Source organism: Capsicum annuum, chromosome 7 (genome assembly GCF_002878395.1).
Source record: "Capsicum annuum cultivar UCD-10X-F1 chromosome 7, UCD10Xv1.1, whole genome shotgun sequence".
NCBI lineage: Eukaryota > Viridiplantae > Streptophyta > Magnoliopsida > Solanales > Solanaceae > Capsicum > Capsicum annuum.
Window position 1 is genome coordinate 102,398,459 of NC_061117.1, and position 72,089 is coordinate 102,470,547.

Below are 72,089 nucleotides of genomic sequence, written 5' to 3' on the forward strand. Positions count from 1 at the left end.
AGTTTGATACTTGTGAGGGTAGTTTCAAAAAGGTAAGGAATAGGCCAACTTCAGCTCCAGTCTTGACCTTGCCTGAAGGCACAGATGGGTTTGTTGTCTATTGTGATGCTTTTCATGGTGAACTTGCTTGTGCTTTGACACTTCATAACAAGGTGATAGCTTATGCTTCTAGATAGTTGAAGGTACATAAGAGGAATTATCTGACTCATGACTTGGAAATATTAGTTGTGGTGTTCGCATTGAAAATTTGGTGGCACTATTTGTATGGGTTGTATGTGGATATCTTTTCTATAAGATCCTGAAGTATGTTTTTACTGAGAAAGAGCTTAACATAAAGAAAAGGAGACAGCTTAAGCTTATTAAGGATTATGACATAAGTCTTCACTACCACCCAAGTAAAGTTAATATGGTTGGTCATGCTCTTAGAAGGTTATACATAGGGAGTCTTACTTATGTAGATAATGAGAAGTGAGAGATGGTAAAGGATATTCACCGTTTAGATAACCTTAGAGTTTGCCTCTTCAAATTTAAGGATGGTAGTGTGGTTGTGTAGGAAATGGCATGGTCATCTCTTGGTGCGAAAATCAAGGAGAAGCAAATGCTAGATCCTATATTGATGAGGATCAAGGGTGACGTAGGTGGGAAAAAGGTATTGGACATTGAGCTTAGTGGTGATGGTACCTTGACGTATCAAAGAAGATTATGTGTTCCTAATTTTGATGGTTTGCGAGAAAGGATCTTGGTTGAGGCGTATGAGTCATGCTATATAGTTTATCTTAGTTCAACAAAATTGCATCATGACCTCAAAGAGATGTATTGGTGGAATAATATTAAGAGGGATGTGGTGAATTTTGTGGCCAAGTGTATGGTGTGTCAGCAAGTGAAAGTCGAGCACTTGAGGCCCGAAGAGTTATATCAACAAATTGAGTTGCCTGAATGGAAATGGTAGGTAATTAACATGGATTTCATTATTGGTCTTATTCAATCTCGAAACCAATTTCATTTAGTTTGGGTTATGGTATATAGGATGACAAAGTCGGCTTACTTTTTGCCAGTAAGAACTAACTTCTTGGTTGAGGATTATGCAAGGTTGTACCTCCAAGAGATTGTGAAGTTGCATGGGGTACCTATTTCTGTCATCTCTGATTGTGGTACACAGCTTTCGTCCAATTTCGGTGGTTATTTTAGAAAGATTTGGGGACCAAGGTGATTCTTAGTACTATTTTTTACCCATAGTCGGATGGGCAAGTAGAAAGGACTATTCAGACATTGAAAGGTATGCTTTGTGCTTGTGTGATTGACTATGATGGTAGTTGGGTTAAGTACTTGTCTCTTTTAGAGATTGCATACAATAATAGCTACCACTCTAGCATTGGGATGGCTCTATTTGAGGCATTGTATGGTATGAGTTATAGGTCTCCTATTGAGTGGTTTGAGGAAGTGAGGTAGATATGTTTGTCCTAAATTTCATTCGCCAAGCTATGAAGAAGGTGAAAGTGATTTGGGATAGGCTTAAGGCTGCCCAAAGTCACCAAAAGTCCTATACGAATAGAGGCATATAAAGTTGGAGTTTGAGGTTGAGGATAGGATATTCTTGAGAGTGTCTCTCATGAAGGTAGTGATATGTTTTAGGAAGAAGGAGAAGATCAGTCCCTGGTATATTGGTCCGTACAAAATTTTGAGAACGGTTGGTAATATTGCATATGAGTTGGAGTTTCCTTCTAGTTTGAGCTTCATTCATCCGGTGTTCTATATTTCTATATTGAGGAAGTATATAGGTGAGCCATCGCAAATTATGCCTGCCAATGATATTGGTATTTCAAATTCCCTATCTTGTGAGAAAATCCTAATTAAAATCTTACATCGTCAGGTTCGTCGATTACAGACCAAGGAAGTGGCCTCAGTAAAGGTTCTATGGAGAAACCACAAGGTGAAAGAGACTACATGGCAAGCTGAATGGGACATGAAGTCCAAGTATCCATTCCTATACCTTGTTCTGAAAATTCATGCTCAAGGTATGTGTTAATTCTAAACCTTTGTGTTTTATGTATTTGTTAAAGGTTAAAAGGTAAATTCCTTGGTGTTCTATTTTTTATCTTAAAAGTAAAATTAGAGACGTTTGGGGGGTGGGGGTTAATCATGCTTGTACTCCCCTGTTCCATCATTTGGGGACAAATAATCCAAGTGGGGGAGAATTAAAACACCCTGGGTGTTGGCCCTTGAAAATTTCTTGAGTCTTAAACCTTCTGATCATCATATGATTTATGCCTTCACTCATATGGTAAGGGTACAGGTCTAGGACTCTAGTCGTTTATTAATCAGAGTGATATTGGCCAAGTTCTGACCTCGATACGAAAAAACTGCATACGAGTTGCATGTACAGGATACGATATATATAGTGTATGATAGTATATTATCCAGTGTCTAGCCTGGACGTACTTCTTAGAGTATGACTTGAGGGATACTATTCGTATGATTCTGATACGAGTTGGACAAGGGAGCGGTATGTTTGACAAAATATGGTGTCCAACTTTCTGACCAAGTGACGATTTGAGGGTACCACTCTTATGATGAGGTTACGAGTTGAGGGTTCCAATCATACCCACCGGCGTGTTTTTTTATAGATTTTAAGCTGAAAGTAGTTTGGAAATTTCCCACCCCAAACCCTTAAGACCCCACATCTTATAACGCTTATTTGTTTTTGTTCTACACTTTAGAATATTGGAACACTCTTAAAATTCTCTCAAACACTTTGTTCAAGAAAGAGTCTAAGGTTTCTTCAAGGCAATCAATTAAGGCTCTTAAGGGTGGTTTCTTTTATCCTCCTTGTTGTTTAAGGCATGTTACCCCTCCCTCATTATTAGTTAAACTAAAAGCATGTTTTAATGGGTGGTTTTCATGGTAATATTGTCGTATTATTTGGGTTTTGAAATATATGTTGGTTTTTATTTATGATTTTCATGTTATATTATGGTTTTGAACTTGTGATTGCATGGGAATGGTTAATTGATAATTGGTTTGGGTTTTGGAAATTATATTTCCTCAACATATTTGTTAAAATGACAGTAAGAGTGATTTTGTCACATAGTTTGATTATTCTTGAAACCTTTGCATTTTATGATAGGGTAATGAAACTTAAATTGGTTTGGTTGGTTTTATAAGGCTTGGAAAGGCCTTGATGGACATGGTTTTGGTTTAATTAGAAATCTTGTGGGGTATATGGGAATCCCATAAGTGTTGGCTAGTGACATTGCTTGCAAGCTATAGTCAGTATGACGATACCACTTCATGATGCCTTGATGCTTGAATTCTAGACTTGGTTGTTTGATTTTCTGCTAAATGTTTTAAATAGGCAATAATGGTGGGTTGTTATAGCTAATCGTAAAGGTGTACAAATAACATGCTTTTTGTAGAAACTTGCATTCTGTGTAATCATTGTAGTACTAGCTTGAGTGTCTTGCATTTAGTAGAACTTTAGAGTCTCTTTAGCTAATGATGGTTATAGTTAAGAGTTGTTTGAGCGAGGCTTTAAGTGTGGGGTGGTGATATTGGGTGTATTTATGCATTCTAGTGTCACTATTCTAGTCTTTTTAACCTTATTTTGAGGATGATTTGTGTAATACATGGGTTGATAATGAGATAAATGTGTATCAAAGTATTAAAGCATGTGTTTACAATGTTCAAAGTGAATTCCAAACAAGTTGGTACTTCAAAGAGTTATCTAGAGTTCAATAGTGGAAACTAGCGTTACTAGCTTGAGCTAGGTTCTTCTCTAGTTGATCCCGTGTGATTCAATTATGTTTGATAAGTTGAATAACTTGTTGGTAGTGAGAAAATTTCAATTTGATTGAGTGTGCAGTTGGAACAATAAGTTGAAGATTAACATGAACTAACTAGTCTTAGCTCTTATTTTAATTCATCGTTATGGGTATTGTATTGAGATTGTCTCTTAATTTGTGGTATGTGACTGAGTAGGAAGCTTTGTTATTTTAATATGTTGATATTTTGATGATAAAAAGGCTTGAAATCCATGGGAAATACACCCCAAGACAAGGGATGAAAGATTATAGGACCAACACTTAACCAAAATTCGGAGACCAACTTCCAAAGGATCAAGGCGATATAGAGACGGCGCCTTACTTAGAGAAGGGATATAGGATGGGTGTAGCCTTGCCTAGATCAGTGCTCTATCGAGGGCTCAACCTCACCTGGAGGGGGGCTTTATCCAAAGCGGTGCCCCCTCCATTCCTGTGCTCCCAAATTGTCGAAATTCGACTCTGACACAGACTTAGCTTACTCCTATACTATAAATACATATTTTATCACCTTTTTACAGTCGTTAATTATAACTTTGTGATTACGATTATGACTATGTGTGTCTAAACGCCCTCTTTTTGAGGTTAAAGCAAAAAACATGAGTATTATTGTTTATTTTTGTTATAACTATTTTAAGGATTCGCGACCCTTAGAATACATCTATTGTCAACCTTGTGAATTCGGGAGAGAAAATAGGGAGATAGAATATGGAAATAAACAAAGTATGGTTTGTATTTCTTTATGAAATAAGGAATTCAAATTAGTATCTAGGACAGGGATGTACTTAGATGCCTTACTTGATTCAAACGTAGGATGATAGCTTTAAAGAACTTAAGTGGACTATTATATCCCCACTCAACGATGTAGTCATAAGGTTCAACTTAGGTAAAGGATTAGAGGTTGGGGAATCATAATTATGCAATTAACCCTACGAATTAAAAACCAAGATAAGCAGGTTATGGAATGAAGTTCAATTCATAGTATGATTATTCAAAGTGTTTTTCCCTTGGGTTTTCTCCTATTGATTGTCAAAAAATCTTTACTATATGTTTTGTTTATTTTCTTTGCAATTCCAAATTTCGATCTCTTTTTCGTTACTCTCCCACTAAATTAATCTAAATTGTGAACTAGAACAAAATCATTGCTGAATAAAGTCTTAGTGGGATCGATAGTCGGCTTTTATTAGGCCACTCTACTACTTGATAAGACTACATATACTTGCATATGCGATTGGGAGCAGTCACATTCTTTATTTGTACTTTATTCAATTGACCTATGATATCTACTGAGTACAAGAGGACAAAATTCAGGTATAGTGCACCGCACGAATGGCTGAATCAAGCGATGTTTGGAGTCTATTTATGGTAGCGGTTGATCTATGCATCCGGAGTTGACCACTACCTTTTCTTACCCAGACTATGCCTTATTGTATTCAGAGATAGAGTTTGTTCCCTTTTGGATATCCTACGTATATTTGACTTCGAGTTATATTAGTTGGTTCTTACACTGTGACACCGGGTTTTGGAATTTTATTTGGTATCTTGATTGTATTTCTACTATTATCATATTTGTGTGGTTTGGCTTCGATCGAGAAGCCTTGCTTTTGATTTTTAGTACTAATTTTTTTTTTATCGATTTAGATGACAAACTTACTTATCAAGGCTTGCCGCGATAAGTGTTATCATGACCCTTAATTTTTGGATCATAACACATATTATTTAAATCAAATTAAAAATAACAACATCTATTTTTCATAACAATACATTCCATTATAATGCCCTGAGTCTGTACCCCGGATGCTATACGGTGCTAGTAACCCCAAAGGACCACCAGCTAACCCATGACTAGTACCTATTGTGAGCACTGAATAATAATAATACTACAATGATAATATATCTTAACTAAATACGGAAGATAGGCTGAAAATCGCCATAAGGTTCATAATTGAAACAAATACTGAATACTGAAACATCTATTTGAAATACTCTAGTTTGAATGCCTCTAACTTTCTAAATATGGAGTTGATGGGATAGGTCCCCAACTAACTCCCACTACTGGACTAAACTGAACACTGAAATAATGAAATGATACAATAACTTTGTCCTCGAACTATGAGGACTCACCACTAAGTCTGTTGCTGATAGATGGGGCTGCTAAGTGCGGTCGGGAGCCCGTACGTCTGAACCTATGACATAAAACATCATAGCGCAAATAAAGGTATGCATCAGTGTTCTTGAAGCTTAAAATCTTAAATTAGAAGCCCTAGGGTTTTGTTCTTGAGTAATTTTGAGAATAGAGAATGAATTTTTCCTCTAAAGTGGCTTAATCTCGTATTTTGGGGGTTGATATAAGGTGGAAAAATACCCAATTACCCCTCTATATGCAGGCTTCTACTGACTGAAAATGTGTTTACTGATGCGCAGGTCGATGCACCGCGTTGATGGGATCGAGCTATGGCTGCTGCGCCGTATCGAGTCCATATTGACTCACTAGAATTTGACACTGGGAGCTGGGAAAAATATTTATCAATGCAATAGATGATGCGGCGCGTCGAGATCGCATTGATCCACTAGTTTGGACTTCTAAACATGCCTCAAACAATGTTCAAAGAATCCGAAACTCGTCCGAGAATATTTACTGACATTTCTGATCATGAATCAACCTAAAGATCAATATTTTAAGTCCATGAGGGTCGTGAAATAAGATCTCCAATTTATGAAGGCTAAATAGTTCTAAGTACAAACACTTAGCTGAAATTTATAAGTATGAGACCCCTTATCAAGCTCTAAGAACTGAGTTAAGCTTAGAATTTTTTGGGGTCTTACATCCATAAAAATGTAACTCATCATTTCAGCAGGACTTTGGTTATGATATCATGTAGAATCAATTTTTAATTTGTGAATGAGCAACTACAAAATCCAGCTCTTTGAATTCAAGATCGAATGATTTTTCTTTATAATGATCATCCTTAGGTCTTTTATATCAGAAATTTTCAAAAGATGTAAGCTAAAATAGTTTCATAATTTGATTCTTTTAATGAAATATATGCAAAAATATTACCTGTTTGCATGATGCTTCATTAATCCTTCCACAATCCATTCAAACTATAATGGTTGACTCACTCAGTAACTCCCCGGCTATGCTAAACCCATCAAATGCATGCTTCTTCTACAAATCAGTGTCGAAATAGTATTCATCTTTTGAGATTGAACCAAATGCAGTCAAATACTTGAAAATCCTTGACTTTTGTCTAATCCTTTGTGCAAGAGTTTTTAAAGGATCGTAGATTGCAATTTGGATACCAGGAAATCAGGTGCAAACTAGATGTCATGTATTAAATACTGACTCTTAATCATTTGTACCGGGCTAATAACCTTCAGTGGCTTTGCAATGGTGGGGTTGTCATCTGGATATCAGTGCGTCTATGACATTTTGTATAGATGTAGATAATGTGTCTGGGAAATTATCCTGATATATAAACTTGATCAACAAAAAGTCCATTATAAATTTAATTTAATAAATTAATTATTTGGATGTAAACAATACCTGTGGTTTGTTGTCAGTGTATCCTAACACTAAAAAATATGTGGATACATCATATCATTAACATTAATGTATCAGATATATTATTGTGATGAGCCTTATACATTACTATTAACGTATATTGTGCATTATCAATGATATACTATTAATGTGTATATGTATAATAGAACAAGTAGCATTTGAAAAGATACATGACTCCCTAAAAAAGTATTAGTTACTTCATATATAAGACCAATAATGTTATATTGATCCATATCAATATGTTTTTACCATTTGTTCTTTGTAGATATCTCTTGTATTCATTGTTTCATGATTTATTTTAACACAATCTTGAAAATCAACTTGGATAGGCTCAACATCAACTGATGCATCTTTTTAGGAGATCGCCAATTGAAATGTAACCACCATCATAATCCTAATAAACATCAAACAATATGCCAGTGTGTTGTAATAAAATTCAATCAATTAAAAGCGACATAGTTAACTTTATAATCTTGAAACTTTGGACTATTCTTTCTTCTCAACTTGTTTGCATCACCTTTTCATTTCTTGCATTCATCTTCGCTTGTCTTATTAGTTCCTTCCTTATCCTATATAAACAACAATAACAACAATTTCAGAAGTTAAGTTGTAATAAAAATCAAGTTGAAAAAATTTATCATTTTTTCTTTGTCTTACTTTTGTGATAAAACATGCATCACTTCAGCATGTTATTTAACGAGTAATGTTTGAAGATTCTTAATTTTTTATCAATTATCATAAATAAACAAAAAGTATATGAGTAGGAGATTAAATTGATTAAATTGAATTAACACAATTGAGATCTTACTTACATAAGACTGTACAAATGACTTTATCTCATCTATATTAACTTTAATCATATATTGATCTTCAGGCTTGCTGAAATATTTAAGAAATATCTTCTCTGCATTATACTGTGGTGAAGCAACTTCTGACTCTTTAGGTTCTTTAGTCATGGATTCATCGACAGTATTGTTATCCGTCGATACATTTTCTCTTGAATCAGGTGATGTAGATTTCTCCTATTCTTACACCTCAACTATTTTTTTTTATCAAAACTAATTGTCTCCTTCCTTTTTGAAGGGGGTGAAGATGATGTATCATTAGTGTGATCCTCCTTGATCAGAATTTAGATAGTGTTAATCTACTAAAATCCTCTAAACCTTGAGGATCTGAGTGAGAAGCTGACAAGTTGTCATTTGAAGTCTTTTTTCGGTGATGATCAATCGATGTGTTCGATAAAGATAATGACTTGCTCTGCTAACTGTATGCATCATGTAATTGTGAAAAGAAAAATGTATTTATAAAATTCAATATAGACATGTGTAAAGCATCTCGAATATTTTTGAAGTTTCTCATTTTAAAACATTAAACCAAAGTAATTTTATTTATTTCAGTTTTACTTGAGGAAGTACTTCTTCATTAGAGTAGATTTGGAGAAGTTAGGAAACAAGTAATCCTCAATATTACTGATACATTTAAGATCGATGATAAGAGCAAACTCAAAAATAGTAAACTTAAGAATAGTTTTCTTGACATATACATGGATTTCATCCGAATTATCCTGCTCTATCTCAAGTATTAGCAAACATTTTGATTTTTGACTTTGAAAGTTGCATTGAGACATATTGAGAAATATCTCAAAAAATGACTGGTGAAATAACGTAAGTACTTCTTCTCCCAAATAATTTTTGATAATTGTCCAAAAGTTACAACTGCATGAATTACCGATATGAAAATAATGAGGTGAAACTTCTTTGATTCGATATTTTATCCTCTTTAATTACAAAAATATTGTGCATCAATATTAGTTAAATCTTAAATCGAACTTAATCATTGAACGTGTAAAATGAATAAACTTGTTCATAAATAAGTAAGTTATACATAACTATACAATATAATTTATGTATCAGGATTGCATTAACTACAATTATTCCATTCATATACATAGCATGGTAATGTATCAAGTGTGCAATATCTTCGTTTCTGCATAGGATAATGTTATGTATATATATAGCTATGTTATGTATCAGATTTGACATTACATTATTTATACCACTCCTATACATAGCTAAGTTATGTATCAGAAGTGAATCAAGCCTACATAAAACCCCCAACTAAAATACATAACTATACCTGAATTTATTGCAAATCTTATACATACAATATTTATGTATATCGGTTGAAATAAAACCTTTCACAAATGAAAATGTAATACATATTCATAACTCTCTATGTATTAGAGTTCAAATAACAGAATCACTTCTCTATGTAATCATCCATACACATAACAATGCCATGCATATGTGCTGAACTTACAACATATCTTGAACGACTAACCCTAGTCCTATACATAGCTAGAATATGTATAAGGCTTAAAGTAACAATAAATTATACCTTATAGCTATGTGTAGGAATATAAAGATTGAAAAAAAAAAAAGAAGATTCAAACACAAAACACTATACCTTAAGAAGACGGGGTCGTGATGTATTTTTTTCTTCCTTTAAGATTCACCGACGGGCTTTTTTGAGCTTCTACGAGTAATACCCCTCAACTTCTTCATCTTAGTAGAGTCGTTGCGGTGTTTTGATGTATTTTCTTTGAAATTAGGGTCCTCATTATGAAGAGTTCTAGGAACAAACCCAAAAGTTCGAATTGTTTGTTCATTATCATCTAATTGAGTTAGTTCTAAATTAAATGATGGAGAATCCTCACATACTAAGTCAGATTTAGTAAATGAAGAACACGCAACAAACTATTTTATCTATTTTTTATTTAGTAAATTTGAAAAAATAGTACACTTTTACTAACCTCCAAAACAAATTTGAAGAAGAATGTTAATGGAGTTTGTTAGTAAGTTGAAAGTTGATGTTGAGCAATTTGATCCAAACTCGATTGTAAATTTAAACTTGAAAATCACTTGATTGAGGTTCTTTGATTATAGACACATTTTTTTTTGGATGGAGGGTTGGGGGGCAATAAGCATAAGAATGGAGAGGTTGAGTGATGTATATAAAGTTGGAGAGAGAAATTGTAAAAAAAGACATTTTTTAGAGATAACACATCGAAACACCCCTAAACTTGTAGTCAAAACTTACTTTAGACCCTAAACTAATCGGAAAATTATTTACCCCCTTAACAACTTCCAAGTGAATTTTTTCACCCTAATTGCTGACGTGATAATTTTTTAAAAAATCAGAGCGTAATTTGCTTTAAAAATATGAAAAATGATGGGTTCCACCTTTTAATTTTATAAATTTTCAGTATATATATATATATATATATATATATTAAAAAAATAAAAATTCACTTCCATCATCATCTTCTTCATAACCATCCCTTTCCCCCACCCCCACCCCGCCCCCAACACCCCCATATCTTTATCTTCTTCGTACCCCCACCCCATTTCTTCATCTTCTTCATATCCTCCACCCCCACCCCATCCCGTTTCTTCATTTTCTTCATTTAAGCTAAATTTTGTTTTTCCAAGAACACTATTACTAAGCTTCATTAACCCCTCCCTTCATTGATTTTTTTTTACTTTTATTTAATTTATCAGATGACTACATCTAATTTGTGATGATAAATAACTTATGACAATTTATCACTTCCTCGTCGTGTGCTTATTGAAGCATTTGAGAAGGTTTAAAATAATGGTGTTAATGGTGAAAAAAATTAAAGTAGGAAGCATTTTCATGGAAGATCGAAACGAAGGAACGAATATTAGTATTATTGATGCTAAATCATTTGGTAGATCTGGAATTATTGTGGATGAGTTTAAGTTTTGTTCTACTTGCAATTGTTGATTTCTAAATGTTGATAGAGGAGCCATGACTTAATCTACATGAACAAGTTATTTATCAATTTCTTGTTAAATTCGAATCAAGTTATTGGTGTTATTAGTGAAAAATGATGTTAATGGTGAAAAAGAAATTAAAGAAGGAGGGAAAAAAGGGGCTAGGGGGCTATTAAAAAATTGAAAGAGGCGGAACGGACGGGAGGGGGGGGGGGGGGGGGGGGAAGAAAAGGGGGGGGGTTTTTTTTTATATATATATATATATATATTAAAAATAATTATATATATATATTAAAAATAATATATAAATAATATATATATATATATTTTTAAAAAATATTATATATATATATATATATATATATATATATATATATATATAAAGTAAAAACATATTTTTTGCTTTTTTTTAAAAAAAATATAAAAGTAATATGTTTATTGAATTATTTTTTTAATAAAAAATTATAATTTCTTACGTGGCAATGACATGGCACTGATGTGGAACTAATTTGGCAATTACATGGGGCGCGTGCACTTCACTCTCCGTATTGAGAGTGGTATAATTTTTTTAGGGTGAAAAAAAATTCACTTGAAAGTTGTTAAGGGAGTAAATAATTGCTCGATTAGTTTAAGGTCTAAAGTAAGTTTTAGCTACAAGTTTAGGAGTGTTTCGATGTATTATCTCTATTTTTTATTACATTTGGGATTTGAAATTTTATTTAATAATAGAAACTTAGATTGTAGTTTTAAGTAACTTTTAGTTATTTTTGTTGTTTTACCAAATTGATAATTGAGATTTGTTGTTTACGAAATATGAAATTTGTGTTCAAATTTAAGTTAGATTTGGGTTGCGAACCGTGTGTTTAAATGTTAAAATTCGAAGAAGCAAAACTTTACACACAAACTTCATGCCCAAAAAAGAGTCTAATAAGTTCAGCTAAATATATGCCCCTTACCTCACGCTAAAATGTTCAAAATCAAAGCAACAAATATGTGCAAATCATCTTACTTCTCAATTTTCTGTTAAGTAAAATAATGGTGAGTTTGAACCGCTAATTAGTACTTTCTCCGTCTTAATTTATATGATAAATTTTGAATTGTGAGAATCAAACTTCTTTGTTATAACTGTGCATTCGGGCATACAACCTTTGAGTTTTTTAAAAAAAATTTTATATAAAGTGATTAGTTAACGCATCTGGAAGTAATTTGAACAATAAAGTGGCCTAATCATAACAGGGAATAAAAGCTCAACTTTGGCTAAGTTATTGACTCTTTTGTCCCTAGAATAACACTAGGAGAAGGCATAAAAAGAACCAAAAATTTATTTGAGCAGAAAACATTTTTTATAAATACATATCAAATGGCAGTCAAGTGATTTGGCGAGAAAAATAAAATGCAATTACCTGAAGTATTGATGTACCGGTTTCGAAGCTGCACCCGTACTTAAGGGGTCGTTTGGTGGAGCGTATAATAATAATGTTAAATAGGGTGTATTAATAATACTTGTATTATTAATGCAAGTATTAATAATAATGATATTAATTACACATCCATTATTTTTTACACATTATTTGATTTGATTTATTAAAGATAATATATATTTATATAATTTTTGTAAAAAGATATTTGTTTATCAAATTATCCTTTCTTTAAATCCTTCCTTGGCCCCTGTTTTCCGAGAATAGATGTAACTGCAGCAGCTATATTCACTTTTTCTCTGTTGATCGAGTTCCTTCTAGACATCAAAAATTGTTTTCCTCATGTCCGTATCTTCATTTGCACGAATGAAGCATTGACTACGATGGAAAATTAAATTTGGGAACTGACTTATCGAAGGATGCATCCTGTACTGTGAAATAGGGGTACAAAAAAGAAATAATGACCAAGATAGAATTAATAACCTTGATAGAATTAATAGGGATAAAATAAGTTTGATTAAGGAGAAGAAGAAGATACAGTAGTTTGATTAACGAGAAAAACAAGATGCAGTAACCTTAAAAAATAGGAAGTAATTTTTATTATGGTGGAAAAGGGAAAAGGGAGCGTGATATGGTGGAAAAACGAGGAAAAATAATTTAAGAGGTAATAATGACATTTAATAAATTAATATATGTGTTGAAAGTATTGCATTACTAATATATAAAAAATGATGTATATTCCTAATACACACTTTAATACACAATACATTGTATAATTAATACAAACATTATTTATGCATAGTAATAATATGGTTCAAATAAAGTTTACTAGTGCTATTAATTAATACATACATTAGTTTTGCCAATATATTCTACCAAACAACACCTAAATTCTTTAAAGAAATTTCAACCCACCCTGCGGCACCCCCAGCAGTAAGCTAGATCCGTCCTGCCCCACATAAGACAAAACCCATCTCGCCCGTACCTGTGTTCATCCCCATGTGCACGTCAGCTGTACATGTACATAACACATTGTTTTGAAATTTGAATTATTTGTCAAATAATGACAAATTGTATGACGAAACACTATTTTGACACACCAAGCAAATTAAAGTTTCTTTATTCAGTTACAGAATGGTCGAACGATACAAGTATCAAACAATAGCTAAAAATAGCTGGAAACTTATAACTGAAAATTAGAAATCACACACACAAATTTGCAAAAGAGGGATACGAACTCATGTCATTTCTATGTTAAGTGACATTCTTGGACTGATTCTTGTCACATAGCAATGCTATCACCTCAACAACTCCGTCCATCTCTTCCTCTCGTCGCGACCTCACATTCTCACCAAGACTACTCATCTTCTTTCTCAAAAACTTCCCTGTTTCATCACCAATCACATGTTTAATATTCTCAGCTATATTCGCTCTGTCAAGATTCCCATTTCCATCTCTTGAGACTTCAACGGCTACGCCAATTTCCCCCAACAACCTAGCATTCAGAGGTTGATCATAAAGCATGGGTATGGCAATGATTGGAACACCAAATTCTATGCTCTCGAGTGATGAATTCCAACCACAGTGAGTTACGAATGCGGCAATACTAGGGTGCTTCAGAATTCTTTGCTGTGGAGCCCATCCTTCAACTAACATTCCCCTTTCTCCAATTCTTTCTATAAAACCTCGAGGAAGTGCGTCTTCAAGCTTAACTTGTTCTCCTTTTTGAAACCTAACAACCCATATGAAATTAACATTGCTGAGCTCTAATCCATAAGCTATCTCTTCCATTTCTTCCTTGGATAAGAAATACTCACTTCCAAAAGAGACATAAATAGTTGAATGCTCCTTTTTCTTGCCAAGCCATTTCATCAGTTCTGTTTCCTCCATATCATTGCCACTTCGGTTCACATCATATGGCTGAAATCGTGTCCCGATAGGTACAACCTTTGCTTCGCCTGTTCCATCAATATAATCTATGTGCTTTCCATCTATTGCTCTAGAGCTATCCACCAACACAAACTTGTCATTTTCGGTAATATTGTCTCTGTCAACTTCTTCCTCCGCATCATTAACAACTTCATGTGTCATTTTGCCTTGCTCGTATTCCGTGAGATACAGAGCTGGAAAAGGGAATTGCTCTCCTGGTTTGTAATAAAAATGGAAAAAGTAACTAAATATAGCTGCATTTACAGTGTAGAATTTTATTGATGGGATGTTGAGAGTAGTTGCAACCACAGATGACCATAAGAGCATTATATCATATATCAAAAGATCAGGTTTCTTAGCACTCAAGATTTCGTGAAATTGTGGTCTGGCCATCTTGAGGGCTTTAAAGAGAGTTGGTTTGAGATGTTTTGGAAGGCCATTGGTTGTGTGGTAATGAGGAGGAAGTTCAGGCAAGTTTGGTAAGTGGAGTTCCACTAGCTGAATTGAGGAACAATACTTCTCTGGGATTTTTTCCTTGATGAAGCTAAGATTAATTGTTGTGGAACATATGTCAATGGAGAAGCCTCTATCTGAGAGTTTCTTGGCTAGTGCAAGGAAAGGTGTGATGTGGCCATAAGCTAAGTATGGCAACATTACAATTCTCAAGTTTCGATGTTCTGAACCTGAAGCCATGACTTCCGTTTGTAAACTGTGTTTTGTGTGTAGAGGAAGCTCTTTATAAATCAAATTTGTGGAGAAAAGACCTTAGAAAAGATAGAAAAAGTAAGGGTATTTCTGGCAGTTTGCACCTATATTATGACAAGGCCCCCAGTGATCCACCACATATAACACGAATTTTCTAAGCTAATCATTTAGGGGTTGTTTGGTAGAGTGTATTGACAAAAATAACACATGTATTAATTAATGTATATTATGAATATCTTGTTTGGTATAATTTTTAATCAATGTACAACTAATGCAAGCATTAGTTATACACTTTATTGTATATTAAGGTGTGTATTACTAATACCACCCATTTTCTATGCATTAATAATGCAAAGTCTTTAATACATCCATTAACTTATTAAATGACCTTAATACCCCTCAATTTTTCTCACAAAGTATTTCACCATTCTTTTTCCTTCCATTTTAATTTGCAATAATAGTAAATCTTTTTAAAATATTTCACAATTTTTTCCCACCATTTTAATCTACAACAATGAATAATTGATTTAAATAATTGTAATATATTTTTGCTTTGTTTCGAGGGTCTTTAAAAAAATTTAAAAAAAATTGAGATTATTTCTTAATTTTAGGTCTTATATTTTATTTTTATTTCGACTATGTTAATCCGTTGGTATAATATTTCATGCGCAAAGAAGAAAATCTTGCAATTAATCCGAACCCTCTATATACTAGCTCAACAATACTAATTATATTTGAGATGACAAAGAAATTTTGTTGCAAAAAAGTGTATAAAATCAAAGAAGGGTATTTTTATAAATAAACATTTCTTTTATAGAAATTATGTAAGATGTATTATTTCTTATACATCAAACCAAACAATGTATAAGAAATAATACATGCATAATTAATATAAGTATAAGTAATACAAGCATTACTAATGCAAACATTACTAATACACTATATTTTGCATTGATCTTATACACTCTACCAAACGACCCCTTAGTTATCAAGGGGGGAGAAAAGAAGTGAGAAGCACTACTAAAATTTTCTTAACAAAAATAAGTGTGAAAATGTAATACGAAGTATAGAAAATTTATTCATAAACCCCAATCGAGTAGTAAGTCTTGGAGCACTAAAAGTTGTGTGTAATAGATTCGAAGCTCAACTCGATAAACAGATGAAAACATACTAGAAATAAAATATAGGAGCTGAACGGTGGCTCATCACCTAAACTAGATAGATTGGCTACTAGTTGGAGTTACTAGTCAGCGGTTGGATCTCCACCTACCTGGGGTGGATCCTATTTTTAGGATAAACTATTAATCATGTCGTCTGATATAAGTATATATATAATAATGAACAGTTAGTTATTCAACTCAATAGAGCATTACATTATCTAGACTATTTTGTCATATATGTGTCTTCAACTTTTATACACAAAAAAGTATTCGGCTCTAATTAAAAGTTATATTCCCTCCGTATCAATTTATTTGATGAAAGTTATCACGGTCCAAAATAAGGACCATGATGGCACCTTTCACACTCTGTGCGATAGGTAAGCCTAATCCAGGACAACACAATAATTGAAAATGGAATATATAAAATAGAAGATAAGACCCAAACTAATTCATAAATACTCTAGTTTTATGGAAATATGAGATTCGGTGTCAATCCCAGGTCTGGTTGTCGCAAAAGAAGCCTCAAAATCAGAATAATATAAGAAAGGTCAAATAAATATGTCAGATACAAAAGAGAAACATGGATAGAGATAGAGGAGGATCTAGGATGACTGAGATCAATATATAACTACTACCTCGAGAACTTCCACAAAGCACTATGAATACCACAACACTCAACAATCGAGGGCCCCTAGCTTAGTATACCTGCACGTAAGGTGCAGAAAAAGTGAGGGTGAGTACGAAATCACTTATACTCAACAAGTATAGTCGATCAATCTTAATTCAATGCGATGGAAAGAGCCAATCAAACCAACCATCTAGAACAATCAAAACCTACACTTAGGAAATACCACTCTAATCTAGTTGTATATATATATATATATATATATATATATATATATAGAGAGAGAGAGAGAGAGAGAGAGAGAGAGAGAAAGAGAGAGATGTATACACAAAAATATCAAAATCTAGATTTTCTCAGTGAAAGATAATTAACCCGACACATCGTTCAGATATCACGTACGATCGATCATATCAATAGAGTAAAATCAGTGTCAGAATCTGTTGGTATAATATACCACAATTACAATAAATGATTACAGTTGAAAATAAAATGAACAAGAGTGAAGAAAATAAAATAAACTTCTTCTTGGCTGAGGCGTGGATATGTCGCTTTCTTTAAGGAGATTCAAGTCCACTGCGGCATAATTTACACCGATCCAGCAGTAATCTCTTGACTTGTCCCCTTCAGGATACAACAGCCCATCAACGATGTACAACTCAAGCAACTCCAGATTAGTTGAAGAGTCCAAAGCATCACTATAAGAACACCTTCCTTTAACATATATTTACTCTTTTTATTTAGTGAATATAGTTAAAGACTTAGAATATTTTCTTTGTCTCAACTCTTTCTTTCACTAATATAATTACTCTCTTTTGTATAGTGAATATAGTTAAAGACTTAGAATATTTTTTTTTGTCTCAATTCTCTCTTTCACTACTACATACTCTAATCTTTTTCACACTTATCATATTTCCTTGTCCATGCAATAACATGCAAGACAACCTCTATTTATAGGTGAGGTATCAACTCTTGTATTGAATAGGAAAAATGTGGTGTAGTAAAGTGGGTACATGAATGGTTGAATGTTATATGAGTTACAAGCATAATTACATAGTACAATGGACAAATAAAGACTTAGTGGTTATAGGAGTTTCAAGAAATTCATGACCAAATTGTTCCACTAATAAATGTAAATAATAATACTCATAATACACAATTTATACCCACTAACAGATGCACTTAATATATTAATTTAATAATAAAATGCATATATAACAACAGAATCCAATATCAATTCACCAAACAAAGTAATCATTCGTATGAGCTAGTTTGATAAGTATGATGTATGTCATATTATATGAAGATGATTGATATAATGCATGTTTGTCATATCCTATATACACTAGATGCCCAGTATAACTTGTTAGGACATACTGACCTAATCCATTTACAGCCTTTCAAAACCATACTTGATGTCATAGATAAAATAAATAATCAAATGTTCTAGTGCCTTGAATGAATCTCAATTTTTAAATTTCCTGAAGGCCAATAAATAACCAATAAAACCATAACAATATGTATATGTAAGGGAAAATGCTGGAATACTCAAACATTAGTACCAGTCCAATCCAGGACAATCAACAGTAATATCTCATATCATAGTAAAAAATTTTCCATACAATATGAATTTTAAACCCACGCGACCCTATGTAAATTAGAATAACATGCACCAACAACACAATTATTGGGTAATTATAGCATAACAGTCTAAATAGTGTAACACCCCGCATTTCAGGATAGGACGTAAACCGTTATTTCTACGCGTAAAGGATCCAAAAGCCATAAATACAATGTTAATGTAGTGTGTTAATAAACTATATAGTGTGGGAATCTATATGAGAATGAATTAAGATCATAGAGGTCCCTTAACTCAAGGACGAGTTGAAAGCCTTCCTATCGATTGCGTTTTGGTGAGCGTTTAAACTTGGGTCAACTTCAATCAACCATAACTTTTTCTATATATCGAATTAGAGGGCCTAATATATATATATCAAATGAAAGGTATTTGAGTCCTCTTTCCAACTCCACCAATTTTTCCTAAATCTAATATCGGGGTAAAAAGTTATGACCATTTTATAGTGAGCTATTTGAACTGCCAAAGTGCGATGGGAAGGCCAATGGACCGTCGTGCCAGTGATGGACCGTCTCCCAAACCATCCCAACTGAGGTAGTAAACTTGTTTTCTAGCCAAAAAGTGATGGTTTGAAGGACGGTCCGTCCCTGGGGTGGCGGTTCGTCGCTCAAACCATACCACACCTCCGTTTAGCGATCTAAAGCCATTTTTAAAGGGATTTTTAGGTCTTTTTCACACTTTTTAACACCTAATTACATCAAATCAAAGGACATAACTCCTCATTCATCCATAACATCAAAATTAGGATTTTTTTTCCAAGAAAAAGGAATCAAGAACCAACCTCTAAGTTCAAGATTTTTGATGAACGAATCGAGATTCGAGTTCTTTTCTTTAAGCTAATTAATCTAAGGTATGTGGGGTTTTCTTAAAACTATATGGGCTATTTGATGCTTTGATTATGATTTGAAGTTTAAAAATCAAGAATTTTATAAAGCGATTTTGGAATTTACATTACAACTTTGCTTTATGAATGCTTTAATGGTATAATTGATTTGGTCTTGAGGCCTTTCCCCTAACCTTGATTTATAATCATGTTTTAATTATATATATATATATATATATATATATATATATGTATGTATGTATGTATTGATGAGTTTGAATGACGAATTGAGAGCATGATCTATTAGAAATCACTCTCTTTTACAAGCATCTTGTTTTCGTAAGATTTGATTTATTCAAAATGTATTGTTGGGATCATATTATAAATGACTTAATTTTGCTTATGAATTGATTATGGATTTGAATTGAAGAGAGCGTGTTTTACTTGGTGTTAAAGGTTAAATATAGTTATTAAGAAAATTGCATGAATTGTTGCAAGATACTTAACCACCATGTGTTTGTGAATTGAATTGAGGATCTTTAACTCTATTTTCATGAATTTCACTATACGAATCCTATTGAACTAATTGATGTGATTTGGTGGTCCAACATTGCTGTTTTGAATGAAATGATTTTATCATGATACTTTATGGCTTAGATATACGACTTGCAAGTCTTGGTATGACGATACTAGATTCAGATAATGCCATAACAGATTTAGAACAGGTTAAAGATATGATTTCATCTCAAATTTTTAGATTTAGAACACAGACAGATGCATATTTAGAACAGACTAAAAATGGGCTTAAAATATGTTACGTAGTTACCCGAAGAAAGAATGAGCCCTAAAACTCATTGCCCAAAACTGTGCTTTGCCAACACGGGAATATTATTATTGTACGCTAGCGACGGCCCTGTGGCGTAGTAGATTCAGATACTCCAATCCTTGCGGCAAACTTGGGTTGGAGGCTTGGCCGTCGATTTAAGGGAGGATCCCATATAGGCCATGGGTTAGCAGATATGTAGGGTACACCACCTAGCTCAGAAGGAATATAAATTATAATGTTGCATTGACAATACTGTTTTAAGATTTTGAGATGGCCCATGAGATTTTAAACTATGCATGAATGATATTCTTATGACTTGCCCTCACCTATATTTTAAACATATAAAATTCATTATTTTGGATTACTCTGCGTACTAGTACAATTGTATAGATCCCCTATATTTTAAGGTCTAAGGCTCAGTCTAGAGGTCCCGCTAAGCCATAGAGTTATCTGGACAGAAGTGAAGAGTGCAGTGGTGAGCCTTCTTTATTTCAAAAGACATATTTTCTTTTCAGACATTGGTTATTTATTTTGGTTTAGGTCCACTGGGGGCCTTTTTATAGATTCAGACAGTTTTATTGATGTCGTATTTAGTAGATATTTTGCAGATAGATAAAGGCGTAGTCTAAATATTCATGAACTTATTTTCATATTGTTAAATAGATTTCTGATTTTGACCATGATCCTGTTTATTATATTTTTGCGTCTTTTCTTTGTTATTCGAGTATGGTGCATGATTACCAGATGTAGAAGAGCATCCAAATCACTATGGTTCAGGATGCTCATCACGGCTAGGGTCGTGATAAACTTGTTATCAAAGCACGGTTCATGGTCCCAGGGTGTCTGCAAAATCTCATTGGGTAGAGTCATGTTCATGGGTGTTTAGCATGCCACATATATAGGTAGGAGACTACTAGACGTTTAGGAATATTTCCCTTTCTTATGATTTAGTTCGTGCTGTAGAGTCTGAAATGTCCCCTAATCAATTTCTCTTGTATTTTAGAAAAGCGATCATGCCTCCACGTTGCTCTAATAATCAGAATACCCATACTGAAGATGTCCATCCTACCCATGGGATAAGGACACATAATAGGGCTCACACTTCTAATTTTGTTGCTGACCCAAGAGTCTCTCCTGTTCAAACCAGTCCACCTAGAGGACCTAGGGCTTCCTTAGTTGGGACTAACCGTACCTAACCTCCCCAGAGAGAGATATCAAATACTGAGTTTAGATAATTGATGCATATAATTACACATTTGGTGGCTTTACAGGATCGACGGTTGGAGAATATTGGGTCTGTGTCTGTCACATCTGAAGCTTCACGGGTGGGTCAGTTTATGAGGATGAACCTGCCTAAGTTTACTGGTACAAAGGTAGAGAAGGATCCACAAGAGTTTGTAGATGAGATGGATAAAATCTTTTAAGTGATGCATGTGGATAAAGTAAAAGGGGTTGAATTAGTGGCTTACCAATTAAAGGAGGTAGCAAATCAGTGGTACAATAAGTGAGAAGACTCGAGGGGTGAGAATGCTGAGCCTTCTACATGGGGCAATTTTGTGGAAGCCTTTCTGGACTAATTCTTTCCTCAGGAGTTAAGGGAGTCCAAGACTGAAGTGTTCATAAACTTAAAGCAGGGGAAGATAAGTGTCAAAGAGTACACCCTAAAATTTAACCAACTATCCCATTATGCTCCAGAATTGGCAGGAAATATTAGGGCTCGTATGAGGAAGTTTGTATCTGGCCTTTTGGATGACTTGGTGTTAGAGTCCAAGGGGGCAATGTTGAACAGGGACATGGACTTATCTAGATTGTATATTCATATACAGAAGGCCGGGGATAAAAAAAGAGGGTTGCTGAAGCAATAGAGAAAGAGAGGCAGGCCAAGAAGACCAGACCAGTAGACCAGAACTACAGTTAGCATCAAGACAGTAATTGGGGTAACAGGTGGCCTAAGAAAAATTTTGGGAATAATGCTCAGCTTGCAGCCAGTGCTGCCATGCCCAGAACTCTAGTAGATGGATGGTTTTAGAATTTCTAGTCTAGCCATGGGCTAATAGTGCAGGGTACTCAGTCTCAGAAAAGTGTAGCTCATACTTCTCGGTCATACCCATGTTGTGAAAAGTATGGGAGAAATCATCCGAGGCTATGTCAACTTGGTAATCTTATTTGTTACTCCTGTGGCCAGCCAAGCCATATAAAAATGGCTTGCCCAATAGCGAGAAAAAATGTTGGGGGTATGAAGTCTCAAGCAAATTCGTCAGCAGCACCACCGCCTCCCAAGGGTGCTACTTCAGCTACCGGAAGTGGTTACAACTAGTTGTATGCTTTTTGTAATCTCCAGGAGGCAGAGGCTTTACCATATATAGCCACGGGTACATTACAAATCTTTTCTCATGATGTGTATGTGTTGCTTGATCTCGGGTCTACCTTGTCTTATGTGACCCTATATGTGGTAGTTGGTTTTGGGTTCCTGAAATTATTGTAAAAACTTTCTCTGTTTCCACTCTTGTAGGTGATTCTATTGTGGCTAGGAGAGTATATAAAAATTGTGTTGTGTCTGTCTGTAGCCGTGATACCGTGGCAAACCTCATAGAGCTTGATATGGTTAATTTTGATGCTATCTTAGAAATGGACTGTCTCCATTCGTGTTATGCCACGCTAGACTATAGAACCTGAAAGGTTACTTTCGCCTTTTCAAATGAACTAGTGATAGAATAGGAGGGTCATTCTTTATCACCTAAAGGGAAATTCATATCTTACCTCAGAGCCCGTATGCTTATTTTCAAAGGTTTTTTATATTATTTGATCCGAGTGAAAAATTCAAATACTGAAAGTCCTTCTCTTAAGTCTGTCCCTGTATTAAAAGAATTTCCAGAAGTCTTTCCCAAAGATCTCCCAGGGGTACCGCCTGATAGGGAGATAGATTTTGGTATTGATTTATTGCCTGACACCTGTTGCATCTCTATTCCGCCATATAGAATGGCTTCTGCTGAATTGAAAGAGCTGAAAGAGCAGCTAGCTGATCTTCTTGATAAAGGCTTCATACGTCCTAGTGTTTCTACCTGGGGTGCACCTGTACTTTTTGTACTATAGACTACGGCCAGCTGAATAAGGTTACTGTCAAAAATAAATATCCCTTTCCTAAAATTGATGATCTCTTTGACTAACTTCAGGGTGCTAAGTCTTTTTAAAAGATAGACCTTCATTCGGGGTATCATCAATTGAAGGTTAGGGAGGCTGACATTCGCAAGATAGCTTTTTGAACCTGATATAGTCATTACGAATTCTTAGTCATGTCCTTTAGATTGACTAATTCTCCTACAGCCTTAATGGACCTAATGAATAGGGTGTTCCATCAGTTTCTGGATTTGCTTGTCTTAGTCTTTATTGATGACATTCTAGTTTATTCTAAGAGTAAGGAGGATCATGCCAGTCACCTCAGAATCATCCTTCAGACCCTCAAAGATCATAGATTATATGGAAAATTTTCCATGTGTGAATTTTGTCTAAATGCCATTGCTTTCTTGGGGCATATTGTGTCTAGTGAGGGAATTAAAGTTGATCCCCAAAAGATTGAGGCAGTGACAAAATAGCCCAGACCTACGACTCCAATCGATATTCGGAGCTTCTTGGGTTTGGCAAGGTATTACATAAGATTTTTAGAGAGTTTTTCTTCCATAGTTGATCCACTTAATAGATATACATAGAAAAAATTGAAGTTTGTATAGTCTGACTTTTGTGAAAATAGTTTTAAGAAGTTTAAAGACAAGTTACTACTGCACCTGTTTTGACTCTTTCGGAAGGTACAGAAGGTTTTGTTGTATATTGCGAAGCATCTCGGGTGGGACTTGGGTGTGTGCTTATGCAGCATGGTAAGGTGGTAGCTTATGCATCTAGGAAGTTGAAGGTTGACAAGTGAAACTACCCCACCCATGACTTGGAGTTAACGGCTGTGGTATTTGCATTTAAGATATGGCGGCATTATCTGTATGGGGTATATGTTGATATATTTATTGACCATAAAAGTTTACAGTATGTTTTCTCGCATAAAAAGATAAACCTCAGGCAAAGGCATTGGTTGGAACTGTTGAAGGATTATGACATGCCTGTACAATTATCTGGGCAAGGAGAATGTGGTGGCCGATGCCCTCAGCAAACTATCTATGGGCAGTCTTGCACATGTTGAGGAAGTAAAAAGGGGAGATGGTGAAAGATATTCACCGGCTTGTAAATCTAGGGGTATGACTTCAGGATTCCGAAGATGGAGGGGTTGTTGTGCATGAAATAACTAAATTTTCCTTTTATGCAGAAGTTAAGGAGAAGCAGGTTGAGGATCCCATCTTGATACAGATTAAGAAAGATATAGGTCAACAGAAGGTGATTTTTTTTAAAATTAGTGGTGATGGGATTTTAAAATATCAGGGTAGGTTATGTGTGCCAGATATAGATGGATTGTGCAAAAAAATCCTTGATGAGGCACATACTTCGAGGTATATTATTCACCCAGGCTCTACTAAGATGTACCATGATCTTAAAAACATATATTGGTGGAAGAATATGAAGCGTGATGTGGCTGATTTTGTTTCAAAGTGTTTGAATTGAAAACAAGTTAAAGTAGAACATTTGAGGACAGGTGGTACTTCCCAAGAGATAGCTTTGCCTATGTGGAAGTGTGACATATCAATATGGACTTCGTAGCAGGACTTTCAAGGTCCTGAAACCAGTATGATTACTTTTGGGTAATTTAGACTAGTTAACCAAGTCAGCCCACTTTTTGTCTGTGAGGACTAACTATTCGAGAAATGATTAAGCCAAGCTGTATATTGAGGAAATAGTTTACTTGCATGGGGAACCGGTATACATTTTATCTAATCGAGGTACGTAATTCTCTTTGCAGTTTTGGAGATCTTTTTAGAGAAGTTTAGGTACCCAAGTGAACCTGCGTACTACATTCCACCCTCAGACGGATGGGTAAGATGAATGCACCATTCAGACCCTTAAGGATATGTTGAGAGCTTGTATAATTAACTTCAAAGGTAGTTGGGTAGATCACTTGCCATTAATAGAGTTTGGTTACAATAATAGATACCATGCCAACATTAAGGTGGCTCCTTTTGAGGCACTTTATGGGAGAAAATGTAGGTCACTGATTGGGTGGTATAAAGTGGGTGAAACGTGGTTGTTTGGGACTGATCTTGTTCATCAGGCAATGGAGAAGGTGAAAATTATCAGATAATAACTCAAGAATGACTCAAGATAGCCCAAAGTCGCCAGAAATCCAATGTTGATATTAGAAGAAAAGAGCTGGAATTTGAGGTTGGTGATTGGATTTTTCTAAAAGTCTCCCCTACGAAGAGATTCATGTGATTCGGGAAGAAGGAGAAGCTGAGTCCTCACTATATAGGACCATATCAGATTGTGAGAAGGATAGGTGGGGTCATTTATGAGTTAGAGTTGCCTGCAAGTGGCTTCTGTTCATCCCGTATTTCATGTGTCCATATTGAAGAAGTGTGTTGGAGATCATTCCCTAGTGTTGCCTATAGAGAAGATCAATATGAAAGAATATTTTTCATACGAGGTGGAACCCGTTGCAATCTTGGATTGCCAAGTTAAAAAGTTTAGGTGTAAGGAAATATCTTCGGTTAAGGTGATGTGGAGAAATCAAAAAGCCGTGGAAGCTACTTAGGAGTTAGAAGAAGATATGCGTGTGAGGTACCCGACTCTTTTTGAGACCATGGATGATGATTTATAAGGTACAAATCCTATACTACTACTTTTTTTCATTTAGTTCTTGAAATCGTGCTTGATGTGTCCCAAGTTATCATTCGGGGATGAATGATCACAAGAGGCAGATAATGTAACACCCTACATTTTGGGATAGGACGTAAATCGTTATTTCTATGCGTAAAGGATCTAAAATCCATAAATACAATGTGAATGTAGTGTGTTAATCAACTATATAGTGTGGGAATCTAGTTGAGCATGAATTAAGATCATAAAGGTCTCTTAACTCAAGGACGAGTTGAAAGTCTTCCTATCGATTGAGTTTTGGTGAGCGTTTAAACTTTGGTAAAATTTAATCACCATAAACTTTTTTATATATAGAACTAAAGGGCCTACTATATATCAAATGAAAGGTCTTTGAGTCCTCTTTCCAACTCTACCAATTTTTCCTAAATCCGATATCGGGGTAAAAAGTTATGACCATTTTACAGTAAGCTATCTGAACTGCCAAATTACGATGGGAAGGCTGAAAGACCGTCATGCCAAGACGGACCATCATCCAAACCGTTGCAAATAAGGTAGTAAACCCATTTTATGGCTAAAATTGATGGTTTGAGGGATGGTCCATCCCTGGGGTGACGGTTCGTCGCTCAAACCATCCCGCACCTCCATTTAGCGATCTAAAGCCATTTTTAAAGGGATTTTTAGTTTTTTTTTTCACCCTTTTTAACCCCTAATTACATCAAATCAAAGGAAATAACTCCTTATTCATCCATAACATCAAAATTAGGGTTTTTTGTCCAAGAACAAAGAATCAAGAACCAGCCTCTAAGTTCAAGATTTTTGAGGCACGAATTGAGATTCGAGTTCTTCTCTTTAAACTAAGTAATCTAAGGTACGTGGGGTTTTCCTAAAACTATATGGGTTAGTTTAAAACACTTTGATTATGATTTGAAGTTTAGAAATCAAGAATTTTACAAAGGGATTTTGGAATTTACATTACAACTTTGCTTTATGAATGCTTTAATGGTATAATTGATTTGGTCTTGAGGCCTTTTCCCTAACCTTGATTTATAATCATGTTTCAAGTATATATATATATATATGTATGCATTGATGAGTTTGAATGATGAATTGAGAGCATGATCTATTAGAAATTCCTCTCTTGTTTACAAGCATCTTGTTTTTGTAAGATTTAATTTATTCAAAATGTATTGTTGGGATCATATTAGAAATGCCTTGATTTTGCTTATGACTTGATTATGGATTTGAATCAAAGAGAGGGCGTTTTACTTGGTATTAAAGGTTAAAGATGGTTATTAAGAAAATTGCAAGAATTGTTGCAAGATACTTGACCACCATGTATTTGCGAACTGAATTGAGGATCTTTAACTCTATTTTCATGAATTCACTATACGAATCCTCTTGCACTATTTGATCAGATTTGGTGGTCCAACATTGCTATTTCGAATGAAATGATTTTATCATGATACTTTATGGATCATATATACGACTTGCAAGTCTTGGTATGACGATACCACATTCAGATAATGCCATAACAGATTTAAAATAGATTAAAGATACATATTTTATCTCAGATTTTCAGATTTAGAACACAGACAGATGGATGTTTAGAACAGACTAAAAATGGGCTTAAGAGATTTTAGGTGGTTACCCAAAGAAGGAATGATCTCTAAAACTCATTGCCCAAAATCGTGCTTTGCCGACACGGGCATATTATTATTGTATGCTAGAGACGACCCTGTGGCGTAGAAGATTTAGATACTCCAACCCTTGTGGCAAACTTGGGTTGGGGGCTTGGCCTCTGAGTTAAGAGTGGATCCCATATAGCCCATGGGGTAGAAAATATGTATTGTACACCACCTAGCTCAGAAGTAATACAAAGTATAACATTGCATTGACAAGACTATTTTAAGATTTTAAGATGGCCCATGAGATTTTAAACTAGCGTGCATGATATTCTTATGACTTGCTCTCACCTATAGTTTATACATATAAAATTTATTATTTTTGATTGCTCTACATACTAGTATAATTGTATAACCCCCTATATTTCAAGGTCTGAGGCTCAGACTAGAGGTTCCGCTAAGCCATAGAGTTATCTGGAAAGAAGTGAAGAGTCCAGTGGTGAGCCTTCTTTATTTAGGAAGGCATATTTTCTTTCCAAACATTTGTTATTTATTTTGGTTTAGGTCCATTGGGGGCCTTGTCCCAAATTCAGACTGTTTTATTGATGTCGTATTTAGTAGAGATTTTGCAGACGGATAAAGACGTTGTCTAAATATTGATGAACTTATTTCCGTATTGTTAAGCAGATTTCTAATTTTGACCATGATTCCGTTTATTATATTTCCGCATCATTTCCTTTTTATTCGAGTATGGTGCATGATTACCAGATGTAGAAGAGAGTCCAAATCACTATGGTTTAGGATGCTCGTCTCAGCTCGAGTCCCAGCTCGGGTCGTGACAAATAGTAAATTTATTAATTTTGTTCCCTTTACATATACATCAATACCCACATAGATACTCATCATCATCATATATATACGGGACTTCTGAATCACCATTATTTCGTTTACACACAACTACCACATAAACACATCGAAAAAGATTCAAAGAATGTCTTAACTTATCTTAAATGATGCTCGAGGAATCAAATCAAAATTTTATCATTTAGAACTACCTCTAAATGAATTCAATTTATTAAAATATGAATTCTACATGAGAAAAGACAACTAATAACACCTATATTGTTATACTTTGAGTTTGGGTCAAAAAAGTAAAATCTACACCCACAAAGGCAACACTCAAATTTTGTTGAAATTCACGTTCTTCATAACTCAAGGAGTTCAAATATAAAATTTCATCAAATACAAAGTAAAAATCGACCTTCAAATTTGTAAACTACCATTTTTTTAAATTTATCGAAAAATCTCAAATTTTCATATTCAGATGCAATTTAAAATGAAAAAATTGTCACGATCCAAATGGTCATGATTAACACCCACCCTAATCTATGGCGGGAGAACCATACTTAACCCAAACCCTTAAGTAATCCAATGTCATATTTACAGTTACTTCACACTAACTTTATCATTAACCAAGTTTAAGCTATCTTTATTAAATTGTTAAGAAATCAATGACAACCAATGAAATTATCTAACCACTAGTAAAGTGCAGTAATCTCAAAGATAAAGATCTAATGTTGCTTGGTCATAGTACTCATCAAAGTCCAGAAATGTTGGCTAGATATGAGGTCTCCTCTCAACCGCAGGAATACATTCTGCACATAACAAAAAGAAGAGTACATGTAGCATCAGTACATCAATAAGCACTCGTAGACATCATAGGCCGAGTCAACTCGATGTCATATAAATAAATAAACTAAATAAATGCAAAGCGATCATCAAAAAACTTATAATCAAAGACCAAAACACAACTATGGGACTTCACTTTAGAGAAAATACAACTCATATTCATACATGATTACACTTGTCATTTTTAACAACATGTTTTGTCACAACACATAATAATAACCAATATTTAATTCATATGAATGAATGTATAAATGCAAGATATGTACATCATTATTTTTCCTCTCAACCTCATCAATATCACCATAAACATCATGGACACCATGATTTTAATGTATCATCAATATCATCATCTCATCAACATTCTCATCATCAACAACCTCATGAAAATCATGAGTTGTATATCAACATCATCACCATATCAACAACATAATATATATGAATATTAAATGCTATCAATAATCACAAGTAAAGTAATTAGAATTACTCAATTCATACATAAGCACAGAGTTAAGCAAGTCGAATTGCTAAAAGTAAAATCATAACCTACCTCGATTCCTTGCTAAAATCATCTCTAGGACACAAGCTTGTCTTTTTTCTTTCAAATTGTTATTCATATATAAAAATAAGATGAAAGACTTATTTCAATTAATTCATACCTTTGAATCACTAATTTTAATCATAATTTTTCCTTAATTTATCACCTTGGAGTTTTTCTATCTTAAAACCTCATGAGCCCTACCTCATTTAGCGTGAATAGTTATGATTATACTCTCTTTAGTATTTTCTAGCATCTTAGGATCATTATGTACTAATTTTATACTCATTTTCACCAATTTATATCAATTAAATGAGTTAGGGCCAAACCATGATTTATACCATGGATAAGTCTTTAGCGATTTCTAAGAATTTTAAGAAGTATTCAAATTTAGAATATAAAGAAACCTTACTTCCAAAGATAAAAACTCCCAAAATGCATAAAATCACCTCTTTATAAGCCCTTACTCATTTTTGAAAAAGTGAGAATGAAAAATATATTTTGGATTTTCAAGCTAAAAGTTAATGTGTTTTACCGCTACAACATACAGTTATCACTGCAACGGTTGGAAACTATAATAGGTAGAACGGACTCGAGGTATAATCTCAGTACCTCTTTTCAGTTATGCCTTTTCTATAACACATTTCTCAGAAATGCGAAAGCAAACCAACCCTTCCACGGTAAACTCTATAATTTGAGTTTTATAACTCTATTTTAAGTGTTGGAAGTTTTTGTGACCTCTTAAGTTTGTTATCTATCAAAATTCTAGTCAAACATCCCTACCAATATCCACACTAACACTAGATTTTCTTAGAGTAGTACATTGTAATGACCCTTTAGGTTATTTTTCATATTTTTAATTATTTTCATTATTAGAGTTTTCCTATATATGACCCAAGTTCTTTATAACTTTTTGGGATTAATAATTTGGTTGGAATTTTGTTTGGTTCTTAGAGCCAATTCCCTATTTTGAAGTCTTCTCTGATTCCAAATGGCTATCAGGTGAAAGATTTAGCTAAACGATCTTGTATGCTAATTCTAACTATTTTAACAGCTCCTGAATATTAATTTTAGGCTAAGAGGACTCTTTGTTTGGGTATTGAGGAGCCCAAGCTCAATTTAAACTATTGGTTGGAAAGTTAAGCAATAGGATATAGGTGTAGGACCTACTTTTTGTCAAAATAATCTCAGATGAAAATTTCAACTGCTCTATTTGAGTCCAAAATATTGAATTTGGTATGGTACAATAAACCATTTGAATATATGGGATTCTGGATGAATCCCGAGGGGTTGATAAAGACTTGAAAATTTCTAAGTCTCTCAACTGTTCTGATGAGATCACGACTCCCTTGGTAGGCCACCCAAATACCTCAATTGTGGTGGCCATGTCATGATAGCGACTTGCCTGGGCAGATACTAGATGTGTCTATCACGAGCCCCAAGTTGCGATAGTGATATTCATGTACCTGGGATGGTTATAAGTAGGCCATTTTCAATTTTTTTTTGCCTATTTCTTCATCCATTATCTTGTGAATTAAACCTTAAAGAGTGGATAAGCTTATGGGTAAATTGGGATCTTGGGTGATGATTATTACGCAATTTTCCTTTGAATTTAAGGTAAGATTCCTCTAATTTCCTGGTTGATTTTCCCATTTCTTATCCAAAATATCTAAACCTTGGTGGCTTGATTTTATCCTAATTTAGCTCAGATTTCACTCATTCTTGAGGGTAATTACTCTTTGAGCATGAACGACTGTTGGGTTGGCTTCAGAAGTGTGATTTTTGTAGACATGACCTACATGGAGTTTTTGTGTAATTTTTGGACCCGAACACAATGGTGAAATATGGGTATCATTATTTTCATGTTGATGATAGATTTTGGATATCTTAGAATCTTACAGAATCTTTTTAAGAGAGAAAGTCGGTGATTTAATGTATTCTTTGAGCTTTCTTCGATGTCCAGGTAGGTTAGTTCCCCCTTCATAGATTTAGCTATATCATAGTATGTTTATGATATTATGATAGATTTGGTAAGTGTTTTAGGTATTTCTGATCAAATTAGTAATACTTTGGTTAGTTGGACCCTTTTAGGCCATTCGAAAATCATAATTTAGGTTCTTTATCTTAGTTGCTTGTACCATTAGTAGAGTTTCTATATTAGGGATAATTAAGGCTTGGTTGAAATCTAAAAGTGAATTTAGATACCTTAGCCTAATCTTAGGTAAAATTTGCCTAGTAGTGGATTTTGGGGATTTAAAAGTTGTCCCTTTAACCCACCTTAGGCTAATATTTGTGTTAGCTATTGAACACCTTTTATATGCTTATTGTACATTTTGATATTTATTATTGAGAGTATATTGAGAAACTCTGCCATTTGATGGTGATGATGAGTTGAATATTGAGAGTTGAGGCTTATCGATTGTGTTAGTGATTATGCTATTTCTTAGGATATTAATTATATGATTATCTATTCAAGTTCAGATATTTATTATTGTATTGATGATATATTTACTAATACAAGTCTAGATATTGATGATGATATGATGATATACTTACGATTTGAGTCTGAATATTGATAATGACATTGAAGATATATATACCCGATTCAAGTCGGGAAGATTATTATGATATTGATTATATAATTAATGATTTGAGTCTAGATATTTCTATGATATTAATCATGATATTAGTGTTATAATATCAATGATTTTGATGCTTATGATGTTGGTTATGGAGGATGATATTGATGATATAGGTATTGGTTTTAAGTTCATAGGTGGAATAGTTGTAATGTGGCTTGATATGGATAGATTCTGGTTGTACCTTGAGAGTTGGTAAATGATGGTGGTTTGGGTTATACTATATTTGTGTATACCCTCCAGGATTATAGGGGAATTTATTAGGTTATTTAATTTTTCCCATTTATTGACTTATGGGAGCCAATTTCATAGTTATAATTCCATGTGTTTGATACTTTATTCTTTGTTATTATTTTGGTTATTTATTTATTTATTTATGTACAACAATGTTGGAGTGGATTCAAGTTTGTATCTACATTGACTTATTATGTTATCTTTTATTTGATCATATTTATATCATGATTTAGGTCAGTTGACTGATGATTCCTATGAGTACCCATGGTTTTGGTACTCATACTGCACTTTTATACCTTTTGGTGCAGATTCGAGTACTACTTTCCACTATTAATTCAAGGATTGTGCTGTGTTTATTTCCAGAGGTAGGGTAAGATCTTGGAGATGGAGTTTCCCATTTTCTTCTATTTATTTATGTCTATTCTTTAGTTTTGAGATAGAATTGTATTGACTATTTTAGACTTGGGTTGTATTTATAGTAGCTCTTGTACTGTCTTTACCAGGTCGGGGACGTTTTTCTATATTATAGCTACCTTTAGACTATTTTTATTACCTTGTTTATTTATGTATTGAATTGGCTATTTCGCCCTTTTTGGGGCATTTTCACAAAGTTATCCCATTCTTAATAGCTTTGGGATAAGGTTTGACTTAACTATCGAGATAGAGTAGGTTCCATCATGACTCGTACATCGTCATGACAAATAGGTATTAGAGACTAGGCTATACCGATATTGTTGGTACAAGAGCAAGTGTCTAGTAGAGTCTTGCAGATCAAAATGATGATGCTCATTTCTTATCTTTGAAAGGATATAGGACATTCTTAAGAGTTATTCACTTTTTTCATTCATTTTATGCTATGATTTTGAGTTGTTTTGTAAAGCATTTCTTTTACTTCACTCTATTGTAGATGGCTAGGATGCGTGCTACCGCTATATGATACGAGGGTCTGGAGAACAAGCCTAGGGATTTTATCATGGTATGTAGATATGATAGAGATTGTGTATATCCTCGAGATATGTCCCCAGCTAAAGTCCATGATAGGGGGCCTCTACCAAACCCTATTCCTACTCTTGAGCTAGAGATTCTTTCGCCTCAGCCAGTAGTGGGCTAGGGACCAGCCCAGGATCTATCAGGTTTTATTTCTCCTTCAGTATGTAAGGATGTTTTGGTTCCACTTTTGGGGTTGGTAGGTGGTGTACTGTCTGATGGTGCACAATCTACAGATCTGAGTGGTATTGAGGCTCCTAGAGTTGAGGTTCCTTCTATACTGGTGGTTGCTCAGATGGTAATTTCTTAGCAAGTGGTTTCCCAACCTATTATGTCTATTGAGGAGTAGGAGATGTTAGTTAGATTCTTGAGATTGGCTCCACCTAGGTTTTCTGGTGCACCTGGTGAGGATGCGTATGCGTTTTTAATTACTTGTAAGGATAGGCTCCATAATTTTAGCCTTTTTGAGACGTGGTTTAGATTACACTACCTTATAGTTGGACTTGGTAGCTCGACATTGGTGGAGAGTTTATCTTGATTCCAATCCAGCAGGATCTTTTCCTTGGCACGGGCTCAGTTCTCTGAGATTTTATTAAAGAAGTACATGCCTCATTGCCTTAGGAATTGTTTGAGGGATCAATTCTCTAGATTGGAGCAAGGCTCCATAATAGCTGTGGATTATGAGACTCATTTTTATGAGTTATCTAGGAATGCTACTTCTATTTCGGATACTGAGTATGATATGGTTTGTTGGTTTATTCATGGATTGAGACTTCCCCTTTGAATGTCTACTTAGATTTCGGTTATTGTGGGTAGATCTTTTTGTTGAGGTTTTTGATCGTGCTCAGGTGATGGAAGATATGTATCATGAGGCCCAAGGGGGTAGCGATAAAAGGCCTAGATATTAGGTTAGTTTCAATAGAAGTTGTAGTAGCTCTTAGTTCAGTGGAGTGGTTCTCAAGGTAAGTACCCTTTGTGTCAATTGTATCATCCTAGTAGACCCGTTCAGGTAATGCTCCAAATTACTGATGAAGGTTAATTTTATGTTAGTGATCATTCTGGTCAGGATAGTGGTCACTCTTTGAGGGGTTTGTCTGGTTATTCTAATCATGGAGACTACTTTAAGTCAACTGTATCTTCTGGTTCAGGTTCAGCTTAGGTGACTTGTTATAGTTGTGGAGCTTTTGGTCATTATACATGAGCGTGTCCTAGTTGTCGGGCAAATATTTCTTCAACTTAAAGTATTTTCCATATTAGATTAGTTTATCCTTCAGCTAGAGGTAGTTAACATGGTCGTAAAGGTGGTTTCCATGGTGCTCGAGGTGGTTCTCAGGCAGGTAGTACAGGAGATCAATCTAGAGACTAGCTAGGTGTTAGACGTGGTCAGTTGTATTTGGTACCTAATATATCAGAGGCTGAGTCTTTAGATGTTGTTGTCACAGGTATGATTATGGTATGTGTTAGTCAGCCTTTGCTTTATTTGATCTGGGATCCACTTATCTTATGTTTCGACTTATTTTTCTCCATAGTTAGAGTTATCTTAGGATTTATCATCGATGCCCTTGTTGTATCTACTACCATGGATGAATTTTTAGTAGCAGTTTGAGTATTTAGATCCTATGTTGTGAGTGTTGGAGATATTTATACTAATGTTGATTTCATTATATTAGACAAATGGATTTTTATGTGATTTTGAGCATGAACTAGTTATATACTATCATGCAGTCATGGATTATTTTTCTAAGACCGTTACATTAGCCATGCTTGGCACACCCCCAATTGTGTGGTTGGGAGCTGTTATATATGGCACACAAAGTTTTAATCATTTTATTTTTGGCCTTCCCATGTTTAAAACATCAATTTGTGATAGGAAATATGATTACGGATGTAAAAAGGGTAATCTAGGCGAGTTTTGAAATTTTTGGATGAGCTTTGGGATCATTTTGGAATTCTAAAGCAGTAAGCCTCTGTATTATCACAGTGTCATGGAGGTTACCCTCTGCAATATTGGCGTGTCATGGAGGCAGTGTACCTCTACAATATCATCGTGTCACAGAGGATAATCTCCACAATAAGTAGCGTGGCATGGAGGATAGCCTCCATGATATAGTCAATCCACACTAATGTTTAAAATCATGTAGTTTTTGTTATATTCACTTTGGGTAAGGGTTTTTTGGGTCTTTTCACCTATGTACAAACCTTAAACATAAAATAAGTTTATTTACTTTTAAAAGATTAAATCTCCCAATTTCACTCTCAAACTCAAAACCTAAGAATAGATTAAGGATTTCACTGTGCATTCATCCTCTGGTCTCCGAACTCCAAATTACATTCAAATTCTTGTATATCTTAAGATTACATCTCTTCCCCAAAACTCATTTTGTTAAAAGAATGTGTTTACTATCGTTATCCATGTGATTTAATTATTGATTTTGAATGTGGGTTGAGGGTTTTTCAGTATTATTGATTAAATTGTTTTCCCATGGTTTTTATGAATTTTTCATGATTTGAATTGGCGAACGTTGGACTAATTGGGTGCATGGGAATGGGAATTGAAATGGGGGTTGAGGCATTCCCCCAAATTAATGATTTTTGTTGGAATTTGGTTTTGAAAATTATGTTTCCTTAACCCACTTTCATAATAGGCCTTGAAATATAATTTGTCACATGGTTTGACTTACTTACCTAAGCTATTGTATTGCATAAATGGTTACACGGATGAAGATGGTTTTGAAGGACATATTGGCCATATTTTTTATTTTAAATTAGAAGCTCGGGGTCAAGGAATTCCGCTGAGTTGATTGACAAACAAAAAAGTGTCGAGACATTCCCCTAACTTGATTTGATAAACTAAAGGGGGTCATAACACCCCCTCAAGTTATTGGAATTAAAATGGCATATGTATAATCTTGCAATAGAAATAGTATGGCAAAATCTATCATGTGTGCCTTAATGAATAATTCTTTGGCTTAGTAAATGGGTTGTGAGAAAATGTTTTAATTGGGCTTAAAGTGGGTTGTGTTGCTAGGCCATGAAGGTAGAGGTCCCGAAGGACTGATACTAGAAATTTTATAAATGGATTGGTTCCATTTATGCTACATTTCTCTTGATTATCAAACCCGAAAGACAGTTTCCAATTCCCAGACAAAACCAATAATGGAGTGGGAAGGGAGTTCTTTTTAACGAAAGAAAAAGTTTAGTTTTTATCTTAGAGCCCAAAAATTGATTTCCAAAGGATGTTTTGTACCATCTTATTTGGTTTAAGGATTCTAATTCTGAGCGTCCCTCTCTTCAATCCATTCCCGTAGTTATTGAGTTTCATGAAGTCTTTTTTGATGACCTTCTTGGTATTCCTCTCGATAGGGAAATAGATTTTGGCATTGATTTTCTCCCAGATACTCGTCCTAGGCTTCGATTGATTTGAAAGAACATAAGTGGAATCTGAAAGATCTTCTTGATAAGGGTTTTATTCGTCCCAGTGTTTCTCCATGGGGTGCTTCTATGCTTTTCGTGCATAAGAGGATATGTCCTTTCGAATGTGTATAGATTATCGATAGTTAAATAAAGTGACGGTAAAAAATATGTATCCTCTTCCAAGGATAGATAATCTCTTTGACCAGCTTCAGGGTGCTAAATGTTTCTCTAAGATTGATCTTTGGTTGGGTTGTCATCAGTTGAAGATTAGGGTGGTGGATATCCTTAAGACTGCTTTTCGTACCCAATAGAGTCATTACAAGTTTTTGGTCATGTCATTTGGATTGACTAACACTTTGGCTTCCTTTATAGATCTTATGAACTGGGTATTTTATCAGTTTTTGTACTTGTTTATTAAAAATATTATGGTATATTTTCAGAGTAAGAAGGATCATGCCAACCACCTTCAAATAGTGTTACAAACTCTCAAGTATCAGCAGTTGTATGCAAAGTTTTCAAAGTATGAGTTCTGACTGAATGTTGTGATCTTTTTTATTCACATTATTTCAAGTGATGGGATCATGGTGGATCTATATAAAGTGGAGGCGGTTAAGATGTGCTAAAGCTAGGACTCCAATCGACATTCAAAGCTTTTTGACTTTAGTCGGGTATTATAGGAGGTTTGTTGAGAGTTTCTCTTCGATTGCTACTCCATTGACCAAGTTGACTTAGAAAAAGATGAAATTTCTTTGGCTCGATGCTTGTGAGGTTAGAAGGATAAGTTGACTTCCTCTCTAATCTTGACCTATTCGAGGATTTAATGATCGTTTTTCATTCTAATAGGTCTCGTGTAGGACTGGGATGTGTTTTGATGCAGCATGGTAAGGTAGTGACCTATGCTTCTAGGCAACTCAAGGTTCATGAGAAGAATTATTTGATGGACGACTTTGAATTATTGACTATGGTTTTTTTTCTTGAAGATTTAGCATCACTATTTGTATGGGGTTCATGTGGATATCTTTTTAGATCATAATAGCTTTCAATATGTGTTTACACAGAAGGAGTTAAATCTCAAGAAAAGAAGATAGCTTGAGTCGCTCAAGGGCTATGGTATGAGTCTTCATTATCATCTAGGTAAAGCTAATGTGGCTATAAATACTTTCAGTAGGTTGTCCATAAAGGCTTATCTCATATAGAAGAGCAGAAGTAAGGTCTGATGAAACATTACACCATTGGCTAATCTTAGATCTCATCTTTTGGATTTTAAAAATGGAGTTGTGATTGATGAAGAGGTGTGAAGTCATCTATTGGTTCCGAGGTGAAGGAGAAATATGTTTTGGATCCTATCTTGATGTAGATTAAGGATGATGTAGGTCAGCAGAGAGTTATGGCTTTTTAGATTGGTGGTGATAGTATCTTGAGGCACCAAGGTAGATTATGTGTTCCTGATATTGATGGGATACGAGAAAGGGTCTAGGATGAGGCACATGAGTTGGGTATACATTTTGTCCTAGTTCGATAAAGATGTATCATGACTTGAAGGAGATCTATTAGTGGAATAACATGAAGAGGGTTGTGGATAATTTTTTAGCTAAGTACATGGTTTGTCAGCAAGTGAAAGTTGAATGCTTGTGGCCTGGTAGGTTATCTCAAGAGAATAAGTTGCCCATGTGGAAATGGGAGATATTTCACAATCACATAATCAATTTGATTTGATTTAGTTCATCATGGGTAAGATGACTAAGTCTGCTCATTTCTTACTTATGAGAACTAACTTATTTCGGAGAGGATTATGCAAAGTTATTCATTCAGGAGATCGTCAAGTTGTATGGTGCGCCTATTTTTATTATTTTAGATAGAGGTATGCAGTTCTCTTTTCATTTTTGGAATTTCTTTTAGAGAGATTTGGGGACTAAGATGAACTTTAGACTTGCTTTCCATTCTCAGATGGATGGACTAGAGGAGAGGACGATTCAAACTTTGGAAGATATGCTGAGGTCCTGCGTGATCAATTTTGGTGGTAGCTGGGTTGATCATTTGCCTCTAATTGAGTGTGCTTATAATAATAGCTATCATTCTAGTATTCAAATGGCTCAGTTCGAGGCTTTGCATGGTAAGAGATGTCGTTCTACTATTGGGTGGTTCAAATTTAGGGAGACTAGATTGTTTGGCCCTGACTTGGTTCATCCAGTCATGGAGAAGGTGAAAGTGATTAGAGATAGGCTTAAGACTGCCCAATGTCACCAAAAGTGATATACAAATGTGAGTTGAAGGGAATTGGATTTTGATGTTGGTGATTGGATGTTCTTTAATATGTATCCTATGAAGGGAGTGATGAGATTTTGAAAAAAAGGGAAGCTTAGTCCCCATTATGTAGGACCATACTTAATTTTAAGAGGAGTGGGTAATGTTGCTTATGATTTGAAGTTGTCTTTGAGTTTGGGTTCCATTCATCCTATGTTCCATGTTTTGATGTTTAAGAAGTGTGTGGACGATCCTTCTTTGGTTTATCCTTTGGAGAGTGTTGGCATTTCAGATTCCTTATATTATGAGGAGGTCCTGGCTGGGATTTTGGATAGGTAGGTCCGTCATTTGTGTACTAAGGATATGGTTTCGATAAATGTTATATGGAGGAACCTATTGGTAGAAAAAGCTAATTGGGAAGCTGAAGAAGATGTGAAGGCTAAGTTTCCATTCTTGTTTTATGTGTCGGGCAAAGGTGATTAAGGTATGAGTTTCAATTTTCCACTCGTCACTTTTTGAGTTTGTCATTTTATTCTGGTGTATTCTTACTATTCTCGTGCTGAAGTGTCCTAACTCATCATTCGGGGATGAATGATCTCGAGGGGAGGATGATGTTAGGCTTTTAAAATTTTGAGCATTTTATTTTTATCCTTTGCATGTTCGAAACATCAATTTTTGACTGGAAATGTGTTTCTAGTTGTAAAAAGGGTAATCCAAGTGAGTTTTGGAATTTTTGGATAAGGTTCGGGGTTATTTTGAAATTTTGAAGCTGTAAACCTCCGCATTTTCACCGTGTCATGAAGGTTTCCCACTGTAATATTGGCATGGCATAGAGGCAGTGTGCCTCCGTAAAATCTCCATGTCACGAAAGATAATCTCCTCGAAATGCTGCATGGCGCGTAGGATTGCATTCGCGATAAAGATGTGCCATACTGACGTTTTATAATCGTGCAGTTTTTATTTTATTCACTTGGGTGAGAGAATTTTGGATCTTTTCACCCATGTATGACCCTTAAACGTGAAATAAGTTTACTCCCTTCAGTTTTAAGATATCAAATGCCCCAATTTCATTCTCTAACCCAAAACACCAAAAAATCTTAGGGATTTTACTCTGCATTCATCCTCGAGGCCCCAAGCTCCAAATTTCTTAAAAATTTTTGTGCATCTAAGGCATGTATCTCTTCCCCAAAACTTATTTTGTTAAGATCATGTGTTTACTATCGTTATCCATGAGATTTAATTGTTTATTTTGAATGTGGGTTGAGGGTTTTTTAGTATTATTGATTAATTTTTTTCCCATGTTTTTTATGAATTGTTCATGCTTTGAATTGATGAACGTTGGATGAATTGGGTGCATGGGTATGGGAATTGGAATTGGGGTCTAGGCATTCCCCTAAATTGGTGATATTTGATGGAACTTGGTTTTGGAAATTATATTCCCTTAACCCACTTGTATAATAGTCTTTGCAATATGATTTGTCACATGGTTTGACTTACTCACCTAAGATACTGCATTGCATAAATGGTTACACGGATAAAAAGGATTTTAAAGGCCTTGTTGTCCTTGTTTTTTTATTTTAATTTGGAAGCTCGGGGGTCGAGTCATTCCCATGACTTGATTTGATAAACTAAAGTGGGTCATGGTATTCCCCCAAGTTGTTGGATTTGAAATAGCATAATTATAAGCTTGCAAGCGAAATGGTATGAAGATACCTATATTGTGTGCCTTAATGAATAATTCCTTGGATTAATGGATGGGTTATGTGAAAACGTTTTAATTGGGCTTAAAGGGGGTGGTGTAGTGAAATTTCGACAAACCGGGCCATGTCGTAGGGGAAACTCAAACACACATGAACCAAAGGTCACCCCGATAACCCATCACAATCATCACATCAATCATATGGGTCGGTTGAATCCCGACCATATAGTGAGATAGCGAAAAACTTACTACAGTCATAACTTAAACATGTCTAAACACTTCATTAGATTCATCAACTAACCAATATACCCAAGTCCATAGTTGACACGACCCTCCCTGGGGCTTGTCATAATGGGTATCCCAAATCCGACCAGGACTAGAGACCACCCCTATTACCCAACCCAACTCTAGCCGCCTGCCCTGAGTTGGCTGAATTCTAAGCATGAAATAAAATAGTGTAACATCTCACATAAATACTTTGGGAATAGAAAATAACCATGACCAACCCAACTGAGTCCACCCATCTCATACCAATGATTCGACCATACCAAACCATACAAAACAAGGCCATAAACCAGGTCATAACCAAAGACATTCCAAAACATAATATAATTAATCCTAAAATATAATATGACAGGGCAGTGAAAAATTATGTCCGATGATGCCATCCTCCCAGCCTATTCAGTGCCAAGGCTGACACCAATAACAATCCCACCCATTCTAACCCATAGAAGTATAACAAAGCCTCTAACCCAAAGATTAATAGCATACGGTTTGGACATGCCACCAACCATAGCCAAAACCAATATCCAAAATAAAACCAAAATGTCTAGAAAATACATAACATGAAATAGAGCCGTCCGAAAGGATGGAAGCTCACTACTTTAGTCCAAATATTGTTCCTGATTCAATGACTATGTAGGAGGATTAGAATGGCCGATTCCTGCATAGTATGGGTATACAACCGCCAGTAGACAGGGTTAGCGAGTGACCGCTAGCATGATTTTAGGGTAAGGATAAAATAATGTCATTTTTAAAGCAAAGTAAAACCATCAATATGCACACAACCAAACATATATATATATGTGTGTGTGTGTGTATATATAACCATGACGGTAAAAAGATCGGGTTTAACATGCCTTTAAAACCTTTACCTGGGCTATGTAGCTTTGTTATTCTAAAACACCCACGGGCTATATGGGTTCAATTCTCCCTATTGAAAGAGCCCCAGTGTGTAGCTGCATGACCATGGAAGTATCTGTAATACCCCATACTTATCTTAGCTTGATTCAGCTCTTAGTTGAAAGCTTAGAGGACTTAAGGCTTGGAATTTTCACTAAGTGTTGGGGACTTAGTCATCTTCAAGACCCCTAAACTTTGAGAATTTTTATTTTTGTCTTCCTGAACCCGAGACATTTGTTTTTAACTTAAATCATGTTTAAGGATGTAATAAGTAGGTCTCGGGGGAGTTTCAGATTTTTCAGATGAGGATTGGGTCACTTTTAGATTTAATTCCAGAACCTCACCGTGATAGTGGTGCATCACGGTGGATATAGTGATGGGAACATCATTCCTTCACGATGAAGGTGTTTTCATCAAGTTATTAATTTATAATTTGAGTGCAAGTGTCATGATCTTTATCCTAGTTTGTGAAGTGCTTATTAGGTGAAAAGTGTTCATAGAAATCACTTAGATCAAAGTTGAGCTATAAGCCTTTGATTCGTCCCAAGTTTAGTATTATATAATCAAGGGTCAATAACTTTTGATATACGTGGAATTCTTCATCTCAAGATACCGAATTTTAGATAATTGAGTTAGCCTTCCAACGATACCAATTTTCCCTTAATCCGATACCCGAGTAAAAAGTTATGATCATTTTAGTCAGAACAAGTAGCTCACCGCGATTAGACCACGTTGTGATGAGCCTCTAATTCGTATTCCAGTTACAAATGTTTGTTTTAAATGATTGAGGGGCAATTGAGTATTTCCAATCTCAACCAAATTCGTAAAAACATGACATAAGGCTTTTGTTAGGGTATTATATGCCCATATTCTCCACTTTTTCTCTCAATAACAAACCCTAATCACCCCGTCCAAGTTCATCCATTCCATCATCTTCTCTTTAATAAAAACCAAGATTTTAAGTTCCCTAATCCAAGAATATCAATAAATCTTTCAAGATCATCTCCATAGCTTTCAAGGTCAAGGTTTCTCTACCAAGTCAAGTCTATTCAGGTATGTGTGGTTATGAACAAGAGCTTTCTTTCACCTTTGTACCCAAATTGCATGATTTTAAGATTTAATGCACTTGTTTGGAATTAGGTTTAATACCCAAGTATGTATAATCTTGAATCATGTGATTTGATGAGATTTAAAGCTTTTAGAATATCAAGAAGTGCTTATGTTTATGTTTTAACTAACATGATTTATATTATGAATGAGATTCCACTATCTTGACTTATTATTGTTGAAGTATTTCAAGAATTATATTTAGCATGAAGCTTTGATATGAATTGACATGAATTTAAAGCATGGTTTTTAAGCCCTAAGTTGAGTATTGACATTTCTAGAAGATTATGCTTTGAAGCATTCTTTGAATAGCTTATGTCAAGACTTAAAGCAAGAATTGATATTTTGATCCTCAGCTAAGATATGGAATCCACATTTATGCAACTTGATCATGATTTACAGAAAGAGATGCATAACTAGTTTTTATTATAAACCCTTACGCTAGTATTTTAAGGTGGATTTCCTTAAGGATGAGCATATAGATAATATGGGAGTAGTATTTAGCACCGAGCAGAAAGTGTGGGTTTAGTGGATCCTATTTCCCCAAAACTACGAGCCAACATAGGTTCAGCTTATTCCCAATATGGATGAAGTTACAGAAAGTGATCACTTAGCTCAGGTCCTACTCCATGGCAAGAGTAGGACGACTCTCCCCAACATGAGCTTTTCCCTATGAGGAAGAAGATGTTGTACACCATGATAGCTCACATGATGAATGTCGGTTAGAAGAAACTCCCTAAGACAGAATAACAGAAAAGCTTTTAGAACTAAGTGTTATGGCTCAAGAGATTTATACAATATGCTTTATTATTTATGACTTATGATTTTTAGCTTTCAGTTATTCAAGCTTAAGGTGAGTCATTTACACTTAGCATGCATTCTTGAAAAATTTATACGAACATTGAGTTGTTGTTTTACTTATGCATTCATCCCCACATACTCAGTACATTCCAAAAGTACTAATCCACATATATGTCTATATGATACATTGTCTCATAATGTAAGTATTAGTTGTATCCTACGTATCATAATCAGATAGTTGCAGCTTCAATCCAGCAGGTGATGAGTTCTCCTATTTTGATAATTCCAGTGAGATTTAGTTCGTGTACCATATTGTATTTTGATTTTCCGTATGTATTGATTTGTGGTAGTTGGAGGCATGTCCCAACTACCTAAAGTCAGTATAGTAGAGGCTTCATAGATGTCAGTCAGAGTCAATCATGTAATTTTAGTTCTCTCCTCAATTCTTACCAGATTCTAAATTGTATCAGTAATATAATTTCTCTCAGATTTTGCCATGATTATATTTCTGCACATCATAACAGCTATTTAATACATTATAATTCAATTGCTTAACAGTATGCCATTTTATGGGTTATCTTGGGATCACTTGTGGTTCCAAGCACCGTGTTACGACTAGGGGGTAGTCCCGGGTCGTTACAATATCCCATGGGATAACTAGTACATCCCGAAATTAAAGTGTGTCATCATGCACAGGTAACCAAGACCAACCCCACATCGGCAAATATGAGTTTCCAGTTTTGGTCCCCCCCGGGACCTCAACCTTCCACAGCTTTGATACACATCCCGCCATTATTTCCTAATTAAAACTAGTTTCCAAATATGCAAACCATTATCAATTTATTAACCAAGGTTATTGATATAGGTATCATTATATCATTTATAGGTTTAAGGGGACTTTCAAATACCCTTTTATATACCATATTAAATCACTTGGGAGACTTTCATGTTTCCCACAAGAATAACCTATTAGGCTTAAACCTTTACAAACTATTTAAACCATGCGTTATTCCTTTACCAAGTTTAAAACATACAAGAGTTCCAATAAAAGAAGTCAATGTATTGAACATATCTTTATAAGCATTTTGTCAAACACATTGCGGGCATAATATTACAAAAACCAATTCCAATTACTAATAAATCATTCCTGTGAAACCCAATTATCCAAAACCCCCATTAATACATATAAAATTATAATTAAAACCATGGGAAACCATAACCTACCATTTAATATCACAACCCAAATCATATTCGAAATCCAAAATCATGTAATAGTAAAACCCTAAAAACAATCATATAAACCATGCCTTTAAGTGAAAGTAACAATGAGGGAAGAGAAACATGCCTTAAAACAAGATGATGATGGAAACAAATCACCAAGACAAGCCCCAAATTGATCCCTTAGTTGAAACCCTAGCTCCCTTATGAAGTGTTTAGGAAGAGTTTCTAAGTGTTAACGAACAGAATAATAGGGTAAATAACCTTCCAGATAGGTTAGAAGTCATGGTACACTATTAGAATATGTAGGGAAATGTCCAGAATACCGCCACTTAAGTTGTACCAAAATCCCATCTTAGGGATACGACTGACTCCCACAAGTCATACCCTCTGATACGATTGGTATCCACCATTCGTTTCCTGGCGTCAACCCTTGGACTGTCCAATATACGACTTATTCAACCATGTCGTAACCACAACATACAATCTATATCCATGACCCACATCCTTGGCAGAATAAAATACCAGGAGGATTGGACACTGCTTATCATATGAGTCCCTAGTTCAATTTGTACTATGGCTTACGGCTCATGCTGAGCCATTCGTTCTCAGATCCAACCTAATTAACCATCTCTAAGATTAAGTTAAGGAAATAATCTAATCGTAACAACCAATAAAACTCGTACCCTTAAGTCGCATCCATTCCTGTAACCAAAATCCATCCCACCAACTAATAATGGTTAGTATATGACCGGACCATGCCATCCATACCCCAAAATACAGCTTATACCCATGATTAATACTAGGTCCAGAGATAAAAATTCCAGAAAATTTTCTAAGGTCTAGAAACTAGGGTGTTTCAGTCTCCCCAACTAGGAACATTCGTTCCCAAATGAAGGATAAGGTAGGGTAACCACACGCTAAAGTCATTTGTATTATGTTATCAAACATATTCCCAATCTTTAACAAAGTTCAAAAACAAAGAGCCAAGGATATAAATTTTTCCTTTAACAAACTCTGGAAACAAAGATGTGTTGAAGACATATATCTTCCGCACGAATCCTAGGAGCAGAAAAAAATTGATGATATTTGGACTTCATGTCCTCTTTTGCTTCCCAAGTAGCTTTTTCCACCTTATGGTTCCGCCAATCAACCTTAACCAAAGCCACATCCTTGGTTCACAACCGACGAACCTTTCTATCTAAGATCTCAACTGGAACCTATTCATAAGACAAAGAATCAACAATACCCAGTCCCTCCAAAGGACAACCGAAGATGGATCACCAATGCACTTCCTCAACATGGAAACATGAAAGATCGGATGAACCAAACTCAAGCTAGAAGGTAACTACATCTCATAAGTAACATTACCAACTTTTCATAAAATCTCACAAGGACCCACATATAGGGGATTAAGCTTCCCCTTCTTGCCAAACTTCACTACTCCCTTCATGGGAGATACCTTGAGGAAAACCTTATCCCCAACCTCAAACTCCATGTCTCTACGCGTAACATTCACATAGGACTTTTGGCAACTTTAGGCATCCTTAATCCTACCCCAAATCACCTTCACCTTCTCCATAGCCTGGCAAACCAAATCGGGATAAAACATGTCCACGTCACTAAGCTCATACCAACCAATAGGAGATCTACCCCTCCTACGATACAATGTCTCAAAATGGGCCATACCAATACTAGAATGATATCTATTATTGTAAGAAACTCCACCAAAGGTATATGCTCAACCCAATTGCCACCATAATCAATCACATAGGGTCGAAGCATATCTTCCAATGTTTGAATAGTTCTCTCCGCTTTTCTATTCATCTGTGGATGAAAAGCAGTACTCAAAATCACCTTGGTCTCTAACTCTCTCTGTAAAGATTGCTAGAAGTGAGACATAAAATATGTGACATGAACAGAAATAACTAAAATAGGCACCCCATGCAGCTTCACAATCTCCTGAAAATAAAGCTTTACATAATCCTCTACTGATGAGAAGGTAGTTGCATTGACAAAAAGTGCACAGACTTAGTCATCCTATCCACGATGACCCAAAATGAATCACATTGACTCTGAGACCAAGGAAGACCAGTAACAAAGTCCATACTAATCACTTCTCACGTCCATTTGGGGAAATTAATTTCTTGATACAACCCTCCTAGCCTTATATATTCAACCTTAACCTATTGACATACCATGCACTTAGCCATAAAAACAGCCACATCCCTTTTTATGCCATTCCACCAGTATATCTTCTTGAGATCATGATACATCTTAGTCGATACAGGATGAAAAACATAGCACGAATCATGCGCCTCAGCCAAAATTCTTTGTCACAACCTATCAATATCAGGAACACACAACCTCCCTTGGTATCGTAAAGTACCATCAACACTAATCTTTAATGCCACTACCTTTTGCCTACAACGTTACTCTTGATTTTCATCGAGATTGGATCCAATACTTGTTTATCCTTAATCTTTAAACCAAGCGACGATTGAAACACTTCTTGCACCACCACACCACCATCCTTGAAGTCCAAGAGGCAAACTCCAAGATTATCCAAATGGTGAATATCCTTCACCAATTCCCTCTTTCCTTTCTCTACATGAGCCAAAATCCCCATGTATAACCTTCTAAGAGCATCAACAACCATATTAGCCTTACTTAGGTGATAGTGAAGACTTATATCATAATCTTTGAGAAGCTCAAGCCATATCCTCTACCTGAGATTATGCCCTTTCTGGGTGAACACATACTGTTGACTCTTATGATCATAAAAGATATCCATGTGAATACCTTATAAATAATGCTGCCATATTTTCAAAGAAAACACAATCGACAATAGCTCAAAATCATGAGTAGGATAATTCCTCTCATGTACCTTCAACTAGATGGAAGCATAGGCAATCACCTTTCGATGCTGCATCAAGACACAACCAAGCCCTACCCGAGATTCATTGCAATAAACCATGAACCCATCATTGCTTTTCGACAAAGTCAGAATTGAATCCAAAGTTAACTTATCCTTCAATTTCTCGAAACTACCTTTATAAGTATCTGACCAAGAAAATTTGACCTTCTTCTAAGTTAACTTAGTCAAAGAAGTAGCTATCAATGAAAAGCTTTCCATAAACCGCCTGTAATACCTGGCTAAATCCAAGAAGCTTCAAATGTCGAATAGATTCATAGGTTTAGGCCACCTCTTCACCATAACAACCTTTTAAGAATCCACCATGATCCCCTCACCAGAAATACTATGAACCAAGAAAGTCACAACATTCAACCAGAACTCACACTTAGAGATCTTGGCATACAACTATTGTTTCTTTAAGGTCTGCAACACTATATGGAGGTAATTATCATGATCTACCTCACTCTTTGAATAAACTTGAATATCATCAATGAACACAATAACAAAAAGATCCAAATACTGATGAAAAATCTGTTTGTTAGATTCATAAACGCCGTAGGAGCATTAGTCAACCCAAATGACATCACCAAAAACTCAAAGTGCCCATACTGAGAATAAAAAGCCGCCTTAGTGATATCCACCTCCCTAATCTTTAGCTGATGGTACTTAGACCAAAGATCTAAGTTAGAAAAGAACTTGGCACCTTACAACTGATCAAGCAGATCATCTATCCTTGGAAGAGGATACTTGTTCTTGACTGTCACCTTGTTTAGCTGCCTCTAGTCAATGCACATCTGAAGGGAACCATCTTTCTTCTGCACAAACAACACAGGTGCACCCCAAAGAGATACACTAAGATAAATAAACCCCTTATCAGAAGATCCTTAAGTTGTTCCTTGATTTTTCTTAAATCAATCGAAGCCATTCTCTACTGAGGAATAAAAATCAGATGAGTGTACAAAATTATATCAATACCAAACTCTATTTCCCTATTCGGAGGAACACTGAGAAGATCATCCTAAAAGACCTCTAGAAATTCATTAACCATAGGAACTGACTGAAAAGAAAGACCTTTCGAGTTAAAATCTTCAACCCGAACTATGTGATAAAGACAACCTTGAGAGATCAACCTGCGAGATCTAAGAAAAGAAATAAACCTCCCTCTAGGAGCTTAGGAAACACCCTTCTATTCTATAATTGGCTCACCAGGGAACCTAAAAATAACCATATGGGTCTGATAATCTAAGGTCACGTAACAAGAGTGCAACCAATCTGTACCCATAATAATATAAAAATCCACCACATCCAACTCAAATAGATCCACCAAGGTCTGCTTGCCACCAGCAGATACCCTCCCCATAAACCCTCTTAGTGATAATCGAGTCACCTACTAAGTAGAAATAGAAAAATAATCTAAAATAACTTCCAGATTAAAACCAAAAGATACAACCACATAAGGAGTCACATAAGATAGAGTGGACCCTGAATCAAGCAAACAATATACATCACGAGAGAAAAGTTGTAACATACCAGTAATGATATCAGGTGATGCCTCAGATTCTTATTGGGACACCAATGAATACAAACTATTCCAACAACCACTAGAACCAAGAGCAGTAATACAAGAAGATGCCACACCACCAGGTGTAGGAGCAGAAGATGAAGGTACGGGAATTTTATTCACCCCCATAGCAACCTTATTAACTGGAAAATCCCTAAGTTAATGGCCTGCCTGGCCACACTAGAAGCATTTGTCCTTTCATTCATCGTAATACCCCCGATAAAGATGAACACAAAACTGACAAAGAGGACATAAAGAAACTAACCTCTGCTTGCCTGAGATGAGGACATAATGACATCTATTGCTCGATTGATAAGAAGCACTTGTAGAAGAGTAGGAACCAGAACTCTCTCACTTCCTGTTCTGCCATTTGCTACCATCTCAACCACCCTAAGACTAAGCACCTCCCTCATCGAAAACCCTAATCCTCTTTTGCTGGCTATCTCCAAACTTTGCCTACTTTCTCTTTTCATCCTCTATTTTTTGTATATGAATAGTCAACCTAGAGATGTCCATATCCTTAATCAACAAGGTAGTCTTGCTCTCAAAAATTAGATCTTAATTCAACCCAAAAGAAAACTTCCTCATTCTAGCTTGCATGTCATCCACCAAATCAGGAGCATACCTTGACAATTGATGAAAATTCAAGGTATATTCCTTGACAGACATTCTCCAATACTTGAGGTTGACAAAGTCCCCCATCTTTGCTTTCCTCAACTCTTAGGGAAAGAAATAATCCAAAAGAGCACTAGAGAAGACATCCCATAAGGATGAATCCTCCACATCTCCTCTATCCCTATCCCACTCTTCATACCACTAATATGTAACTCTTTTGAGTTGATAAGCTGCAAAGTTTACCCTCTCTACATTGGTAGCCTATATCACTCAAAATATCTTCCCAATCTCATCCAAGAAGCCCTGTGGATCCTCCTCCACCTTCACTCCAGAAAAAGTGGGAGGACTCATCTTTATAAATTAGCCAACCCATGTGGCCTCAGCAGATAAAGCACTAAATATATCCCACACAGCCTGAGAAATAACCAGTTTCACAATAGCATGAATAGACTGACAAAATTCAGCATTAGTCACCTCGCCTTGAGGAGGACTAGTAGCAACCAGTGGAACTCCAGAACTATTAGGGATAGCACTGTGATATCAAAGATGAACCCCAAAAGTAGGTTCACCCCTTCAGCATTACCCCAGATGTATAGAAGAATTTCCTTATGTTTTAGGTCTATGTGGCATTATCTAAAAAATGAACAAACAAGGATTAGAGAAGATTCCTAAAGGCCTTGTGGCCTCTCTCTTATGAGTGTGGCATGCTACATACCCTTAAATAAGACTCCAGTATTCACGGCTTTCTGGAATCTCAATTAACCATGAACTAAGGCTCTGATACCAACTTGACACGACCCGCCCTGGGGCCTTGTCGTAATGGGAATCCCAAGTTCGACCAGGATCAGAGACCACCCTCATTTTCCAACCCAATCTCCACCCGTCTACCTTGAGTTGGCTAAATTCTGAGCATGAAATAAAATAGTATAACAACCCATATGAAGACTCAGGAAATAGATCACAACCGTGACCAATCCAATCGAGTCCACTCATCTTATACTAATGATCCGACCATACCAAACTATACCAAATAAGGACATAACCAAAGACGTTCCAAAACATAATATAATTAATCACAAAATTTAATATGACCGAACAATGAGAAATTATGTTCGATGATGCTAGCCTCCGAGCTAATTCAAATGTCTAGGCTAACACTAATATCAATCACACCCACTCCAACCCATAGAAGTACCACAAAGCCTCTAATCAAAAGAGTAATAACATTCGGATGGGACAAACCCCCAATCATAGAAAAAAATTATCCAAAATAAAACTAAAATGTCTAGAAATATCCATAACATGAAATGGAACCTTATGAAAGGATAAAAGCTCACCGCTTTAGTCCAAATGCAATCCCCAAGTCAATGACTATGTAGAAGGAGTAGAACGGCCGATTCCTGCAGAGCGTGGGTATACAGCCTCTAGTAAACAGGGTTAGCGAGTGACCGCTAGCATGATCTCAGGGTAAGGATAAAATAATGCCATTTATAAAACCAAGTAAAACCATCCATAAGCACAAAACCAAGAATATATATACATACGTACATATATATCTATAACCATGCCGAGAAAAGGACTAGGTTTAGCAAGCCTTTAAAACCTTTACCTGGGCTATGTAGTTTTTCCATTGTAAACCACCCAAGGGCTATATAGGTTCCGATCCCCTTGTTGAAGAGGACCCAGTATGTGTAGCCACACGACCAAGAAAATATCCTATGAGATGACTAGTACATCCCCAAAATAACGTGTGACATCATGCAAATAGTTACCAAGACCAATCTTATATTGACAAATATGAGTTTCTAGTTTTGGTCCCCCGAGACCTCTACCTTCCATGGCTTTACTACACATCCCGCCATTATTGCCCAATTAAATCCAATTTCCTAATAACCAAACCATTATCCATTTATTAACCAAGGCCATAGATATTGGTATCGTCATACCATTTATAGGTTTAAGGAGACATTCAAGTTTCCTTCCATTTAACATATTAAAACACTTGGGAGACTTCAATGTTTCCCATAAGAATAACCAATTTACCTTTAACATTTACAAATTATTTAAACCATACATTATTCCTTTACCAAGTTTAAAACATGCAAGAGTTCCAATAAAAGAAGTCAATGCATTGAACATATCTTTATAAGCATTTGATCAAACACATTGGGGGCATAATATGACAAAAAACAATTCCAATTACTAATAAAATATTCCTATGAAATACAATTATCCAAAACCACCAACCATGGGAAACCATAACTTACCATTTAATCTCACAACTCCAAATCATATTTGAAAGCCAAAATTATGTAATAGTAAAACCATGAAAACAATTATATAAACCATGTCTTTAAGTAAAATTAATAATGAGGGAAGAGAAACATGCCTTAAACCAAGATAATGATGGAAAGAAATCACCAAGATAATCCCCAAATTAATCCCTTAGTTAAAACCCTAGATCCCCTTTTCCAAAAGCTCTTGAGAGAATTATGAAGTGTTTAGGAAGAGTCTCTAAGTGTTAATGAATAAAATAATAGGGTAAATAACATTCCAAGTAGGTTAGAAGTTATGGGACCCTATTAGATAAGTGGGGAAATATCCAGAATACCACCACTTAAGTTGTACCAAAATCCCATCGTAGGGATACAACTGACTCACACAAGTCATACCCTCTGATACAATTGGTATCCACCATTCTTATCCTGGCGTCAACCCTTGGATCAAACACTGTCCAATATACGACTTATTCAACCATGTCGTAACCACAACATACAATCTATATCCATGGCCCACATCCTTGGTAGAATAAAATACCAGGAGGATTGGATACTACCTACCATATGAGTCCCAGGTATGTTTCATACCCTGGCTTACGACTTATAGTGAGCCACTCATACTCAGATCTAACCTAAGTAACCAAGACTATAATTAAGTTAAGGAACTAAACGATCTATAAACACCAATAGGACTCGTACCCCTAAGTCATATCCATTTTAGTAATTAAAATCCATCCCACCAATAAACACTGGTCAGTATATGACAAGCCTATACTATTAAAGCCCCGATATAAAACTCATACCCATGAGTTGTACTAGGTCCAAAGATCAGAATTACAGAAAATTTTCAATGGTCTAGAAACTAGGGTGTTTCAAAAATCATCCATAATACCTCTATACAAACTGAAGTTTCGAAATGTATATGTCATGAAAAGCCCTCGACAATAACCAAACCAAGTCAAAATAAGACTAAGTCTAAAGATAGGGGACCAAGAATGAATGTCTTCCAAAATAAGAAAGCTCACCACTCCATAGTCGATACACTAACCTCTTTGATCACCTAATCATTGTGCAGGAAGAGAAGATAATGCTCTGGCCTATATATCGCGTGGGGCCATAGTACCTGGAGATGGTTAGTGGTTGGAACTCTAGCATGTAACTCAAGGATAAGGATAAAATAGCATCATCTTTCAATAATAAGTCAATATAGATCATAAATCACTTTTAAAACACTATCCATACATATAGACATATCACATGCTAACCGAGGGGAAAGTCTTATCAACACTTTGAAAGCACTCATTCATCATACATGCAATGGTGGACTCCAACCTTCCACACTTATAGATTCAAGAATTTCTCATTATGCATAGGATTTTTACCATATTTACATATCATCAAGTAAACAACCCTAGTTCAAAGAATCATCATTATGTAACTAGATATCTCACTTAGACATTTTCACAAACCCCTTGTGTACATTCCTTTACCAAGGACAATTTTACGTTAGAAATTATCAAGACTAGGGTTAGTCAAGACTCACATGTTAGAACAAATACAACAAGCATTCACGTGTGCAATATACCATCAATAACATGTATAAACATAAGTTGCAAGAATCATCATTGTTCATCATTAGGCAACAAAACCCTTTTTATTTGATTTCAAAAACACCATGTAAACTTACTAATCCAAGTGTGAAATGCATGGGTTTAGAGTTATTTAGCAAGGGAAGAATTACATGCTTTAAGCAACTTGAATCACCGAGAATATTGGCTTCACTTTGCCTCTTGAAGATCACCCTTAAAACCCTAGCCTCCAATTCTTCAAACATGAGTTTGAGAGAGTATTTCGGGTGTTTGATCCATCAATATTGATATTTAGAAGGCTAAAATAACTTTTTTAGAGAGAGGACTTAGGGATTTAGGCATGGGAAATGACCACAAGGCCCTTAGTTAAAAGCTGGAAAATAAACTCGTCCAGGGGTACAACTCACTACGTGACTCACTAAGGGAACCATACCCTAGGATATGAGTGGTACCTTAGATCGTACCCTAGGATTATCCTATGTCACACACACTTCCAAGGGTATGACCATGCAACTTGGAGTCTTATCCAAAGGGTACGACTCAATCCTAACTCATATCCATCATCCGTACCTGAAATAGTCCACTCCAAGATTCAAGACACCTCTATACAACTCACCTTGGTACGACTCATACCCTTTAGGTATGACTTAGGGTAGGTTAAGTCATATAGTTGGCAGTGTGTCCTCCTACTAGGCTACTCAAGGTATGAGAGGGAAGGGAAAAGAAGAAGCGACTTGTATCCAATGGGTACGACTCACATCGCTATTCGTATCCATCCCAGAGACATCAAATAATGAAATTTTTGGCATGGTTCAAAGTCTAGGTATTTTAATTCTCCCTTACTTGGATCATTCATCCACGAATGATGAGTAAGGAAAGTAATAGACATAAGTTAACACCTTATCAAATATCAAACCAACCCTTGAATAAGTTAAAAGATGTATAAGTCAAGGGTACAACACACATCAAGCTCATTATCAATCAATCATTCACTTCATCGAGTTTGGGACTTAAAACCATTATTTATCAAGGTCACTTGTTCATCTTAAATCTTAGGGACTTAAACTCTTTATCAATACTTACTTATTTCACAACTTAGGGACTTCAACCTATCAACTTATCAAGGATACTTACTCAATTAAAGAATTAGGGACTCAAACCCATCATTTACCAAAGACATGAATCAACTCAAGATACTAGGGATTTAAACCCATCACAACACAACACACAAAATTTCAAAACATTATAGACTTGAACCCGTGGTCTAACACAACATAAATCAATTAAAAACAATGAGGACTTTAACCCACTATCTATCAAGACATAAATCAAAGAAAGGAGATCAACACATACATCCGTCCCAAGTTTCCAGAATAGGAAACAAATATGGATACTTGGACTTTATGTCCTCTTCTGTTTCCGATGTAGCTTCCTCAAAATTTTGATTCCTCTATAAAACCTTCATCAAAGCCATTACTAGGATCTCCTCACAGGACAAAGAGTCTAAGATACAATATCCCTCAGGGGAACAACCGACGACAGATCACCCACATATTTTCTCAATGCAAAAACCAGATGAATGGAGTTCATGCTAGAAGGAAACTCAAACTCTTAGGCAACATTGACAACCCTCTTTACAACCAAGTAGGGACTAATATACCAGGGAATAATCTTTCCTCTTTTACCAAACCTCATCACTCTCTTCATGGGAGACACTTTTAAGAATACCTAATTTCCTATGCTAAAATCTAAGTCCCTATACGTCATATCTGCATAGGACCTTTGGCAACTTTGAGTGATTTTCAATCTATCACGAATCACCTTCACCTTTGCTAAGACTTTGTGAACTAAATTGGGGCCAAGTAACTTACCCTGGCCAACTTCGTACCACCCAATAGGAGATCAACATCTCCTATGATACAATGCCTCAAAAGGGGCCATGCCAATACAAAAGTGGTTATTATTATTATAGGCGAACTCAATCAAAGGAAAGTGGTCATACGAACTACCACCATAATCAATCACATAAGCCCGTAACATATTCTCCAATATTTGGATGGTCCTTTTCACTGCCCATCCATTTGTGGGTGCAAAGCGGCACTAAGGCACACTTGAGTACCCAAACCTTTTTGGAATAACTTCCAAAAGTAGGATAAAAATGGAGGACCACAATCCAAAACAATAGAGACTAGAGCACCATGCAACTTCACGATCTCCGTAAAATACAACTTAGCATAATCATTCATTGAATAATTGATCATCATAAGCAAGAAGTGTGAGGACTTGTTCATTCTATCAATGGTGACCCAAATGGAATCACATTGATTCTAGGATCTAGGAAGACCGGTAACCAATCCATATTAATTGCCTCCTACTTCTATTTGGGTAACATAATTTCTTGGTATAACTCACTGGACCTTATGTTCTCAAATTTCACTTGTTGACACACTTTACACTTGGCCACATAGCTAGCCATATCATATTTCATATTGCTCCACCAATAGAACTCTCTAAGGTCGTGATACATCTTGATGGAACTGGTATGTATAGCATACCGAGATTCATAACCCTCGTCCATAACCCTTTTCCCAAATCCATCAACGTTGGGAACACATAGTCTAACTTAGTATCTTAAGATACCACCACTGTCAATCAAAAATTCCATAAATCTATATTGACCCAAATTACTCTTGATCTTCATCAAGTCAGGTTCCAAAGCTTGCTTCTCTTTTATCTTAATAACAAGAGACGACTGAGATACCAAAAGTACAAATACACCACCATCCTCAAAGTCCGCAAGTCAAACTCCTAGATTAGCCAAATGATGAATGACCTTTACGAATTCCCACTTATTCTTATCTACATAGGTCATACTTTCTATGGAAAATCTATTAAGAGCATTTGCAACTATATTTGCCTTACCGAGATGGTAATGAATACTCATATCATAGTCTATCAACAACTCAAGCCACCTTCTTTGCTAGAGATTTAACTCCTTTTAGGTAAATACATAATGTATACTTATGATTGGAAAAGATATCGAAATGAATCCCATAAGATAATGCCGCCAAATATTTAATGCAAAAACCACAGCTAACAACTCTAGGTCATGAGTAGGGTAGTTCTTCACATGAACTTTAAATTGCCTAGAAGCATTGGACGCCACCCTACCATATTGCATTAACACACAATCGAGACTTACACGAGAAGCATCATAATATACCACAATCACTATCCTCGGGCAAGGACAAAATCAGAGCCGAATTCAACTTATCTTTTAACTCCTTAAAACTACCCTCTCACGCATTAGATCATAAGAACTTGACCATATTTTGGGTCAATTTGGTCAACAGAGCAGCTATAGTCACAAAACTCTCCAGAAACCTTCAATAAACCGGCTAGACCCAAGAAGCTTCAAATATTGGCTAGCATTATAAGTCTAGGCCACTTCTTAACCACCGCAACCTATTGGGAATCTACCATGATCCCTTCAATAGAGATGACATGACCAAGAAAAGCTATGAATTTCAATAAAAACTAATATTTAGAGAACTTGTCATACAATTGATGATCCTTCAAGGTTTACAAGATGGCACGAAGGTGATCGACATGGTCCACCTCAACTTTGACTAGACTAAGGTATCATCAAGGAAGACAATTACAAACATGTCTAAGAATGGATGGAAGACTCTATTCATCAAATTCATAAATGTTGCTAGGGCATTGGTCAACCCAAAAGACATGAGCAGAAACTCATTGTGACTATACTGGGTTCTAAAGGTCATCTTAGGGATATCCACATCCCTTATATTAAGATGATAATAACTTAATCTAATATTAATCTTAGAAAAATACTTCGCACCCTGAAGTTGATCAAACAAATCATCTATCCTAGGAAGAGGATATTTATTCCTTATGGTCACTTTGTTCAACTGACAATAATCAATGCACATACGAAAGGAACCATCCTTCTTGTGCATGAATAGCATGGAAGAACCCCACGGAGACACACTAGGGCTGATAAAACCTTTATCTAAGAGTTCTTTTAATTTCTTCTTAAACCTTTTTAGCTCCTCCAAAGCTATTCTTTAAGGAGGGATAGAAATCGAACGAGTGTTGGAAACAAGATCAATCACAAAATAAATTTTCTTATCGAGAGGAACACTGGAAAGATCATCAGGAAACACCTTGGGAAACTCATTAACTATGACAATGGATTCTAGAGAAGGCTCTTCTAAGTTAGAATCTTTAACTCAAACCAATGATATAAATACCCCTTTGAACTCAACATACCTTTGACAACATCGGGAGGCGCCTCAGAATCCTGGCAAGTAGAAAGTATATACAAGCAGTTATGACCAATGTTGGTGCCAGAAAAAGAAGAAAGAGAAGACATATTATCCTTCGGTGTGGGAATAGATAGAGTAGCAGTAGAGGCCTTGTTGGCCAAAGAAGCTACTAGGGAGGGGCACTCACGCTACATGTACCCAATCTAACCATAATAAAAATATTTGATTCTCTTTTCTCACGCTGACCACGATAACTCTGGTCATATAATCTGTAAATAGGGAGAGGTAGAGCCGGCTGGACACCATTAGCCTAGAATTAGGCACCTATTCCTGGGACCCACCACTAAACTAAGTTTGATGATTAGCCAAAAACTTTAAGTAAGAAGAGCAAACACTAGTTGAGGAGAAAAAACTCAAAACTCCCCCACTTCTTCCATGGCCACTTGCCACCATCACCACCATTATGCTAAGAAGGCCTAAATTTCCTTCCTTGCCTCTCACTAAGCTATACTTGTTTTTTTTCTCTTTATCCATTTGTTGCAAATACACAATCAACCTAGAAATATCTATGTTCTCAATCAATAAGGCTGTCTTGCTCTTAAGGACTAACTTATGTGACAATCTCGAGACAAACTGATGCATACTAGCGCTTATGCTAAAGACCATCTCAGGAGCATACCTTAACAATTGTTAGAATTTAAAGGCATACTCTTGAACGGATATCCTCCCATGCTTTAAGAGCATAAACTCTTCCACCTTTTTCTCCATCAACTCTTGAGGAAAGAAGAGGTCTAAGAAATCCTAAGAGAAGTCCTCCTGTATAACGGGACTAGAATCAACACCTCCAGACAACTCCCACCCTTCATACCATTGGTATGCTATATCTTTCAATTGATATGAAGCAAAGTCAATGGTCATAATCTCTAAAGCATGCATGATTCAAAATATCTTCTCTATTTCATTAACAAACCCTTAAGGATCTTCCTTAACCTTCGTACCGGAGAAAATAAGATGGCTCAACGTTATAAATTGGCCAGTTCATGTGTCTTTAGAAGAACCAATATTCGGAGTACCATGCTACGCTTTTGAAATTACCAATCAAGTCAAGAGGTTGGTAGAGCGATAAAACTCAGCATTAGTAGCATCCTTTTATGGTGAAAGAATAGTTGGTGAGGATAGGTGGAACCCAAATATGGTCGGATACCACAGCCCTAGCCTAGGTTTGAACTCCAGATATTGGATGAGCTTCGTCTATAGAGACCTCAAAAGGGTTTTCCTGAGTCTTAGATCTCCTTAAAGGCATGATCTGAAAGGTAGCAAATAGAAATCAGAGAAATCCAAGACCTTAGACTCTACAGCTTGAATGTTAAACACAAGGAAGGAAAACATTTCCTAAAATATCTCATAGATCCTCTTTTATAAGTGTGGCATACTTCACACCCATAAAGGAGACTCTACTCAATGGACACCCAACTGACCATAAACCTAGGTTCTGATACAAACTTGACATGCCCCAAAATTGATCCATGCCGTAGGGGAACCTCAAGCCCACATGAACCGAAGGTTTCCATGATAACCCATTACCATTATCACATCAATTACATAGGTCAAGTAAATCTCAACCATATAATATGATAGCAGAAAACATACTAAAAGTCATAACTTAAACATGTCTAAATATTTTATTAGATTCATCAAAAAACTAATATACCCAAGTCCACAGTCATCCACAAAACCTTTATACAAACTAAAGTTTAGAAATATATATGTCCCATAAGCCCCCGACAAAAGCCAAACCAAGTCAAAATCAGACTAAGTCTAAAGATAGGGGACCAAGAATGAATATCTTCTGAAATAAGAAAGCTCACCACTCCATACTTAGCATGAAATGCTTCGATTACCTAATCATTGCACAGGAAGAAAGAATAATGCTTCAGCCCCTATATCATATGGGGAAATAGTAGCTGGAGATGGTTAATAGTTGGAATGCTAGCATGTAACTCAAGGATAAGGTTAAAATAGTATCATCATTCAACAATAAGTCAATATAAATCATATTTAATCATACTCATAACCTTATCCATACATATAGACATATCACATACTAACTAAGAGGGCAAGTCTTATCAACACTTTGGAAGTAATCATTCATCATACATGCAATAGAGGACTCCAAACTTCCACACTTATAGATTAAAGAATTTATCATTAGGCATAAGATTTTAACCATATTCACATATGATCAAGTAATGGACTCTAACCACATACACATCCATTTAACTAGGGGACTCTAACCACTTACACATATTTATATAAGTGAGGGACTCTAACCACTCACATATATATAATCAAGAAAGGGACTCTAACCACATGCTCACACATTAGACAAGGGACTCTAACCTTATGCCATATTAGATAATGGACTCTAACCCCAAGCCTATCATTTGGCGAGGAACTTTAACCTCATGAGATCTCATTATGCAAGGGACTTTAATGATAAGTAATTTTATTAGGCAATGGACTTTAACCTAAAGCCATCATGACTATCATTAGTTGATATTAGAAATCTAACCTTTTGTCCAAGTATCCACATGCATTCAATTCCACACAGAAGGACTTTAACCTATTTAGCAAATTCAACACCATACATGACCACATAATGTTCATGAGATCCTTCATTGCTTAACCATTTCAATAGGCCAATGCCTTAATTAAACTCATCATACAATTCTAACTATGGTCCTCAAGACCCTTACAAGCCATTCATACTTTATTAGCAATTCTATACCACAATTTTGTTCAAGACACAATTCAAGCTCATTTTTATGTTAGGGACTTAAACCCCTTTCTTATTCGTCAAACTATCAAGATCATCAATTAGATAATACATGGCTCATTTACCTTCACAACATTATTTATCAAGCATTTATACATATTGGTCCATTTCATAGTTCAAAGCATCATCATGTAACTAGACATGTCACTTAGACATTTTCACAAACACCTTGTGTATATGCTTTTACCAAGGCCAATTTTATCAAAAAATTATCGAGACTAGGGTTACTCAATACCCACATGTTAGACCACATGCAACAAGCATTCACGTGTGTAAGCTACCATCAATAAATTGTATAAGGATATGTCTATAACCAAGAATCATCATTATTCATCATTAGGCAACAAAACCTTTTCATTTGATTTCAAAACCACCATGTACACTTACTAAGTCAAGTGTGAAATACATGGGTTTAGACTAATTTAGCAAGGGGAAGAGTTACACTCCTTAGATAACTTGAATCACCAAGAATATTTACTTCACTTTTCCTCTTGAAGATCACCCTTAAACCCTTACCTTAATCCTTTAAAGATGAGCTTGAGAAAGTATTTATGATTTTTGATCCATTAAAATAGATGTTTAGGAGGCTAAAAGAACTTATATAGTTATCAGACTTAGGGTTTTAGGCATGGTAAATGATCACATGGCCCTTAGTTAAAAGCTGGAAAATGAACCCGTCCAGGGGTTCGACACACTATACGACTCAATAAGAGAACCTTACCTGGTCGTACGAGTGGTACCCTAGCTCGTACCCTAGGCTTATCCTATGTCACACATATTTTCAAGGGTACGACCATATACCTTTGAGTCATATCCAATAGGTATGAATCAACCCTAACTCATATCCATCAATCATACCCCAAACAGTCTACTCAAAGATTTAAGACACCTCTATATGACTTACTTTGGTATTACTCATACCCTTTGGGTATGACTCATATTCTATGGGTACAACTAAGGGGAGGCCAAGTCATATAGTAGGCAGTGTGTCCTCCAACTAAGGGGCTCTAGGCATGAGAAAAGAGAGAAAAAAGGATATGATTTGTATCCAAAGGGTATGATTCACACCCCTAGTCATATCCATCCCAGGTATATCAAATAATAAAATATTTGGCATAGTTCAAAGTCCAAGCATTTCATGTATCTAGGACATAAAGGTATAAGTCCCAAAAAACTAATATTAGAAACTCACATTTTCCATCGTGATGGTTGGTCTTGAGGACCGTGTAATTATGTCACACATACTATATATATATGTATTTTGGATTGACATATGGTTGGGGCATTCCTTGGTCTTCCTTGTATATCTTTGGTTTATGCGGCCAACACGTACTAGGCCATTTTAGTAGGGTGATCAGGACCCATATAGCTTGTGTGTATTTTTATGATAGTTAAGCTACAATGTCTAGGCTAGTGTTTTACTTTCATGCTAAACCTTTTTCCCTATCCCTGTATGTTATAGATATATCTGTATATGAATTTATGTAATTGCTTTGAATAATATTGAACTGATTTAATCATGGAATTACTTTATCTCTTTCTTTAGTTACATGCTAGTGCACACCCTACAGACCATCTTCAAATATTGTATCCCCATGCACTGCAAGTATCAAATACACTTTTTCTTTTCCTGTGTAGTAATAGGAAATTTTTAGATTATTCGTGAGTCAGCATGTAGTGGTAAGCCTCCTTTTCTAGGAAGGCCTATTACTCTTGGTTTAGTTTATGTCGTATACTATTTCTTTAGTTTCCTTTTTGTCTATTGTCAGGGTCATGTCCTGACTTAGGTTGTTGTTAAAATATTAGAGGCTTTGTGAATTACTATGGTTTGGGATGGTTGTTAGATTCTTAGATTCCTTTTTAGCCAAGTGCTTATGGTATCTCTTGTTGACTTTTTGGATTTCTTCCATTGTTATGTTATGTTTTGATTGACTAGGTGAATAGGGTGGTATTCAGTCCTCATCCAACTGAGATAACCAACAAAACTAGGCCTTGGTTCAATTTATGACATATTAGTTACGAGTAGATGGGTATTATTTCTTATATGCGTGCTAGGGGACTTACTCTGAGAGGCTGCAAGTCTTATCCATCTTATATTCATGATATTAGTATGAAGAATCTATTGATTATCTATGTTCATATAGTCCATGCGCTTTCTGATATTTTCCCTACAAATCTTCTTAATATACCTCCTGCCTGTGAGATTGAGGTTGTTATTCATCTTGATCCTGACACTTTACCGTACACTTTTATTTAGATTAGGAAGCTAAATTTTAGGCTTCAGGATCTTCTTGATAACGAGTTCATTAGATCGAGTGTGTCTCCTTGGGGAGCACTTGTGTTGTTTTTAAAGAAGAAGGATGGCTCCATGCGTATATGTATTCATTATAAGCAGCTAATGTGAAGATAAAGAACCATTATCCTATGCCTCGCATTGATGGTTTGTTCGACCAATATTAGGGTGCAACATTATTTTTTGAGATTGGTTTGAGGTCTGGTTACCATCACTTAAGCATTCGGGTTGAGGATATCTCAAAGACATCTATTAGGACCTATTAAGGTCATTATGAGTTCCTCGTGATGACTTTTGGGTTGACTAATGCCCAGCTACTTTCATGCATTTAATGAACTGAGTATTTAGGCATTCGTTGGACTCCTTTATGATTGTGTACATCAATGACATCCTTGTGTACTCGAGAAGTAGAGAGGAGCATATGCAGTATTTGAGGATTGTGCTCCAGACTTTGAGATATTATGTGCTTTTTACCAAATTCTCTAAGTGTGAGTTTTGGCTTAAGTCGGTGACATTCCTTGAGCATGTGGTGTCTAAGGATGGGATTATGGTTGACCCACTGTAGATTGAGGCCGTTCATAATTAGGCTAGGCCTACATCTCTAAATGTGGTTCGTAGCTTCATTGGCTTGGCTAGTTATTATAGGCTATTCGTAGAGGGTTTTTCTACTCCTTTAGCTCATATGACCAAATTAACTTGGAAGGAGGTTTCTTTCTGATTGTTCGAGAAGTATGAGTCAAGCTTTGGTAAGCTCAAGGATTTCCTTACTTCATCTCCTTTTTTGGCTCTTCCTATTGAGGGTGAGGGATTCTTCATGTATTGTGATGCTTACAGTGTTGGTTTAGGGTTATGTATTGATAAATCAAGGTCATGTTATCACTTATGCATCAAGGCAGCTTAAGGTTCATAAGCACAATACCCCACTCATTATTTGGAGTTGGCAATGGTAGTTTTCACACTTAATTTTTTTGAGCGACTATCTTTATGGCGTGCATTGTGATATTTTCACTGATCATTGTAGTCTTCAGCATCTTATGACCCAGAGAGCTTAATGCTAGGTAGATTAGATGGATAGAGTTGCTTATTGATTATGATATCTCTATTTGTATCATCTAAGCAAGGACAATATAGTAGCAGATGCCTTGAGTCGGAAGGCAGTGAGTATGGGTACCTTGGCATGTATTTTAGTTTCTCCGAGGCCGTTGGCACGGGACATTGAATCCTTATCCAACTTGATGGTTCGCCTAGATATTTTAAACGCTCGAAGGATTCTTGCTAGTGCTGATGTGAGTTCTTTGTTATTGGAGATGATTTGGGATCATCAATTTGAGTGTAATATGCTTTGCATCCTTTGTGATCATGTGTTTAATGGTGAGTCCAAGAGGGCCACCATATATTTTGAGGGTGTTTTGAGATTTGATTGTTATATTTAAGTTTTGAGGATTGATAACTTGATTTATTTGATCTTGTACAAGGCTCATAGCTCTAGATATTCCATTTATTTGGGTACAACTAAGATGTAAAGAGATTTGAGAAATTATTATTGGTGGAGTGGCATGAAGTGAGATATGGCCGCTTTTGTGGCTTGTTGCCTTTGTTGTCAATAGGTAAAGGTAGAGCATCAGTGACCAGGTGGTTTGATTCAGATATTGCCTATTTCTAAATGGAATTGGGAGCAAATATACCATGGATTTCCTAAGTGGTTTTCCTCCCACTTCCTATGGTTCCAAATGTATTTGGGTCATTATATATTGGTTGACCATTTTGGCACAATTCATTCCTATTCATATGTCCTTCATCATCGAGAGGTTTGCTCATATCTATGTTCAAGAGATAGTTCATTTTCATAGTATGCCTATATCTATCCTTTCAGTCCAGGGTTCCGAGTTTAATTCCAATTTTAGATGAGCTTTTTAAGAGGTGTTGGGTACTTAGGTGGAACTTAGTATAACCTTTCATCCACAGATCAATAGAAAGTCGGAGTAGACTATTTAGGTCCCTGATGATATTGCTCTAAGCCTATATTATGGATTTTGGAGGTCAGTGAGAGCAACACTTAGCCTTGTTAGAGTTTGCGTATAATAACAGTTATCATTCGATTATTGAGATGGTGCCTTTTGAGGCTTTGTATGGTAGCAGATGTAATTCCTCGATTGGATGATTTGAGATATTTGAGATTAATCCCCATGGTACTGACTTGCTTTAGGAGTCATTAGATGGAGTTAAGATGATTTAGGGCAGGTTAAGAGTACACAAAAGGCTTACACGGACCATAGAATTATGCTTTGAGGTTTAGAGTTGGTGATCTGGTATTCCTCCATGTGTCACCCATGTATGGTGTGATGAGGTCCATTAGGAAGGGCAAGCTCAACCCCAGATATATTTAACCTTTCGAGATTCTTTGCACAGTTGGTGAGGTAGAGGGCTTTACCTTTAAATTTTGTTGTGGTTCATCAAATTTTCTATTTTTCTATGTTGCAGTGACACTATCACGACTTGAGGCTGCCCCTAGTCATAACATGGTGCTTAGAGTCATAAGTGACCACAATCTAACCCATTGCCTTACATAAGCAATGAACACTAAAAGAAAGTAACAAACATGGGGTGGAAGCGAATTATGATAAATTGATGATGAGTAGTAATAAAGTCAATTTTAATACTGTTTGAAATACTATATGAAAACTGAAAGGCAAAACATATGCCTGACTTTCTAAAAGCCTCTAAATCGTGGTGACTTATTGGGACAAGTCCCCTAACTAACTCTGACTAATTGAAATAAATGAGCTACTAAAAATAAGAAATTGATAACTAGTTCTCGATTGATGAGGACTCACCAAAACTGTAGTTGAGTGGTTCATGGATGTGCTAAGATCTGTCTAGGTACTGAGCATCCAAACCTATATTATAAGACAATATAGCGCAAAGATATATGCGATCAGTACTTTGAATGTACTGAGTATGCGAGATGGGAGCTAACTAGTATATATATACTGAACATAAATACATGACCATTTAAACTAAATACAAGACCAAGTATAAACATGTGCTGGATAAATTGAATAACTGAATACTGAAAACTTGGTCAAGCAAACCTGAACTGAACATAAACTAAAAACTAAACTGAGGACCGTGGGAGCTAATAATAACTGACATACCCCAACCTGAGTAAATCAGTGTCCAACTTGTAACCCCACTTAGAAGGGTATCAGTACCTTGCCAAGGGTACCAACACTAGCTGGTGTGGATCCACTAAAACTAATGTTTCAAAGGATAAGGGTGGCATGCCTCCACTAATGAGGACCCCTTATAACCTATGGTGGCACTGTAGTTCTAGAACTTAGTGACTTTTTCTAACTGTCTCATGCCTAATATAGGGGGGAGTCGTCATCCTTGCATTCACTCGGTGCTAAGTTGTATTCCTAACTAAATGAAACTGAAGTATAAATGGAAAATAAACTGATAACTGATATGTTCAAGTTATGATATTTTGAAAATAACATTGCATGCATAGTCTCAAATGCTCAAGAACCTGTATACTGATGTGTCCTTAAACTCCTAGGTATCATGTGACTTTGCCTAACGCAATTGAACATGATAGCATTGGTGGAACATGATACAAAAATTTTATAGCTTAAAACCAACAAACTTAACAACTTATCATAATGGGGAAATTCATGATTTTGAACATGGGGAATCACTAATCTCAGGGAAAGCACATATCTATGGTTTTATTACGCACATAAACTAATGAGAGAAAGGAAACTCATATTTGACCTGGAACAATTCATAGGAAAAGGAATTTTCTTAAGCATTGAAGAGTTCTTGGAACTCAATAGGTGGTAGGGACCCATTGATGAAATCCCACATACCTTAAGGTAAATTTCTTGGAGAATTCCTTAGAATTGAGCTTGAACTTAAGAAACCTCAGCTTACCTTGGAGAAGAAGAGAATCACTTTCTTTTTGCTAAGTGTAATGATTTTGGGATTTATGAGGTGTTAGGGAAAGTTAATCCCTCAATAACTGATGTTGGAGTGCCCAAATAATGTGGATTTAGGGTTAAAAGGCATGGGAATTTACCAAAAACCCCCTTTTAAAATAATGCAAAGATTTTTGGTTCCAGTCGTCATGACTCACTGAATGACTCATTATGACTAGTCATGAGTTATGGTCTGAGTTTTGACCTGATGTCCTGAGTTCTAAGCCCTTTCTGTTGTGATCATGACTCCCTCTTCTAACAACTCATTGGGTCTAATCATGAGTCATAGGGTAGGGTTGTTATCACTAATAATGAGTCATAATGTAGGGTCATTATCATTGGGCTGAAATCTAAGGGTCTTTATTGTTATGGCAACGACTCCACATAATGACTCGTTACCTAAGTCGTTTTTAGTAACAGGTGACAGACACTTAGGAAATTTTTTATAACTTCTTGTCACGTTATTGGATTAAGGCAAGACTTGTGGCACTTGAAAGCTAATTCAATAGCCTACCTCGGGGTAGGTATAGAGATAAAAATGTTGGGGTATTAAAATATCTCCTCCTTGGGATCATTTGTCCTTGAATGAAAATGACTAAGAAGAGGGGCTAGGGGAAAGCTAAAATTTTACACTAAACACTTACAAGCTGAATCATGAACTAACATTTGAATTTAAGACTGATGCATGAATTGAACTTATCCCATGTATACATTCTATAACATGACGATGGTAAGAGGGTTGATATAGAATTGAAGAATTAATTAATTAAGGGAAACTATTACCTCATGCTATAACTGGATTCGAAGAGAAGAGATGGGGGTACTTGGTCATCATATTTGCTTCTGCATCCCAAGTAGCTCCCTCAACCGACTGATTTCTCCCCAAAACCTTTACTAAAGTGACCTCTCTATTCCTCAACCCACGAACCTGGAGATCAATGATCTCCACTGGGACCTTTTCATAAAAAAGGTTATTTTCCATGCCAATCTTCTTTAAAGAGACTATTGAGGCTGGATCAACAATGCATTTCTTCAACAAAAAGACATGAAAGACTAGATGCACTAATGCCAATTTTGCAGGCAATTCCATCTCATAGGCTACTTACCCATATCATCTCAAACACTTATAGGGATAAATATATTGGGGACTGAACTTCCCTTTCTTACCAAATCTCTTAACCCATTTTATTAGATAAATTTTCAAGTAAAAAAAATCACCAACATCAAACTCAAACTCCCTCTTCCTCATAACTATATAAGTTTTTTATGGCTTTGGGCTATTTTCATCCTTTCTCTAATCAACTAAATCTTCTCCATAAACTCATGCACTGAATCTGGACCTATCAATACATCTTCACCAATCTAAAAAATTGATAGGAAATCTACACCTCCTACCATAAAGAGCCTCAAATAGGGCTATCTGAATACAGGAGTTATAATGCCCTGAGTTTTTGATCCTTGAAATTTTTTTGAGTTTTGAGCTCCCTTCCTTGAATACTACTCTCCCTACGAGTTATATGGTATCTTTATGGGTCATTTCACCATAGTCGTATGGTATCCATAAAGTGGTGTTGAAATTACTGTCCTGAGTACAACTTGAGGGTATTGTCATAAAGACTCATGACTAGTCATTGGGATGAGTCGTAACCAAATCATGTAAGTTTGTGGCAAGATTCTTATATGAGAATAAGTGGCTCACTAAGAGCCGTAAAGAGATGTTATGAGGCATTAAGTATAATCATAAGGTGTCTTGTGTAATTCCCAATTTGGGTTCTGTGTTGATTACGACTGGACCTATGAGTTGTAAGGTCCCATTATGATTCTTGTGGCTGATTCATACGGTCACTAGTGTAGGGTGACTTTGTGGTACTTCCTTGTTTATGAATCGTGGTGACGATTCATAAGGAGTAGCTATGAGTCAGTGGTTGACCCGTGGTCAAAGGCGATACTTTTTTAGCTTTTATGTTAAGGGCATTCTGGGCATCTCCTTTCTTATCAAAATTGAAACCCACAACTTAGGGGTGTCATTAACACTCATATACTAATCCAAGTAACTTCTCAAACACTCCAAAGCCTCTCTAAGTTCCCTCAAGCAAGCTAAGCTAGGGTTTCATCAAGTTGGTTATCTAAGGGCTCAAGGGTTGAATTCTCTCCAAATTACTTGGTGTTTAAGGCATGTTACTCTTCCCTCATTGTTAATTTTGTAAAAGCATATGTTTCAAAGTATTGTTCATGAGATGTTTATGTTGGTTTGAAACAAGGATTGGGGTATTGAATGCTTATTGTTTAATAATGTTTTCCCATGGTTTACATATGATATTCATTCATTAATTATAGTTTTAAACTTGTGGGTGTTTGGGTATGATGAATGAACTAGGGAATTGTGAATTTCCTAAACTTTTGACTTTTGAAGTGGTTATCCCCAACCCCATGATGTGAAATTAATTCTTAATTTTGAGAAATGTGGGGATTTATGAAATTGAACTAGTTTTGAACTATTGAATGATATAAAGAGTTATTTAAAACACAATAGTCTGATTTAATGAAGAAAGAAAGTCATGTATTAATGAACAAAGGGAGTTGTTCTCCCCAAGTTAATTTAAATTGTTTTGGCATGATGTTATTACCTTGCAAGTGTAGTTGGTATGACGATACCAACAATGTATGCCTTAATATGAAAAATGCATTTGCCGATGTGGGGGTCATAGTGACAAGGGAGGTTTGAGACCCCCTCATTATTATTTCATGATTAGAGCGATTCAAGTTCCCCACAAATCATTATATAATAATGTTCTTAAGTCACCTTAGTAAATGTTGAGTGGTTTGAGTCTCCCATGTGAATATATATCACATTGTTCTCCAGTTCATATGGATATAAACACTAGGGCCAAACTAGGGGGTGAGAGCTAGAGACCATATAGCCCGTGGGTACGTTCTATTGATGGTTGAGCTACACAATCTACTCTAAGGTTTAAGTGTATGTTAAACCTTGTTCCCTATCCTGGCATATGAAGTATATATGTATATGCATTTGATTATGTGTATTAGTTTGAATGATTTTAAACTATTGATCATGACATTGTGTAACCCTTATCCCTGAGTTACATACTAGCGTTCTCCCCTCAAATTATCATTGGATTTTATATCCCTACATAATGCAGGAATTGGTCATACTTCTACTCTTTTTGCTCAGTGATTAGGATATGAGATCAACTCATGAGTGGACATTGAAGTCGTAATCTTTCATACATCGAAAGTCTATATTTCATGTTTTGTTGTCTTACTTCTCAAATTGTTCAGACTTAGTTTGGATATAGTCGGGAGTATGTCTCGAAAATTTATTGATATTTAATTTTGGTTCTTCTTAAAAGGCTTTATTTGGACTACTACAGTTACTGAGCGGTGTCGATCGGTTGTTTGGCCGATCGTCGGTGGTGGTTCATAGATATGCATTAAAATTTTCTTAAACTATTGCATGCTATCTTGTTATATATTTAGAATTCATCCAATGTTGGGGTGTGTTGTGTTTGGGTCTGTTAAATATAGGGGTTATCACCGATCCACGTGGAACTTGATATACCCATCATGGCTAGGCGCTAGTTCTGGTAGTGATAGGAGTGGCGGTTGTTTGTAATACCCCAAAAAAATCCAAACCAATATTAGAGCCATGTACCAAGATCATGCATAGTACATCATGGTTATTTTATAGTTTATGAGTAAGTTATATGTATATTAAGGCTTAAATAACTCTCATCTATCAGACAAATCAAAACATTCCTTACCGATTGAATTCTTAGGAAGAATATTGGTATAGTCAACTTCAAATGAGTATATCCATCATTATACTTGGAATTTTTGAGCTCATGAACTATCAACAGATAGATAATTGAATCATTTTTGTAACGATACCAATTTTGCCTATATCCGATATCGGAGCAATGAGTTACTCCTATTTTACTCTAGCATGTTAGGTTGGAAACTGTTTAACGACATTCGTGGTAGCTTACCACATTTGTGATGCCCTACCACGAAGGTCATCATACTTAGGTAGAATCCACTCCTGTGTGACAACATTCGTGGTAGGTTACCGCATTTGTGATGCCCTACCATGAAGGCCATCAGACTTAGGCAAAATCCAACTCTTGTGTCACGACATTCGTGGTAGCTTACCATATTTATGATGCCCTACCACGAAGGTCATCATCCTCAGGAAGAAACCAGCTCCTAAGTGATGACATTCGTGGTACCTTACCACATTTGTGATGCCCTACCACGAAGTTCATCAGACTTAGGCAGAAACCATCAGTTCCAGCTC

General features: G+C 35.7%; 1 protein-coding gene across 1 annotated transcript; it reads right to left on the reverse strand.

Moving 5' to 3' along the window:
• Positions 1-13,684: 13,684 nt before the first annotated feature.
• LOC107878053 (beta-D-glucosyl crocetin beta-1,6-glucosyltransferase-like) lies at positions 13,685-15,446 on the reverse strand. Its single transcript, XM_016724922.2, has one exon. The coding sequence runs from the start codon at positions 15,215-15,217 to the stop codon at positions 13,850-13,852; it is 1,368 nt and encodes a 455-aa protein (XP_016580408.2). The 5' UTR covers positions 15,218-15,446; the 3' UTR covers positions 13,685-13,849.
• Between the last annotated feature and the right edge of the window lie 56,643 nt (positions 15,447-72,089).

Bases quoted from the DNA above. Each gene is read 5' to 3' on its own strand.
- LOC107878053 (XM_016724922.2), bottom strand. From the start codon at position 15,217: ATGGCTTCAGGTTCAGAACATCGAAACTTGAGAATTGTAATGTTGCCA.